Raw genomic sequence first — 62,103 nt, forward strand, 5'->3', positions numbered from 1 at the left:
GCAGCATGCCACAGAAGGTCAAGGAGCCAGACAAGGCCCTGGGAGTCAGGGAAAAATCCAGCTCCAAGGCCCAACACCTCATGCACATCCCTAGCAGCAGGCATGTCACCATGACCCCTACTTGAGGTTTCTAAACGACCCCAGTGGTCCTTAACTATAGTGATGGGGGTCAGCTTTCTCTGCTTTAGCCTCAGTGTGGCTACACAGATTAACATGCTAAGCTCACACTCTAATTATTGTTGATCATCAAAGTTGTAGTGGCCATTCTATACCCAGTGGCCACCATCATTAGCTAAGCACTGTGCTGAGTGCTTCATGCGCTACCATGTATCAGACATTTTACAGCAAACTTATAGGATGGGGACTGTGTTATTATTTAGGTGATGACACTGAGGCCCAGAGAAGTTTTGTAATTTGCCCAAGGTCACACAGCAAGTGAATGGCAGAGCCAAGATTAGAACACATTTATCTAACTATATGACATTTCATTAACGATGTGACATTGGCTACCACAGTTCATCTTTGATTTTTTCTTTTTATTTGTTTATTTAAAGATTTTATTTACTCATGAGAGACACAGAGAGAGAGGCAGAGACACAAGCAGAGGGAGAAGCAGGCTCCCTGAGGAGAGCCCCATGTGGGGACTCGATCCCATGACCCTGGGATCACGCCCTGAGCCAAAGGCAGGTGCTCAACCACTGAGCCACCCAGGCGTCCCTGATTTTCTTTTTAAAACAATCTGTGCTTCCTAAATGCAGTGTGTTGAGCAGACAATTGTTCCAAAATATGGGATGCATGGGGCCGTAAATAATAAAAGGAATCCTTTGTTCGGGGAAGAGCTAGAGTCTATAGAACTAAATGATCCCTGGGGCTCCCTTTCAGAGCTCACATTCTGTTCTAAAAGCAAGCCTGCTCCCCCTGTTATACACAGCACCTGGAACCTTCGTGGCGCTAGAAGTGACTACCCACGGGCCAGGGAGGTGGGAAGGGCTGCTTCTGGGAGGATACTCTGTGATCACTCTTGAAGCAGCCCGCAATATGGTCCCAGAGTTGCCATAGCAACTCCCCAACTGGGCTATTTCGATGAAATATAGGAAGCATCTTCTGCTTCCAGCGTGCTGTGGCTTTGAAGAGGGATCCCTTCATTCATTCAACAGATATTTAAAAGTGTCACCCAGGGATGGCAAACTCAGATGCTTATAGGAATCAGACTGTTAACATCAAGGAGTGTTTGTAAAAGGGTACAGGGGATTAACCAAGCTTTGGGGGCTATAGGACCCTGGAAAGTGCACTTCCCCAATCTTTATGCACTCAGCTGAGTCCCACCCTCCCAGCCTTGTGATCCCAGTGTTACAAATCTTTTTTGGATGTGTCAAGAATCGTTGAGAGCTGGGTTTTTATGCGAAATCTTTCCATTTTTAAACATTGGCGACCAATTCAAGATTTGGAGTGGGGTTTCTGAGGACTATTGTGCAGGTCGTGCACTGCACTACTCTGGGGTCACATGTCTCGTGTAAATTCAAGTGAATGGTGCTCTTTGCAGTTGTGCATTGGCAATCTGTGCAGTTATAGATGTGCAGTCCAATCATGACAGGAGGCCAAATCCGGCTTATGAGTCGCCAGCTTGCCAATTCCAAGTCTACCCGTCCAGCCGTAGACGTTCAACTAAACTAATGGTTGTATGACCATCCAGTGGAAGACAAACACCATGACTCTAGTAGTGTTCACTGATGGGAAAAAGCACTCACCTTATATTAGTAAGTGCAAAGAGCAGGTCACAAAACCATAAACAGAGTTTGGTCTCGGTTTTTGAAAATAAAAATCTATCTTCTGAGTTAAAAAGTCTGTAAAGCTATACCTGTAAATGTGACAATAGTTACCTCTGTGAAGTGGGAGAGCAGATCATTTTGATCTTTGTCTTCTTTTTTTTTTTTTTAAGATTTTATTTATTCATGAGACACACAGAGAAGCAGAGACACAGGCAGAGGGAGAAGCAGGCTCCATGCAGGGACCCCGACGTGGGACTCGATCCCGGGTCTCCAGGATCACACCCTGGGCTGAACACGGTGCTAAACCACTGAGCCACTCGGGCTGCCCTGATCTTTGTCTTCTTATAATCTCCATTCTCTAAATACTTTCATGATGGCAAGGAATACTCACATAAAGGAAAATTTTAAGTTGATTTCAAAAATTCTTCTGAAATGGAATCCCAATTTGCTTCTTTTTGAGCAAAAGGGGAGAAAGGAGGGCTGTGGTCAAAAATTGTGGTCTCCACACCCAAACGTGCATCAGCATTGCCCCAAGGCATGTTTGGATGCAGACTTCCTGCCCACCCCCAGTTTCTGACTCCACAGGCCAGGCTTGTGGAATTTACCTTCACCGTGTTCCTGGGTGATGCTAATGCAGTCCTGGACCATACACATGATGAACCACTGGGAAAATCCTTCATTAGGCTCCAACTCAGCAAGGACGTTTTCATTAGAGTAGCTAAGAATCACTTGGCAAACTTGCTAAAAATGCAGATCCTAGACAATCCCCCAAATTGTGGCCCACTGGGTGAGTGAGTGGGGTACGCAGATCTGCATTTTAGCAAATATGCCGGGTAGTTTTGCTGTGACTTTCTGGGGACACCCTTTGAAGTGCAAGCCTTTTGAGGCAGTTCCCGTTTGCTGAGTATTCACTGGACTCCGACTGTATGCCAGGCACCGTGCCAGGAGATGGCAGATCGGGAGACATGCCTCTGCCTTCTGGGGGTGACAGGGGGCTGAGCCAGAAGCAGCAAGCACCCCAGAGTTGAGGGAGGCAGCCGGGCAGAGGGATTGGAACCTCCGGAGATATTTTTCCTCTTGATCTTTCAGACCACCCATGTGGGTCCCAACTGCAATCAGCCTCCTTTCAGCTGGCGTTTGAATCTCCAAACTCAAAACTCATGCCATGGGGCAGCGATGCACCTGCTCGGCTCCTGGTTAGAGCTCCATGAGCAAGTTTACCACCGGGCCCGTAGCTTCCCCCCACTGTGCCGGCAGTTCTTCTTCAGACAAAGCCACCTGTTCCAGGTGAGCAGTCTGACATTTCCTCCTCGCCTGGCTGGGTGCCCTCTGTGAATTCTTTGTTTGAAAATTTGTCTAAATTTCTGTATTCCACACAGACAGGAAAACAGAAAAAATAATCTAACAAATCCCCACCCGCCCATAAGACAGATGCCTACCTTTTATCATCTTTTCTTCAGTTCTTTTAAAAATAAATGAGGGATCCCTAGGTGGCTCAGCGGTTTAGTGCCACCTTCGGCCCAGGGTGTGATCTTGGAGACCAGGGATCGAGTCCCACATCGGGCTCCCTGTGTGGAGCCTGCTTCTCCCTCTGCCTGTCTCTGCCTCTCTCTCTCTCTCTCTCTCTCTCTCTCATGAATGAATAAATAAAATCTTTTTAAAAAATAAATAAAAATAAATGAAGCCAAAGAAAGGCAGCTAGAGTCTCACTCTGACACCACCTCCCTCCCTCCCCGGGACTCACCACTCATTTCCCAGCACTTGATGTACTTCTGCTCGTATCTATATATTCACAACCAATATACCATATTATTTTGTTTAAAAATTTAGCTCTGGTGTCATCATTCTACAGCCTTATCATTTTGCAAGCTGCCTTCTACACTCACCTTTATGCTTTGGGATTTATCAGTAGGATTACTTATGTCTTGCCTGTGCACGCCACCACAGCTTGGCATGTCCTCAGCAGTGACATCAGACTCGGGAGCTGCTGTGGATAAGCCAACCCAAGAACATGTTGAGGTCTGCCCTAGCTCTCTTGGATTTACCGAAATAACCCACGGCAGAGTTAGCTCTCAGTTGGAAGGGGCCTCTTTGCGCCCTTATTCCTCAGCTGCAGGGCAGCTCCCCCAGACCCGGATGGAGCTCGCCGCTCCAGCTCCCAGGGATGGGCGGGCAGCCAGCCACCCCCGACCCCGCCACACCCTGCTCATAGTTTGCAAGTCTCCTCAGGGCCACACCTGCTCCACCTGCCCCTCCTGCCCCACCCGGAGGGAGCCAAGGTCCCACACTGCCCCAGACCTGGGGCACTCTCCAGCCCCTGCAGCAGCCTCCCTAGTGGTATCTTAAGGCCCCTCCAGAGACAGTGAAGAGGGGAGAGCAGTAGGGTAATGGTTGGAAGCCCACGGAGGTGGAAGAGCTGTACAGGTGCACCAGATAGGTAGACAGATACGTAAGCCGTGTGCTCATCCTCCAGGGGCCGACTAGGGACAGCCAGAGGCGGGAGCCTGGTCCCAGGTGAAGAACCCCCCTCCCCCACTCCCTGCCTCTTTGCTTAGTTCAGTTCAGGACAGATATGACCGAGTCAGGCTGGGAAAGCTGGCAGGGCTCCAGATTGTTAGCTGAGCATCTACTATGTGAGAGGCACTGGGGACACTGACCGTGCCCTGGAGAGGTTCATGGTTAGGGCAGGGAAGGGGGAGAAGCAAACGAGTTCAGGAAGTGTCCTAGGGCTCCTGTAACACTGACCGCTGACAGAGAGTTTGGGGGACCTCGGCGCAGGGCATGGTTTAGAACAACAGAAATGTCTACTCTTACAGTGCTGGAGGCCAGAGGTCTGAAATCAAGGTGCGGGCAGGGTGGCACAACCTCCGGATGCCGATGGCTCTGGGGAGGACACTGCCTGCCTCCCCCAGCTGCTGTGGCTTCAGGCGTCCCTCGGCCGTGACCACGTAACTCCAGTCCCTGCCTCTGTCTTCACCTGGCCTCCTCCTCCGTGTCTCTATCTCAAACCTGCCTCCACTTTCTCCTATAAGGACCACCTGCCATTGGATCCAGGGCCCATCCTACATCCAGGATGATCTCATCTGAAAGTCCTTTAGCTTAATCACATCTCCAAAGGCCTGAGAGCCAAATAGGGTCACGAGCATAGGTTCCAGGGCATGGATGTATCCCTCGGGGACCACCATTCAGCCCGCTACACAGAGAGCGGGGGGACCTCCTAGGAGCAGATCAGAGCAGAGACCAGTCTCTGTCTAGAAGGAGGAAGTGAAGGAAGGACAACAGGATCAAAGGTCCAGGGAGGGAAGTGCACAGAACCTGCCTGGAGAGAGCAACAAGGCCTCCTGGCCCCTCTGTGGGAAGTTTAGACCTGATCCCAGGGCAAGGAGGCACTCCTGGGGCGGGGGAGGGGGGGGGAGGTATTAGCAAAGGGCTCATAGGACTGCAGTCTGGGGAGCGAGATTCTCTTCTAAGTTTAGCATGAGCTCTTTTGATGGGCAAGAAAAGACCTGAAATTAAAGCCTAATGGTGGAAAGAAAGGAGTTCTAAAAATGTTTTTCTCTTAGTTTTAAGGCTTAAGACCTTACATTCAAGCATCAAGGGAGTCTTGTAGGCGCCCAGGCTGCCCCAGGCTTCCAGGCAGCTTCAGGCTGGGAGACATGAGAGTACCAGGAGCCATGGCAGGGGCCCGGCAGGCTCACACACGCTGTGGTCGTCGAGATTATTCCTCCAAGTCTTGAGCGAGCACGGGTGTGACAGGATTCCTTCCCTGGCACTTCGTGTCCTGCAGCCTCTGTCCTGTGAGGTTCTGGGGGACTATTAGGACGGCATCCATGCACAGAGGAGCAGGGAGGGGATGCACCGCGGGCCGGCTCAGCTTTGTCCCTTGTTCAGAGCATTGCTCTTGGGCAGCCCGGGTGGCTCAGTGGTTTAGCGCTGCCTTCAGCCCAGGGTGTGATCCTGGAGACCCAGGATCCCTACATGGGCTCCCTACATGGAGCCTGCTTCTCCCTCTGCCTGTGTCTCTGCCTCTCTCTCTCTGGTCTCTCTTATATAAACAAATAAAATCTTAAAAAAAAAAAAAAAAACAGAACAGAACAGAGTTCTTGGAGGAGCCCTCTGAGTGTGGACACGGCCTGTCCTGTGTGCAGACTCTGCCAACCATACCCCAGCCGCTCCTGTGCGGGGCAGCCCTATACCTGCCCTTTGCGTAGACAGTCAAATCCTTGACTTTTCTGTCTCCAAGGTTATGGTTTTAAGATTGTGACTCAACACTTTCTGACCAAGACCCGCAGAATGAATCAAAGCTTGGGCTCTCGTCCCCATAGGAAGATGCTTATGGGTCTGCCTTTAAGGGTGGTTGGCACATCAAAGAGGCCCCCAGATAGAGCATCATGTGCTCCCCCTTGAGACACCTGCAGTTCTCCTCTGCTCTTGTCTTGAACTAGAGGAAAAAGTGGCAATGTTCTTCACACTGTCATGGCACCATGGCGGTGGCAGGGTTCAGCTGCCTGGCACTTGTCCCTCTTTCTTTAAATAGGAGCCTAGCTGCCAGAACTCCTGTGGCACCCTACTACAGCCCAGAAGGACCCCTGCCAAGGGACCGTGTCCTGGCCAACGGGGCAGCTGGGGACCCAGGTGAAGCCAACCAGTCACTTTCTATTGGGCAGAATGTTGGCGCTCACTCTTTCATTCCCGTGGCAGACTTCCAGCAGGGACTAGTGACAAGCTGCTTAGGACTACCTGGGTGCACCTGGGTGGCTCAGTCGGTTAAGTGTCCAACTCCTGATTTCGGTTCAGGTCATGCATGATCTCAGGGTTGTGAGATCGAGCCCTGCATCGGGCTCTGAGCTGGACATGGGCCTGCTTGGGAGTCTCTCTCTCACCCTTCTCCTGCTCACTCTCGAGCTCTCTCTCTCTTTCTCAAATAAATAAATACAGCTTTAAAAAAAAAAGGACTACCTGGGTTCAAGTCCTGCCTCACTTACTAGGCGTGTGTGGAAGACTGTATTTCTGTTCACAACTATTTGGTGATACATCCCTGCCCCCCTGAACTTTAGCCTGGCCGTATGCCTTGCCCTGGCTACTCCAGAAGGAAGTGAAGGGTCCTGCCTAAGATCACACAGCCTGTAAGTGGCAGAGCTGGGATTGGCACCCTTCCAGTCACCATGCGCTGCCTCCCGGCACCAGCCCCTCCTCCTATCAGGGTGTCTGAGAGCCCCTCCCAAGCCCCATCCAGCTGTGGGCCTGCTCTGGCAGAACACACCACAGGAGGCATTTGTGTTCTCATCTGCCAAACCCAGAGCTATAAGGGCAAGCCCGTGGGCAGTGGCACTGACCAGCAGGGATAGAAGGATCTAGATGCTCTGTCACTGCCTTGGTGTCAGGCTGGAAGCTGCTCACAGACCAACCCTTCTCCAGAGCAAGGATGGTCTCCTGGGACCCCTTAGAGAGTAGCCACATAATACCAAGATGATGTTGTCGTGCTGAGGTAGCATGGTCCATCTCATCTGGTTGTCATATAAACGTGTGATGGGGGATGCCTAGGTGGCTCAGCGGTTGGGCATCTGCCTTGGGCCCAGGGCATGATCTGGGGGTCCTGGGGTTGAGTCCCACGTTGGGCTCCTAGCAGGAAACCTGCTTCTCTTTCTGCCTGTGTCTCTGACTCGCTCTCAATGTCTCTTATAAATAAATAAATAAGGGATCCCTGGGTGGCGCAGCGGTTTAGCGCCTGCCTTTGGCTCAGGGCATGATCCTGGAGACCCGGGATCAAATCCCATGTCGGGCTCCTGGTGCATGGAGCCTGCTTCTCCCTCTGCCTATGTCTCTGCCTCTCTCTCTCTCTCTCTCTCTCTCTCTCTGTGACTATCATAAATAAATAAAAATAAATAAATAAATAAATAAATAAATAAATCTTAAAAAATAATGTGAGAGGGAACACCGTGGTCTGAATGGGTGTGTCCCCCAAATTCACATGTTAGAATCCTAATGCCCAGTGCGATGGTGTTAGGAGGCAAGGTCTTTGGGGAGTGATAGGGTCATAAGGGTGGAGCCCTCAGGAATGGGATTGGTTTTATAAAGGAGACCCCATAGGGCTCACTCACTCCTTTCATGTGAGGACACAGTGAGAACCAGGACAGGGCCCTCATCTGACCATGCTGGTGCCCTGGCCTTGGACTTGCAGCCTCCAGACTATAAGAAATAAATTTCTTGCTGTTTATAAGCCCCCTGCCCCCTGCCCCTGTCCATGGTATTTTGTGTAGCAGTCCAGAGAAGACAGACAAGTACTTTTGTCATGGTCCTGACTTAGAGAGGAGGGCACTGACGCTCAGAAGGGTGAAGGAACCGGCCACCTCCAACCTGACTCGGCCTGAGCATAGAGCTGCCTCCTGCCCCAGGTGGTCACCTTCACAGTGGACCTTTGGGTTGTTTTTGCCTCTCTTTTGCAGTTCCCTGACAAAGGGGACCAGAAAGCAGTGGAGGGACTATGTAAGGACAACATGTCCTGGGATGGGACAGCAGGGGGCCTGCCCCCAATAGGGTGGCATCCCGGGGTGGAGCTCCTTCCAACCTCACAAAGACGCCCGGAGAGTTGACATCCATCAGGAGCTCCAGGGTAAAGCAGAGAAACAGAAGCCTCCCCCAAGGATCAATTGGCCAGGAGCAGTGAGCGCCCCAGAGGGCACGGAGACACCAAGGTCATAGTTGGCTGGTTTTACTGTGGATCACCTTGGCCCCACCCACACCCATGCCAGCCCCTGAGCAGGAGGGTGCCCCCACCCTGGCAGTGTGCCTGGACATAACCAAGGTCACACATGCCCTGGCAATCCTCCTACTGAAAGGTGAGGTCGGTGTCCCCTCCCCTTGAATTTGAGGAGCTCATGACTTCCCTAATAGGGTCCAGTGGACATGCTGCCACATGACTTCCAAGGCTTAAAGCCATGCAGCCTGCCCCTGGTCCTCGGGGACATCCCCTGGGGCCAGGCCAGAGTGGGAGGCCATGCTGGGTGCCCAGATCCACACCCAGCTGAGCTTCAGGACAACCGCCTGCATCAGCTGCCAGCCACATGAGACAGTCGGCCAGTGATGTGATCTCAGCCAGATGACACCCCTGCCAGCGAGAACCACCTTGCTGAACCCTTCCTAAATCCCCTGCCCCACAAAATCAAGGGCAAGATAATGTGGTAGTTATTTTACACCATTCGATTTTGGGTAATCTGGAGCAACTGTTGTAGGACCAAGTGAAGTGATTGAGAGCAGACACTGGAACCCCCAGAGCTCCATCCCTGACCCCTCCATCAGTGGATCAGGGCCGGCCCAGGCCTCGGGCAGAGACAGGAGCTGCTGGAGGTAGTTCCAGGCAACGTTAGCCGACACCTGCTAGGTGCTGGTTCCAGGGGATAAAGACGAGTAGAGACAAGGCCTCTCTCTGCCCTCAAGGACCTCACAATCCCATCAGGCACCCTCTGAAATCCCAGCAACAGCCTGAGCTGCCACTTTAGATTAAAACCAAGCTCCTTGACATATAAACCCAGCTGCACCCTGTTTGCTTTTCCCCAGAGCAAACATCCCCAAGGACCTTTGTCCACAATCCCCTTGTCCACCTCCTGCCTCTTTGCTTACCCCACTGCTCCTCCCCTTCAGTTCTCAGTGTCACCTCCCCAAGGAAGCCCTCCTTGATGCCTTGGACCAAGCCCAGTGCCTTTATAATTTTCCCTCAGAGAGCCTGGCTTTTCTTCCAGAAGGGGCTCATCCTTCCCTGTAATTGTCCCAAGTTCTCTGACCAGAGCTAAAATCCACACACCACAAAGCCGGAGACCTAGTTTGGCTCCCTCTGTTCCAGGTGTAGGAAAAATCTGGGGCATGCAGAGCTAACCAGACCTAGTGGTAGGCATGATGTAATGAGAGCTGAGCCCCTACGGGACGCCTTCATAATCCTTTCTGCCCCTTTTGCCTTCCAACCCATCCCAGCAGGTAACACTGCTGCTGATGTTGCAGACGGGGTACCGGAGGCCCAGAGAGGTTAACTAACTTGCCTTAAGCCACAGAGCTGCAGGCAGAGGGCAGGTATTAGCACCCATCATGGCCGGGGTGGGCTGGGGGCAGCCTTCCCCACACCTGCCAGGGTCCTTCCCACTCTGATTTGGGTTCAGCCCTGTCCCCGCCCCGCAATCAGCTCCTCCACATCGGGTTGTCTGTGTGTCTGAGGCTCCTCCGGCCTCATTCTGGGTTCCCACCGGGGCTGGCGTGCTGGAAATCGAGTTTTTGAGCTCTAGGACAGCCGCAGAAAGGCCGTGGCAGCCCAGCCAAGGAGGGCGCTTTCCCTCAGCTTTTCCTGAAAAGACAGAGTGGAGGGTTCTGGCCACTCAGGGGGTGCCTCTGTTCTGCTGCCACCTGCCTGTCCCTGTCCCTCCGGCAGGGCCTCTCCGCTGCCCTCCCGGGCACGGCGCCAGGGGCACTGGGAGACCTGGGTTCCAATCCCAGCTCTGCCACCTGCTAGCTGGGTGGCCTCAGGTGACTCACTCCAACTCCCTGAGCCTGTTTCCATAAAACAGGAATATAAACAGTACCTGTTTCTTCAGGTTGTCATTAAAAATTAAATAAGCTAGGGACTCCTGGGTGGCTCAGTGGTTGAGCATCTGCCTTTGGCCCAGGGCATGATCCTGGAGACCTGGGATTGAGTCCCACACCGGGCTCCCCATATGGAGCCTGCTTCTCCCTCTGCCTGTGTCTCTGCCTCTCTCTGTCTCTCATGAATGAATAAATAAATAAAATCTTTAAAAAACAATTAAATGAGCTACTGAATATGAACGTGCCTTGCCCCCAAGAGCTCCAGGAATTCCTGTTAGATCTGAACACAATGACTGTCTTTGTTGGTACAGTAGAGAAAGCAGCTTTATAAGACAAATCAGACAAACTTGTTTTTTGAAAAACAAAAAAAAAACCATGTTTATTTCTGTAAACTGCTTGAGGGCAGATGTTCTTCACAACCCCAATACAGCACAGATTTCCTACCCCCAAATGAAATGAGCAAGGAAAAGAAGAAAGAACAACACAAACTGTGCTCATGAAGAACCAAGCCAATCTCATCTTTCTTTGAAAAAAAAAAAAAAAATCCTTTTGAAGGCGTGGTGCAGAGCCAAGGTGAACACCACAGCTTTGGTGCCACAAGGGCAGGGACCCGCTCCCCCAGCGGCTCAGTGGCAGAGCCAGCCCTTGCCCCTGCCCCTGCTGTCCCTGTCGGCACAGAGGGCCTCCCCGAAAATGGGGGACCAGCCCCCCACTGTACCTGAATTCCAACTGCGTGGCCTGGCCTCCCTCCCAAGCATCCTTGTCACTTTGGGAGCCCCCGAGGGGAACCCTGAAAGACTCTTGGTCACAGATGGCCGTGGACCTGCGCCCCCCACCCCGTGCCACGACGAGACTTCAAGCCAAAGGGGAGGAATGAGCCGCTCCAGACTGCGAGCCAAAGCCGCTGCCGGGCAACTGTTAAGGCAAAATTTCTCTCTTCTGTGCGATGGGTGTCAGGCCTGAACGTCTCACTGCCGAGTACCATCCCTATTGGGACAGATGCGTGGCTTAGGCAACTCTGAATGGGGGGTGAGGGACCCTGGAGCACGCTCAGGGTGGGGGTCTGAGCCGGACGCGTGGGATCGACGTGTGTGCTGGCGAAGACGGCCTCCGACAGGCACGTCGGCCAAGCACGTGGGCGCCACGGGACACTAGACGGCGGCCCGGGCCCCAAGCGATGCGAGCTGGTGGCGAGGGAGGCCAGGCAGGCTACAGGGTAAGAGAGCGCCAGGAAAAGGGGTCACCACAGGAGGCGCCTCGGATCTGATGATGTGCATGGCGTGGCATCAAAATGATTTTCCTTAGAACAAGCAAGAGGGTGCAAAAAAAAAGGACATAAAAGAAAGATGTTCCATGAGCTTCAGGAGATAGGGCGCAGCAGGGCTCAGGGTCAGGGAACGGGGAAGGGGAGGTGGGCTGCAGACGGGGGGCGCGCACTGCCTCTCACGGCGTCTCCGGTCCCTGGTGGGCTGGTGGGCTGGTGGCTGGGGTGGCGGTCCCCTCCCCCGGGGAGCAGACGGATGACTTTGCAAGGGGCAGGGGAAGGGCTGGGGTTACTCCGTCTGGGCGTCGTAATTGGCTCCCCCCGCCTTCTTGAGCTCGCTCTTGATGAAATCTTCTTCCAACTCCTTCCGATCACTGATCACAAACTCTTTAGCAAAATTCTGCAAGAACAAAATGAAACACAGAGTTCCCGTTAAGAAAGGACAGGATCAAAGTGTGGCTGAGCCAACACGCCAGGAAGTCCTGGCATCTAAAATACTAAGAAATGATCAAAATGAAAATGTGGTGGCAGCGTGGTTTGGCAAGAAGTGGAGAAACCGTGACTGGAGATCAGGAAATGGGTGAGGTTGGGATGTAGTCTAGTCCCAAGACCAAGGAGATGGGCCAAGGTCAGACCAGGCTCGAATGCTGGCACTGTCATTTTTCTGGCTGTGTGACCTTGGGCAAGTCCCTTCAACTCTTTTGCTTCAGTTTCCTTGTCTGTGAAAGACCAACCTGTCCGGAGAAGAATAGGAGAGGAGGTCGGAAGGCAGGCTGGTGTGCTGGTAAGTGTTTAACGTCAGGCTGGCTATCCAAAACGAAAGGAAGAGAGAGAGAAAAGCCCTGAACTATAGCTCAGGCCTATCTCCTACCATAATTGGTTTCAGCCACCGTGATGAGCTGACTGGAAAGAGCCACTGTCTCCCCTGGGAGTGCACAGGCTTCAACCATAAAACCTGAATATGTGAAGCAGGTGATCTGGCTTTATTCAAGAACTCCAAGCCATGAAGAATCAACAGTTATTTTGGTATGCAGATCACGAGACTTCAAAAAACTAGGAAAATTTCAGGATGGTGAAAGGTAAGAACGTAAAGAAATTTACCAAAATACAAACAACAAGTCTAAAGGTCAGAAAATCATCCCCCCTCCCCCCAAAAATGGCTTGCCATTTGCCATGCCAAGCCACTAAGGAAATAGTGTAAGCAATTAACACCGTTTATTAAGAACCTATGGATACCAGACATGGTCACACGCCAGCAAACATAATTCTTAACACTCTTTAATATGACCCAGCAATTCTACCCCTTGTTCTACCCTTGTCTCGAGACAAGGGAAATGAAAGCACATATCCCCACAAACACTTGGACACAAATATTCACAGCAGCGTTATTGATGACAGCCCAAAAAGTAGAAACCACCCAGATGTCTGTCAACAGAAGAGTGGGTAGACAAATTATAGTCTGTCCATATGACGGAACATTATTCAGTCACAAAAAGGAATGAGGTGCTACTACACAACATCATGGATGAGTCGCAAAACCATCATGCTGAGTGAAAGAAGCCAGACACAAAGGACCATGTCTTGTAGGATTCCATTTATATAAAATATCCAGAAAAGGCAATCCACAGGGCAGCTCCGGTGGCGCAGTGGTTTAGCACCGCCTGCAGCCCAGGGCGTGATCCTGGAGACCCTGGATCGAGTCCCAGTTCAGGCTCTCTGTATGATGCCTGCTTCTCCCTCTGCCTGCTCTCTGTCTCTATGAATAAATAAATAAAATCTTAAAAAAAAAAAAAAAGGCAATCCACAGAGACAGAAGTAGATTTGTGGCTTTCAGGGACTGGAGAGGGTATGGGGAGCGAGTACTAACAGGGACATGGTTTCTTCTGAGGAGAGGAAAATGTTTGGGAACTAGATAGGGATAGTGGTTGCACAACACTGTGAGTGTACTAAATGCCAATGAATTGTATAGTTTAAAATAGCTAGTTTTATGTTATGTGAATTTTACCTTAATTAAAAAAAAAAAGACTACAGGGACACCTGTAGTGGTTGAGCATCTGCCTTTGGCTCAAGGAGTGATCCCAGGGTCCTGGGTTCAGGTCCCAAATCGGGCTCCCCGCAAGGAGGCTGCTTCTCCCTCTGCCTGTGTCTCTGCCTCTCTCTGAATACATGAATAAAATCTTAAAAAAAAATAAGTCACCATGCCTTTTAGAAGAATGAGTAAACCAAGAGAACACTCAAGGTCATGTTTTGCATATAAAGACAAACCATTTACCATGCCAAACCACTAAGATACCAACAGAGAGGGGAAGGTTAATTAATATTTATCAAGTAACTAATATGTGCCAGGTGCAGCCTCACACATCTTCTCACTTAATCCTCCCCTTCAGCATATTAGCTTTTTTTTTTTTTAAGATAAGATCCATGGGTTGGGCTTGAAGAGATTGTGTAACTAGCCCAGAATGACTAAACATCCTTCTGACTCTTTCTATTCCCATTCCATCATACTGTGCTGCTCAGCATTGGTGTCTGCCTTCAGACAGTGACCAAACACAAGTTGGACGTATGGGCTGGGAAGGGGAACTGAGAATTAACGTGTTTCTCAACCTGAGCCCCAGGGGTATGGGGGGGAGAGGCAGAGAGTAGAGGAGGAGGAAGCCAACAGCTCGAGATGCCTCTAGCAGGAAGTCCAAAGTTCCCCTGCTTTCTGATAGCTATATATGGCAATCTAAAGAAATAAGAACACTCCGGTTCATGTCTGTTAGCCATTAGAAGATTTAGATTAAGAAGAAGTTTGATAAGGCACTAAGAAATCTACAGTAAAACTGTACATGGAGCTATGCAGAATCCAACTTAAAACCATGAGTATATGAGAAGTCAAATCACAACCAAAATAAGGAGCAACCCAGAAGAACAGAATCTAGTAAAAACAAACATAACAATAAACGTAAATGAACAAAATTATCCCCCCCCAAAACAGCTATGTCTCAGGCTACCCAAAAATACCCCCCTAAATTTTATGCTACATACTGAGACATGATTTAAAAATCAAAAGGAGGGCAGCCCCAGTGGTGCAGCAGTTTAGTGCCACCTGCAGCCCAGGGTGTGATCCTGGGGACCCTGGATCGAGTCCCACATCAGGCTCCTTGCATGGAGCCTGCTTCTCCCTCTGCCTGTGTCTCTGCCTCTCTCTCTCTCTGTGTGTGTCTCTCATGAATGAATAAATAAAATCTTTTTAAAAAATAAAAATCAAAAGGATAGGCAAAAAATGATTATATCAAAAAAGTACATAGAGAAGCAACCTCACCCACTCCCACTTGGGCATAGCACCTGCCCTCCAGGGGGGCAAAAGAGTGGGAGGGGTGGAGCCACGTAGAGAGGGCCCCAGCAGGCCTCCCCCACACAGGATGCTTGGCACCCCCAGAGGCTTCAAAGGTGAATTGACACTTCCCCTCAGGGTGTGGATGCTACAAAAAGTCCCCAAAAGGCCTGAGTCAACCTAAAACCCAACCCACATTGACCCCCTCTGTTCCTTCCAGCAAGCAGTCCTTGGAACGGGCCTTCCACTTGGTCGGGTGGACAGCAGCACCCCCAGGGAGTGGGCTTCATTGTGACATTTCAAAAAGAGGCAGAAACAGCAAAACCAGTTCTGTAGGTGGCCAGACCCCGACCTGGGAGCAACACACCAGATGGGAAGGAGTCTCTGTAAGGACCAGTCCCCAGCTGAGAACCACAAAAGACAAGTCTGAGCAAAGCACGGCCACCACCTCCCCGCTTTGCTCACACCTCCACTGTCAGCCACTGTCCCTAGCACCCTCCGCGTGTCACCAAACACCTACAGGGCAGAGGTAGGTGACAGCGAAGGCTGCAGGAGTCAGAGGCAATTCCTGACTTCGAAGGAGACAGAGCCCAGAGCAATGCTCACACATAGGGAGCTTTTCATTTTCTATTAGCCATGGTGGAAAAAAAGTAAAAAGAACCAGGTGACTAATAATTTTCATAGGATTTTTTAATCTAACTTTATATATCCAAAATACTGCCATTCTAACATGTAACCAACACACACAATCATTAATGGGAGCTTCTACATTCTTTTCTCCGTAGTTTTAGAAACCCAGCGTGCATTTTACACATACAACTGCTGATAGGGCGGGTCCAGATAGAACAGGAAAGAGTCCAAAAGAATAATGTGCTCAGTCAAGGAGAATCATTAATCATAAAAGAGCTGAGCTGATATGCGTGGAGGAGGGGGAGCTTTTGGAAGCCTGGAAATGTTCTATATCCTGATCTGGAATTGAAAAAAAAAAAAAAGAGAGAGAGAGAGAGCTCTTAAAACTCTGACATTCACCCCATCATTTGGTTGAAAAGTACCAAGAAATGCAGAAAGGGGAAGCAATTCATCCCAAAACACACAGCAGCCTCATGGCAGGGGCCTTTGGGGCAGGTTCTGGCCCTGGTCTTTCCTGCCCTCCCTTCCACTACTCTAGACTGCCCATCCTTCCCACCACAGCCTCTGTTATACCCTGAAGGCCACATGTCAAAGATTTCAAAGCAAAAGGTGCCAGTCTGGAGGCATGGTCACCTGTGGTTCTAGAAAGATGTTTGTCATATGTGGGAACACTCCATCCCTGGCTGATAGCTTCCAGGAAGGGTCACTATCCCCTTTCCTTTTTTTTTTTTTTTTTGCCATGGAAGGACTTTTCTAAGGAAGAGGCTCATCCAGCTAAATCTGACTCCAGGATGGCCTGCAAACATGCAGTAACCAAGCTTAGGACACATTTGTCCCTGTAACTTTTCTCAAGTGCACATATGTTCATATTTCAAAAATGTAAGACAGACATTGCTTCCAGTGAAAGCCTCCAGTGGTCGCTTCCACAGAAGGCAACTCTAGGACAGATCAGAGTGAGGCTCTGTACATAGTCAAGAATCTGTTTGTAAAGCTGGTTTAAGAAGCGTTTAAATATTTTCCTATCTTTGGTTTTAAACCATCTCACTTTTTTCCTAACTTTTTTTTTTAAGTAGTCTCCACACCCAGTGTGGAGCCCAACGTGGGGCTTGAGATCAAGCCTTGAGCTGAGATCAAGAGTTACACACTTAACCAACTGAGCCCAGGTCCCCCTCAACCGTCTCACTTTTAAACAGCTCCCAATTGCCTGGGTTTAAACACCAACTTCAGTGCTAAAGTGTGCTGGGTGTGGATTTGGACCACACACAAACAGGAACAGTTGTCCATTTGCATCTCTAGCAGGCAGCACTCCCCAGGGACTTACCCCTGCACCCTGGGACTTACCACCACCCCTCCACTTCACGCCCCTCACTCAGTCTCCTCATGTGCAAAGGCAGACAATAAGACCTGCATTCTGGTGCCGTGCAAAGGGTCTGATGAGTGTGCAGAAGGCTTGGACACTCGAGGAGAGCTCCCCAAAATGATTAGATGATAGTTTAAGTGATCCTGGGTTTATCTTTGTTCTCAAGATTGTCAGGGGAATCTGAGATGAAAAATTTCCTGAAACACTGCAAGTGAAAGCACAGGGAGTGGCAGGTTCCTCTTCCTTCACTCACAATGGTTTCTTCAACCCCATCATTTATTTTAACGAAGGAAAGTCCAGGCAATTCCTCAGAATAACCAAGGCAGTGACACAGGCATCTCCTCGCCCTTGCAGAGAGAAGACAGCAAATCCAGCTGCACACCCAAAAGCTGGGCATAGGGTTAGCCCTGGGAGGGCTGGCAGGAAGCCTGTTGGGGTAGAAATGTCGTCTCCTACCCAGAACACCAGGACTGGGGTGAGTTGCTAACCTCTGCAGAGAACGTGGGTGCAGAGAAAGATGTGGGAAGAGAAAATGAGTGTGGAGTCTTTGACAGCTAAGCTTGTGATGTCAGCAATCCGCATTTCTACAAAATGGGGCAAGGGAAGAGAGGGGACCTTCATTGCACCTAAAGATAACGAGAGCTAATGACATTCATTCTTCTAACAAATATGTGCTAAGCACCTGTTCTATACCAGACATTCTCCTAGGTCCTGGGAAGGCACAAGTCTGGTGCTTAGGGCTCTCTCTGAGAGCCTGAGAGCATGTGAAGAGACCCAGGGGGTCCTAAAACACCCTGAGGGAAGCAGTCAATGGCTCTGGGCCCTGGTCTCTATATCTGTGAAAGAAGAGGGCTAGACAACAGGTTCTCCTGATACTTTCCCACCAGCCATCCAACGCTTTTCACCTAAGGCCCTTGGGCACATGGGACAAAATTCCACCTCAGAGGCCAGAATCTGAGGAGCAGTGGGGAAAACTGGCACAGAAAAGTCAACTATGAGATCAGAGGCTGGCTTTCAACAGGAAGATGTGCGCTAGCTTCAGGCCCATCCCAAACCCCTGCAGAGAAGTTGGGGGGGCGGGGGGGATAGAAGCTCTCCTCCCAGGGTGTGAGATGGTATAGGGGGTGGACAAGACACATGCTGGCTGGAATAATGTATCGTTTCCCCAAGTGGATAAAGATAAATTATAAACCAAAGACCTCAGTGTGCTGAGGGAAAGAAGTCGGTGCCCCGCAGCCTGCATCTTGCTAGGAGAAAGGACACCTCCCAGGAACATGTGAAATGCACAGCATCAACCCCGCTGAGTGTTCAGCTGCCAACCCCTCTGGGTCCCCCACACTTGCCCTCCTACAACCATTCTAATGAGCTTCAAAAGCCAAGGTTTTCAAAATCCTTCCAGCAAGGTGTAATTTACTCAAAAAGAACAGGTTCTTGTAACAGGCATGAGTCATCATAGAAAAGGGAAAAAACAAACAGCAAAATGGTACAGTCTAGCGTTCGGCAGATTTGGGAACAGAGGCACCTGCGTCACGCAGCAAAGTCACAAATGACATTACCCTACTTGGTAGGGAGAAAACAGAGGATAAGAGAGAGGCATTCGGTCACATTTCAGGTGGTCGCCGGGGAACGGTCCCATCTCCCAAGACGGATGGCAAGGGGGCGTGATGTTCTAGTGCATGCTGGGGAGGGCTGGGCCAAAACTAAACAGGGGCAGTTGCCCATACACCTCAAATCCTGACCCCAGGGAGGGTCACCCACCTCTTTAGCATTTGGGGGACCACCTGGATTCTGAGCCCGGCTCTCCTGACCACGGACGTTTACATAAGTCCCGACTCCCCTCTGCCTGATGTCTGACTATGGCTACGTCTAGATCGGGAATGGCAGGAATGTGGGAGACATACTTCACTCCTCCTGCATCCACCGCAGACGTCATAATCAGGACACTTTTCTCACAAGTCCAGACTTAGCATCAGAAGCCTTCTTAACCCAGAGCCCTGCTATCGATTGATCGATTGACAAGCACAGTTAAATCAAGGTTTTCAATTTCCGCCTGGTCAAAATTGTGCCCAGCATTTCTTGTTCCTCAGCCACACCCACTTTGGGGGAGTTTTCCCCAGGAAATAATTCAACAGTTTTTTGGGGTTTTTTTTTTTTTTTGTAATTATAACATATACTCACAGATGTTCGTTGTCAGTAAACACCAGACTGTTTTCACTTTTCAACAAAACCTGAATAAGTAAATAGTATCTACATCGAATACTTCATAGACATCAGAGACTTTTATACGAGATTTTATTTAATTTTTATGATCCCACGAGTTAGATGTTATCCTCCCAAATGCAGGGAAGTGAAGTAGCCAGCAAAAGGTCACACCTGCCGAGTGATGGGCTAAGCTTGGAACCTACAATTAAGCCTGTGCCAAGGTCTTTACCAGAAGAGTACGCACACATGTGCTATAGTCACTGACCAGAAAAGTATTCAGACATTAAAATTATCAATCCAAAAACACACTTATGGAGTGTTAAGTGAGAAGACACAGGCTGTACCTCTGCTGTGATTAATCACATTTGGAAAACACGATCCATGTGGCAAGGGCTCTATGGGAGTCAGCAGGAATCAGAAATTGCTGTGTGAGGCGGGGGTGGTTGATCATTATTTCCCTCCTTCTCTTTGTCTGAACCAGTTTTAAAAACCACAATGCCCTGGGGGAGAAAACAGGGTGCCTGGGGCTTGTTCCAGGAGGGACTCTCAAAGGCAGCATATCCAGGAAAAAATAATGACAAGAGAAGTACAAAAATGAGGCATGGTGCATGGAAGAGCCGAGATACGGGGGAAAAACCAAAGGACACAGCTGCACAGAGTACAGGCAGCGCCAGCCCAACAGGAACATGGGGTACACGTGTCCCCCATTGAAGAGGAGCTATCTGGATGCGGTGCCCTGGCTCCTTTGGTGAGGACCTGCCCGTTTCCTAGTCTGGGTCCCCACAGTGGGGAAACTGTATGCTGGTGACCGTGTCAGGAATCGCTGCGTGGGGCATGGGGGGCCAGCTGCTGGCCGGGAACAGGCATGGGCAGGCCACCACCGGCTGCCAGGGCCCTGGAACCCATCTGGGCCTTCGTGAGAGGTACGCAGGGCCCCGCCTGTGGGCAGAACTCTTTGCTTGTGAAAGTGGCTTCCATTTATGTGTCAGGCTCAGAGTGTGGGGTGTCTACCCCTCTCTCCTAAGAGCTTGTAACTTCTGGTTAGCAGGAGCCCAGAGTGAGCCACACGGCTCCCCACCGTACAGGTGGCCTCTGATCCCCCACCCTCTGCTTCTGCCTTGGCTCAAGGACTCCGCCTCCACATCTGAATATTGGGTGTAATAACAGCAGCTGGCCCACAATGACGGATCCTGGCTCCCATCCTGATACCCACACGGCCCTTCACAGGCTGCTGGGAGCATTGTATTTCCTATCAGGTAGTTTGTGTCTTAAACAAGCAACAAAAAGCCCCCCTGCCCAGGCCCAGGTGAAATGCATGAGCACAAAAGGCCCTTTCTGGTTCTGAGAATAAAGAGCCTTTCCATAAACCGCCTCGTAAACATTCCTGGTGAAAACAAACAGCTGACACCCTCTGGAGACCCACGAAGCAGCCACAGCCAGTTCCCAGAGTGCTGGGTCCCCAGAGTGCTGAGCGGCAGCGAATGCTCTGAAGGCAGAACAGCAGCCCCATAAATCTCATGACACCACAATCTCAGGAGTGCGGGTTCTCCCGGCCGACCAGGCCAGCTCTCCCCTCTGCGTGCAACTGAAATAAAAGCAGAGCCCTTGGAAGTTCCAGTCCACCCTCAAATCCGTCCCTGAGTGTAACTGGCTTCCACAGTTTCATGCCATCCTGAGACTAATTAGTGGACATTTAGGGATGTTCTTCTTCTGTCCTAGGACTACGCAAAAAGACACAATCTGATGCCTATGGGAACAGATTCGCTTCTTCACTTTTTAGCACCTGTCTTTCGCACTCTTCTAGACTCAAGGAGTGCTCTGTAGTACAGCAGCCATGGTCTCTGCCCTCAAGATTGCCTCCTAGGGTCAGCTATTTACAATTCATGGAATCTCTAATTCATAGGTTCGTAGTAGAAACACAGATAAAGGAGCCATTAATTCTGATTGAGGCGGGTAGGAGAATGGTGTAAAAAATGAAAGTTTTGAAGGATGGATAAAAGTTCACCATTCACCAAAATAGAGAATCCCTTTGTCCATCCTTTGCATTTCTTTAATCCTTCCAACAGCTCCATGGAAATCTCACATTCTCTTTTCCATAACATCCTTTTCACAGATTCGGAAGATAAAGTTACTTGCCTGAGGTCCCAAAGCAAAAAGTTGACAGAGCTAGAATCTCAACTTGGGTCTCCTACCCACTAAAGCCCATGATCTTTTCCATTTGACGCAGCAGCATTCTTTTTTTTTTTTTTTTTAAACAAGTGCTGAGCAATGATATTCCATTCCCAGTTTTTATTTTAAAGGCTCTACCGACCAAGAAGATTGGGTAAGTTTAAAAATAAATCTAAGAGGTTTATTTCCCGCACAACTTCTCAGACTCTTTAATGTGCCAAGTGAATCTACAGAGGTAGAGTTTCCAAACCGCATGTGGCCTCAGAACATCTTCTTGGCGCTGAGGACTTTGCAAATGTGCAGCAGGACCAGGTGACTGCGTCTGGGCTCTGTGGCCAGGCGGTCTGGGTGCCACGCAATGCCCCGCCACATCTAAGCACGGGAACCCCGAGAAGTTACTTGGCTTCCCAGCACCCTAGACCCCTCGATCTATGAAATGGGGCTAGGGATAGAACTGGCCTTGTGGTGAAGAATAAATGATTTCAATATGGGGAGAGTCCTTCAAAGTGCCAAACACACGGTGGGGGACACAGTAAAACCATTGTCACGAGCGTTCTGAGCATAGTGGTACCCACATGCGGCCCTCCTGCTGGCATGTTAGTAGGTCTTAGCCCTGAGCGGTGAGAGGAGGTCCAGAATCTAAGCCAACCGTGTTCCGGGGGGTAGAAGCCGTCAACATGTACATTAAGCTGATAGTTCCACACGGTCACTGAAACACCATCCCTCCTGCTCCCTGGGGGAAACACGCTTGCTCTCTTTTCCCCATGCTGTACCCTCTGGTCACTCCACTCTGTGGACATTCACAGGATGTTAAAAAATTAATAAAAGGATCACATGAATAAAGCCATTCTGCAAGGCAAGCATGCTGCATCACTGACAGAGTCTGCTCTAAATCAAGACAGCCTGTCCCGGCATGGACAGCAGGACCTGACAGTGGGGACTGCATTGTCCCTCTAATCCCGCACAGACGCCAGGACAATGGGCCGGGTGTTTTGTCCCGGGCATGAGCCAGGCACTTCTGTGCAGCAGACGACAGCTGTGGCGAGGCAGCCACGCATGCTGTCCACCCAGCACAGTCCCCAGACTCAAGTCTGGGTATCACCACTGTCCAGCCCAACCTGCCCAGCAGCCTGTCTGGTTTTGTCTTGCTTTCTCCCATCCCCAGTCACAGACATATCTCAGGTTCTCAGCCTGGCAGCACAGACTAGAGACCCACAATCAAACCTCCTGACTTTTAACTCCTCTGGGCTCCGGCCTAGATCTGCTGCTTGTTAGCCGTGGCTCTGGGGCAAGTCCAAGCCCTGCTCTGGGACTCAGTTTCCCCATCTGTTAAGGCACCTCTGCTGCAGGCAGGTGAGGGATGAATTGTCTGAAGTCAGCACTGGCAAGGCTGGACGAGGCCAGGACCCCTGGTGTTGTTGATGGTGGGGACTCTGGCCCAAGCCATTTGCAGGACATTGGGGCAATGTGGCTCAACCACAGACCTAGCATCTCCTAAGGAAATAATGCACAATGTCGAAAGCTGAGTGTCACAGTGTCGTCTAAAAGAGAAAGTTGGGAATAACAGCAGCAACTACTTCCATGTCTTTACTGAGGTCCAGAGAAGGTAAGCAATGTGCCCAAGGCTGCACAGCAAGCACTGGAGCTGAAATCTGAACCCACACCATCTGGTTCAAAAAGCTCCACTCCAGACCACAGCACCACAATGCCCCTTTGTCCAACAAAATAAAATGAGATTCCTTTAAAGGTCTGATCCATGAACAAAGCACCACACTTTTTTAATGAAAACTTTTCAGACTACGTCAAAACGGAATACGACATAGCAAGTCAACCCACCTGACTCTTCCTTTTATAAATAAGGAAACTATAGCCCAGGAAGGGAGTGAGACTTGCCCACGGCCAGGCAGGGAGTATGAAGACCCATTTTTCTTGATTCTAGTGTCTCTATGTCAGTTTACATTGTCTACATTTCATGCAAAGTACAAGGATGTGGGTATATTACTTTTATGACAATAAAAACCAAGGGCTTATCAATAATCTTAAACTAATAGTCAATCCACTTATTCACATGGAAATCATGGCAAGAGGCAGTTGGGGAAGTGCCACAGTCCACAAGACACAGAATCCAGAGTAGCCCATCTGGAAGGTCCCTTAGAGAACATCTGTTCTGACTCCCTATTAAACAGAGAGGAAACTGGCATGTGTGCCAGGATTAGCACAATTTTAGTGACTGTGGAAAGACACCATTATGCCGTCATAATGGACCCTTTGTAACTTAAATGGCTGTATTTACAACTCTAGTATAAATGTGAGGTATTATAACAGCTTCAGATAATAAACCCTTTTAAATGCAGAAGTGAAAAATGCAAAAGGTAATGGTCAAAATGTCACACCATGCCTGCAGTGCAAGACGGTATCCCAGCTTCCACGCCAGAGTGGACATCTGGGCTTTTCCATCTACCAGCCTCCCTTTAACAACACCTGGGAACATGCCCAAGCTGCCAATCATGAAGCTCTGCCTCCCCAGAAGAACCACCATAGCCTGGACTGTTTCTGCTGTACAGAGGCCACCTAAGGCCAGACCCAGAGAAAGGAGAAAGGAGAGGAAGCTACTGCTGGAGCCCTGGATCCAGCCACACCTAAAGGCGGCAACCCCACACTTCCCAGTTTAGAAAGCCAGGCAATTCCCCTTTCTGCTTCAACGTCTTTGAGCTCGCAAACAAATGGATTATAACCGACAGTCCTAAGTGAAACTTCCCACCCAAGAATTCTATTTCCTCAAATCACCCTGGGCCACTGGCTCACTCCGAGTGAGTTCTAGATCAAAAAGGAACTCTGCAGCCGCTAATGGGGACGGGGTTTCCTTTGAGGGTGATGGCAAAGTTCTACAACTAGACAGGAATGATGGTTCCCCCAACACTGTGAATGTGTTTTAACACCACTGAGTCACACGCTTTAAAATGGATAAAATGAGCAATTTTATGTTTCTGCATTTTATCACAATTTTTAAAATGGAAAGAAAAAGAAGGAACCCTACAAGATTCAAGAGACCGCCCCACTGGCAAGCATCCTCTCCCCACACACCCTCTCCTGCTGGCCACGCACGTCCAGGCTGGCCAAAGGAAGAGCCTGGAAGGTGGAATTCAGCAGGAGACCTTTGACCACGGAACGGGCACTCTGGCATTTTTTCACTCTGCTGCCACAAAGGGGACCCCTGAAAGTTGGTTAACCATTAAAACCCAAATGGACCTGGCGAAAAATAGCTCGTGGGGTTAAGTAGGTGGCTTTCCAGAGCAAGGGCATCCATGCTGGGCAGGGTGCAAACAGCAGCATTAGCCAGTTAATGTCAGATGTGAAACCAATGACATTTACTAAGTAAACACTTACTAGTCCTAGATAGGGTGCTAACCCGCTTATGGAAGGTAATCTGACAACTCAGACCTTTTAAAAATGATTTTCACGTCTGTTAACTCTGGAACCCCACCCCCAGAAAACATATCCTAAAGAAATAGTTCATTCAGTCAGGGAGCAAAGGAGTTGCATGTATTAAAATGTTGGTTGGGGGCCCCTGGGTGTCTCAGTTGGTGAAGCATCTGCCTGGGTGTCTCAGGTCATGATCCCAGGGTCTGGGGATTGGATCCCTGTCCGGCTCCCTGCTCAGTGGGGAGTCTGCTTCTCCCTCTCTCTTTGCCCCTTGCCCTGCTCCTGCTCTCTCTCAAATAAATAAAATCTTAAAAAATTAAAATAATAAATAAAATGTTGGATGGAATGTTATTTATATAAATATAAACTGGAAACAACTCAGGAGGCCAACGGGAACACTTAGTACATTACGGTGCACTTGTCAAACAGCACACTCCACCACCAGAGAAGCGCTCACTACAAAGACTGCAGCCACATCATTTATGAAATTAGGTGGGTGGGGTAGGACAAGAAGCCCGTATAGAGTGTGATTTGCAGACTGTGATGCGCCGGAGTCGGGGAGCTCGCCCCCGGAGCTGGCAGGGAGGATGGAAAAGACAGGCCACGATAATGTGAGGATGGGAATTCTTTTTTTTCTTTCCTAACATTATTGTGTAAGTCAGACTTTTATTTGAGGGATAATTTTAGATTTACAGAAAAGCTGCAGGAGAGACAGGATGAGAGTTCCCACATACCCCACACGCTGTGCTCATGAGGGGTAACATCTTACGTTACTGCAAAACATTTGTCATGATGGAGAAGTCAACATCGAAACATTACCGTCAACTAGACTCCAGACCTCGTTCCGATTTCACCAGTTTTTCTGTTCCAGGATCCAATCCACGATACCACGTCCCATACAGTCTATTTTTGTGTTTGTTCTCTTTTTGCTTTTTACAATTCAATGGCTTTTCACATAGTCACAGATATGAGCAACCACCACCATAGTCAATTCAAGAATATGTTCATCCTCTCAGAAAGAAAGCCCATACCTGTTGGCAAACATCTCCTGATTGTGGGCTTGGAGGAACCCTTTTGCAAAACAGAGAACCCTGTAGTAAGGAGAGAACTCTCCCTCATCTCCATTTTCCCCTGATTTATCTCTCTGGAATTCAGATTTTCTTTTCTCAGCGTGACCCCCAAGCATTAGTCCCAAATGAACCACATTGGAAGTTTCCGACAGTACCAATTTTTATGACACCCAGGCCAGAAAAACACTTGGAAATTGAGAGCCCTCTAAGTAAAACTTTAGGAGCTCAGAGACAAAACCCCTCTTCCTACTAATCTAGTAAGAGAGAATGAGTGCTATTGAGCATCTACCGTGTGCCAGGCACTGTACAGAGAGGCCATGCACGAAGTCTCCCACTGCATCCTCATGGCCAACATTGGAAGTCAACCATGATCATCCATGATCCAAGTAGGTAGTGGCCACCATTTTGGTCACCCTTCCAGCCCTCTTCTTCGTGAACCACTTGTCCCATCTCAAAGGTAAACCCCCAGCTGCCATGTTTCCATTATGTGGTGGTCAGGATGACAAACTTGGCTACCTGCCCCCAGCCCGCATCCTGCAAACAACTCTGGTTAACATTGCACCAGTGGTTCTGAGATGTGGTCCAGAGATGTGACACAGCTTAAATCACAGGAGCCAACCCCAGCCTACTCTGTCCCTGGGGACAGTGACCCTTTGTGGGACGTGACCCACCCCAACCCAGAAAGAACACGAGGCCGATTACCTGCACAACCTCCTTCACCAGGGTCTTGTCCGTGCCAGTTTTAGCTCGCTGCAGCCCGCTGACATTCTCGCCAATCCACGTGATGAGGGCAAACTTGGACCTCTTGCTCATGGCATCCCCGGTGGTGAAGCGTACGAAGGCAAACAACCGGATGTCATCTGTCGTCAACAGCAAAAAGAGGGCATGGTGCTCAGTTAAAACATCCCAAAACTTTGTTCCCAAGGAGGAGCCATGAGCTGGAATACACCCAGAGCAGCACGGCAGGAGCCCAACTCCCTCCTCTCCTGTATTCCACCAGAATGCTATGCTTTCCTTCGAGGAAATCATATGTCCTTACTCAGCTTAATTCCTAAATAGTTCATATTTTAATTGCAATTATTGGGGAGAGCTCCTTACCATCCCTAAGTGAAGACGGCCGCCCAGTAAGGCTGTGGGGTGCTCACCTTGTGCTAGCTGCTTGGCGCAGCTCTTCCATTCTCAAAGGGCTTTTGGCCACTGGCTTCAGGATTTCTCAGGTCCCCTGAGAGCTGTGCTGCTCAAATGTTCACGTGTATCTGAATCACGGGGGGATCTGGCTAGAATGCAGATTCAGGGTGCACAGATCCCAGATGGGGCCCTGACGGCCTGCATTTCTAAGTGGCTCCCCTGTGAGGCTGATGCTGCAGGTCCCTCTGCCCGGCCCTAGCAACACTAATCCGTTTTGTGTCTCTGGATCTCCCTATTCGAGACATTTCACACAGATGGGAGAACACAATCTGTGGCTTTTTGTGACTGGCTTCTTTTGCTCGACACGCTGTCAAGGTTCATCTACACCGAGGCATGATTGGCCCCTCATTCCCCTTCTGGCCAAATAATATTCTAGGGTCTGGATGGGCCACGCTCTGCTCATCCATTCACCTGCTGATGCACATTTGGGATGCTTCCAAGCTGGGGGTGACTTTCCACCTCCCTCATTGGTTGACCACAAGGATGAAATATGATCGCTGTGTGACCCGCCCGGCCTGCCACCGTGGGAACTTGTCCCCAAAGTCGTGACCACAGGACGGAGCTGCCAGGTGGGCAGTGAGCACAGGAAACGAGGCGGCAGGTCGGAGGAACCGAATGTACACAGCCACGCCTGGCCGCTGCAGACAGCGTGGGGGAGCCCGGCCTCGCAGCTGCACGCGGGAAGCCAGCGCGGCGGAAACCGAGAAGCCGTGGCAGGGTGTTTAATTAAATTGCTGCCTTGATGTGAGGGGGAGGCAGGGCCGCACATCGGGTACCTCCCGACTTGTTCGCACCAAGGCGACACAAGCAAAAGCACAGCAGCCTGTTTCCATGGGAACCACTCCATTCCCCCCTCCCCGCCTCGGTGGCTGGATGCTTGGGTCCCCGGGATGGGATGGCAGCTGGCTCCTGAGCACCCCATCACTGGCCTGAGCCTCCACGTGGGAAGGGTGCACACCGTGTGTCCCAAGTACCAGCCCAAGACCCGGCCTAAGGACCTTGACACACAATAAGTGAGTCTCACACACACACACACACACACACACACACACACACACACCCAGGACATGGGGAACCTGGCCCTTAGGGACCTTCCAGAGCCGCAGGCCAATGTCATTTACATTATCATGGCAAGAGGGACTGTTTTCCTGGGTGGCAGCTGGGTGCTTATCTGGGCAACGGTTTGGCCAACTAGATTGCTGACGTTTTTGAAAATCCAAGAGTCACGTTATGCTTACAAATGTTTGTGGCTCCCGATTTGGCAGGCCACCAAGAAGTCAGCTGAGTCTGCCGGGGAAAGCCGGGCTGCGGGAGCGACATTTCGTAGCTGCCCACGCGGACCTGGAGCTTCTCCCCGCCACTCGCCGCGGAGGGGGCTCTTAGCCCATGGTGGCCTCACACCGGTTGGTGCAGGGCGGAGCTGGAGCTCGAAGTCATGAGTTGGGCCACCTTCCCTCTTCTGGACAAACGGGGGCTGACAAAACACACCTGTGCGGCCGCGGCACCACATCCCTCCTCTTCTGCGGGCACTCGCTTCACGCACAGGAAAATGTGGGTGTGCCCACAGAAAGGCAGAGCAGAGCCTCACTGTACGTGTATAACGTGTGTGTGCACGCATGTGTGCACTTGCACGTGTGTGCGTGCTTGTGTGTGCACGTGTGCCTGTGTGTGCACTTGCACACATGGGGGGGGGTGTGTATGCGTGCACTACAATGGAAACTGGCCAGGAGGACGTGGGTACTTGACATTGCCATCATCCCCATGGTGCCACTTGGTCCCAAGGGCCAATGGCACATGTTTGCAGCCTGAGGCTCGGGAACTGAGGGTGAGGCTCTGGGGAAACCCGGTGGGGGAAGCCGGGCCCAGACACCCCACAGCAGACAGACCCCTGAGCGCTCTGTCTCCTATAGAGGCCTCTGCACAGGTGGCCACACCGGCTGCTCCCTCAGCCGTACACCTTCAACCTTCTGCTCCACAGCATCCAAGTTAAGAGTCTAAGGTCTGGAATCCACTAGAAGCCTTCCAGCCTCATGCCAGCTCTGTGGCCTGGACCAGGTGCACTCATGGCTCTACACCCCAGTGCCCCATCTACACAGCCCTGAAGTGGCCGTGAGGATGACAGAAAACGGGCATGTGGTAGGGCTTGGCTCCCGGGAAGACTGCTCTTTCTGTCTCCACCTCTCCGGTAAAACTGCCCTGGGGACCCCAGTGCCACCCACCTGGCATACCCAACCACAGCCTCCCTGGCCTCCCTGCGTCTCCCTCTTGGCTGGCTTTCTGCACTGACCACACTTACATTTACTCCTCAGCATTTCACAGCAGGGTCGTTCCCAGACACACAGTCTTCCCGCCACTGCTTCCAGAGCATTGCTCGAGGACCTACTGTGTGCCAAGCGCAGTGCTAAGCACTGGGTCATGCAGATTAGACAAGCAAGGGTGCTAAGGATAACTGAAGCCGTTTACTGAGCACCTATGATATGCTGGGCACCGCTCTATGTGCGTACACGTATTGGCACATTTCTTCATCCCAAGCTCTCTATGAGGTTGGTGCTGCTCCTGGGCCCATTTCACAGCCAAAGGAACCGAGGCTCAGAGAGCTAAAGGGGTAAGGCAGCAGACAACACTTTCCCTGCCCGCTGGAGCACTGGGTGAGTTGAGAGCCGTTCCCAGAGCAGAGCCTGGGACCAGCAGCGTCAGCGTCCCCCAGGAAACCACGGGAATGTGGCTGCTTGGGATCCACCCCAGACCTGCTGATTCACAAGCTCTGGGAAGCCTCACCCCTGGGGGATTCGGGTGCCTCTAAAGCTTGAGAACCACCAGGGAGGCGGAGGGTGAAGGAGAGGAGAACTCGCACCCGCCTCAGCAGGAGAGGGGTAAGATGAAGGTCTCCAAGGCAGAAAAGCTGAAGTGCCACAAGTTCAGCCCACCCCCTTCCTTCCCACCCATGCTTCTTTTATTTTGAGGAAGTGATCATGAAAAGGAGTTTCCTGTATGGCCTGGCTTCTCAAATATCAGAATTTACAGACTCAGAGGCATCCAGACATGACCCCTGAGAATCTCAGCACCATAGACCATCAGGACTGTCCCCCCAAGACTCTCCCTCTGCTCAAATCCCAAGGCCCAAGGAAGAGGACAGAGCCACTGAGCCATGGCCCTGGGTAGCAGGGGTCCTTTCTGTCACCTCCAGATCAGCCATCAGACACGATGCATCACTGAAAAGGATTCCCAAATGCAGGATGAGATCACATAGGTCCCATCTCAGAGGAGACGTCAACCTGAGACAAAGCAAGGCCAGAGCCCCATCCGTGAGGACTGTCAGTGCCATTCCCCATTGCCTTCTGGACAGTGCATGAGCTCAGAGTCCAGGCCAACCACACACATCAGGCCTCATCCCCAAGTTGGGGCTGTAAACACCTGCCCCTTCCCACCCAGCAAGAGTCTTAGTCATGAAAAGATGGCCCTCACACGGCATGAATACACCCCACTCTCAAAAGACCTTGAGCCTCTAGGCAGTCTGTGAGGCCTTGTGGTGTGCAATAGCCCCCACAGCCGTACAGCCCGGCCAGCTCAGGACTAAACACCAGGCAAGGTCTACCCAGTTCCATGTCCTATTTCTCTCTTCAAGGTCTTTGCCTTCATTTACTAAGCAAGTTAATACACAACATGAGCTGCCATTGCCAAGTCTGTGGGTGTGGCCCAGTACAAAGGAAGCACCCAGAAAGTCACTGTGGTCACTTTGCACTGTTCCTTTCATAAAACCCTCCTTGCCTTGGGCTCTCCTCTCACCCTGTACTCCACCCTGCATTTCCCTCCTTTCTCTCCCATTGACCCCTCACCACCTCCTCCTGAGCTCTGTCTAGGGCTGGCCTGGCAGGAGGGATTCAGAAGCAAGACAGGGAATGGCAGGAGGACCAGGAGTTGATGCTAAGCACTTAGGACAAGGCAGGTGTGGGGGAAACATGAAGAGAGGAGAGGACCACACAGGGCATGGGCACAGAGGAAGGAAAGAAGTCAGACTTCACTGGGATCCCCATGGCCACAGAATGAGTCACTCCATATTTTCCCAAAAACTGCGAATGGCACAGAATCTCCACCAAGTTCCCAAGGACTCTCCCAGCCCTCCCCACCAACTTGAAATCCCCCTTGGCTCAGGTAAACACCGAGGGGCAGATTCTGACCACCCTACCCAACATTCTCACCAGAGTGACCTCGACGCAAGGTCCACACTGACCAAGGGCCCCATCTTCTCCCAAAAGGGACCCTAGTCTTCCCATCCAACTCTCCTTGAAGCCAGCCCTGGCCAGAAAAGTACAAAATCCAGAGAAGACTCAATTCTTTATAAATGCTTCAAACAATTTTTTTTTCTCATTTCACACCAAAACACAATGTGAAGAATAATCAGAAGTATAAAGAAGCAAAAATGAGGGTCCCAGCACCTAGTTAACCACCCAAGTACCCATTCTGCTGCATGTCCTATTGGTCTATTTAGCTACTTTCACATCCATCTGGTCGTTGTTATATCCCACAGCACCAGGCCCATAGTAGGCACCACTACATGTCTGCTGGCCAACACAGAGCCAGAGAGGGCATATCATTTCATAATTTCCCCCTAGTAGTGAACTTCAGAGCAAGAAAAAAGAAAGGAGAAGGAGAATCAGGGAGGAAATTGCCCCAGAGCACGACATGATTGCAGCTTGCTCTAAAGCTGACCTTACCTTATATAGACTCCCTAAGAAGTTATGCAAACAAGGTTCAGTAAGGAAGAAAACAACCCACACACCAAAAAGCTGAGCTGTCAGCTTCCACCAAGCGAGCTCCCTGGAGCGGATATGACAGGAAATGAGAAAGAATTCTGACATCCTGCTGCCCCAGGGCGAGGGGACAACTGGACAGTGGACCGGAGCCACAGCAGCCCTCCCTTCCAGTGGGCTGTTCACGGTGGGGGGAGCCAGGCAGCTGCAGACCGGGGCCTGGGAAGTGGAAAGGGTTCTCCCTGGGACTCCGAGGACAGAGGGGGCTCGTTGGGCGCCCCGGGGAAGGGACGGAGACCTGCGGCTGCCAGGAGCCAGTTCCTCCCGCATCTGAGGCCACAGTACGCGTGCAGGTGGATGTGTGTGGCCCGGTCCCTCCACGCGGTGGACTTCGCCAGCGATTCCTTACTCGCTGCACTTTCATTAAATGCGAATGACCCAGCTTCCTACTTTGACAGAGAACACGAGAAAATGGAGTACAGGATAGCCAGAGGAAACGCAAGATGATTAGTTCAGGAGGACCCTCAGGGACTGGACTGATCTGGATACCCAAATTATCCGGGTAGCTGAAGGCTCTCCCCCAGTGACAAAGCACCAGAACTCTTTTTTTTTTTTTTTTTTTTTGATGGTGACTTTTACTTCCTTAAATGGAAGTCAGCGTGTTACACCCGCCTCTACCTTCTGCTTAGAGAACAGAGGCCACAGCCAGTCCCCCAGGTAGAGTCCAGGACTCAGGCACCCATAGTGGGACACCCTGGGGACACTGAGGTATCTGACTTTCCAAGCACAAAACTCCCCTGTCACGTGCGGCCCTGTGTTCGTGTTGTGGCGTCTTCCACTGCCATCAGACCGTCATTTGACAAACACTTAGTAACAGTCTGTGCCGTGGGGGCTCTGCTGGATAAGACACAATCCCTACCCTCAAAAGGTACACAATCTAGCCTGGCAAACAAAAATGAAGAGTAGGGACACCTCAGTGGCTCAGCGGTTGAGCGCCTGCCTTCGGCTCAGGTGGTGATCGTGGGATCCTGGATCGAGTCCCACTTTGGGCTCCCTGCATGGAGCCTGCTTCTCTCTCTGTCTGTGTCTCTGCCTCTCTCTCAGTCTGTGTCTCTCATGAATAAATAAATAAATCTTTAAAAAAATTTTTTTAAAAACCAAGTACAATTACACTTGAGCTATTACACTGTAGTTAGCGCCAGAGCAACAAGTTATCGCAGGGCAAATGGGAACATCAAAGAGAGAAGGAAATTCATTCCTCCTGGGAGTGGTGATCAAGGAGGCTTCACAGAGGAGGTGATGTTTGATCTGGGTCTTGAAGGATGACTTAGAGTTCGCCCAGCTAACAGGATAAGGACAAAGGGGCTCATGTTAACAACTTAGGGGAGAGACTCTGACAGAACTCCAATAGTTCCTGGGGGGCAAGTCTGAATGCCTTCCTTTACCAGCCCTTCTCTCTACTTCTGACTTGCCACAGGCTAGAGGAGCATATAACCGGCTTACTATTACTGTGTGTAAAGTAAGTGTTTAATTTTTTTTTTTTTATGATAGTCAACACAGAGAGAGAGAGAGGCAGAGACACAGGCAAAGGGAGAAGCAGGCTCCATGCAGGGAGCCAGACGTGGGACTCGATCCCGGGTCTCCAGGATCACGACCTGGGCCGAAGGCAGGCGCCAAACCGCTGAGCCACCCAGGGATCCCCTCACACATGGTTTTCATCCCCCCGGCTGTACGCTGCAGTCTTCAAGTCTTCCAGTGCAGTTGCAGCTGACTCGTTTTGCTTTTATTCATTCACTTATTTATTAACCCGTACGAATATTCAAGACAGAACCCCCACGTTTCCCAAGTACCCATTTCTGACGGATTTCTGTTGCCCCACCCACCCGCTTTCCTCTATGCATTGTAAAAACTGAGACATCGTCTACAGACCATAAAAAGGTACGCACCTTGTTAGGTGTACAATAAATTGGTTTTTAATATCATCACAAGGTCTAATTCCAAAACGTTTCATCATCCCCAAAAGGAGACCTGATACCTACTAGTGGTCACTCTTCCTCCCCTGTCCCCACCCTGGCAACCACTCTGCTTTCTATCTCCACAGACTTGTTCTGGAACTATGAATACATGGAGTCATACAATATGTACCTTTGGTGTCCAGCTTCTTTCACTTGGCCTATGTCTTCATGGATCATCCAGGCCATAGCATGGATCAGTACTGCATTCCTTTTGTGGCTGAATAATATCCCAGCATATGGAGAGACACATTTAGTCTGTCCTCCATCCAGTGATGGTCCAGACCCGTGAAGCCTGTCCTCCATCAGGTGATGGTCATTTGGGTGGTTTCCACTTTTTTGTCTATTGTGAATAATGCTGCTGTGAACGTTCATATACAGGTTTTCGTGCAGACACATGTTTTCATTTCTCTTGGGTAAACACTACAGAGTGAACTTGCTAGGCTTAAACTTTTTAGGAACTGCCAAACCGTCCTCCACAGCGGTGCCAACATTTTCCTTCCCCACCAGCAATGCATGAGGATTCCAATTCTCTACATCCTCAACATAGCCTCCTCGTGTGTGTGAAGTGATATCTCTTAACTGTTTGATTTGCATCTCCCTAATAATGATGTTGAGTATCTTTTTTTTTAAAGATTTTATTTATGTATTTGAGAGAGACAGAGTGTGTGTGTGAAAGAGAGTACAAGCAGGGGGAGGAAAAGAGGGAGAGAGAGAAGCAGAATCCCCACTGGGCAGGGAGCCTGAGGCAAGACTCGATCCCACAACCCCGGGATCATGACCCAAGCCAAAGGCAGATGCTTAACCGACTGAGCCACCCAGGCACCCCACTGAACATCTTTTCATTTGTTTATTAGCCATCTGTACATCTTCTTGGGAGAAAGTCTGTTCAAATTCACTTTCCCATTTTTTTTAATTGTCTTGTTATTATTGAGTTATAAGAGCTCTTTATATATTCTGGACATGAGGCTGTTACCCGATGTATGATTGGAGGGCCTTGCCTTTTGCTGAGCCCACTCTTCACCCAGGTACCCGAGTGTCCACCTCCTTCTTGGACAGGTCTTATCACAGTGTCACTTCTTCTTTAGGCCTCCTATGGCCACCCTGGGTGATGGTGGCCCCCCTGCAGTCTATGTCCAGGCCATTGTTTTATTTTATTTTCTTTATGGCACTTGTCCCTGAGTTATCTAATTTTCCAGCTTGTCTATTGTCTGTCCCTGCACCCCCAAAACAATGCAAGCTCTGTGGCTTAGATCACCAGCACCCAGAGAGGCTGTCACTTAGTAGGTCTTCGATTTACATTTGTTGGATAGGTACTGGCAAGTCACCAAAGAAGAGAGTGAGCTACTTTCTCAGACTGAGACACATGGCAGTAGGTTCTGCAAAATCGACCACAGAGCAAGTGGCTTCCCATTCAGGGCTGCATGACTCATGGGAGTGAACACAGACCCTCCTCTGTTGGACAAGGGGGCTCACACAGGGGTTGCTCAGAGCCTGGCTCTTCTCATCCCTCCCCAGAAGCCCAGCATGACCCAGAGGGGACCCTGCTGGCCTGCCTGAGGTGGCACCTTCCTTTACTTGCAAACTGTGAACAATACATTCCAGTCTATAGTCGGAGTAGAACTATAGCCAAAAAAGGAATGAAAACTATTTCCAGGTCAGATCAGATGACCTCCCAGACACATCCTTTCAGACAAAAGTAGTAAAGTCAGAATTGCACCCTGGGAAGGATAGAGACATTTGAATTATGGGCTTGCTCATCAGAGGCCACCCCAGATTTGCCACTTCCAGGAAGGCAGATAAATTACCTCTGAGCTGCGTCTTCACACAAATGTGCCACCAGCCAGAGACACGGGCCTCAGGTCTGTCCCTTAGCATTCAAGAAAAGAGCTTGTGGAAAGCTATCATGAGCATAGATCCTAAGAGTTCTCATCACAACAAGAAATGTCTTTTCTTTCTCCTTATTGTATGTACATCAGATGATGGGTTATACAGAAAACCCACCGTGGGGATCACTTCACAGTATCCATGAATCAAACCATCATGCTGTCCGCCTTCCACTGATAGTGATGTACACCAGTTATTTCTCGATAAAACTGGGGGTGGGGAGAAAAGAGATTGCCCGTGGTTTTCCCTCTTTGTTTCATTTATTTTTAAAAAAGATTTATTTATTTTAGGGTGGAGGGGCAGAAGGAAAATCCTCAAGCAGACTCCCTGTTGAACCTGGAGCCTGACCATGCAGGGCTCGATCCCAGGACACCCCGAGATCATGACCTGAGAGCCAAAATCAAGAGTCGGACGCTCAACTGACTGTGCCGTCCAGGCGCCCCTTCCCTCCTTGTTTTTAAAGAATTTCAGTTGCAAGTGTAGGGAAGCAAGTGTCAGGAGTGGTGGCCAGGAACACAGGCAGAAGAGGAGCGGCAGAGCTGGGCCTCTGTGCAGCCTTGGGCCAGTGTCTTCACATCTCTGAGCCTCAGTTTTTCCATCTATGAAGTGGGGATTACAAGGCCTACCAAACTGGGCCACAGTGTAGATTAAATGAAATCATCAGGTCACCGTGGTTGGCAGAATAGTGGCCCCCACAGATGTCCCCATCCTAATCTCTAGAACCTGTGATGGTGTCACCTGATACAGCACACAGGTCTTTGCAGATATGATTGTTGAGGATCTGGATGTGGGGAGATCACCCCGGGTGATCCACGTGGGCCTACTGTAATCACGACCATCTCCACGTGGGGAAGACAGAGGCAGGAGAATCAGAACCAGAGAAAGGGCATCATGAGAAGACCTCAACACACTCTAAATGGCTTTGAAGGTGGAGGAGCGGCCATGAGCCAAGGGACACAGGTGCCTCTAACAGCTGGGGAAGGCCAGGACACAGATTTCTCCCCTCGAGCCCCCAGGAGGAACACGCCCCTGCCGACACCTTGATTTTAGCCTGGGAAACAGATTTTTGGACTTGTGACCTCCAGAGCTGTAAGATGATAAAATTACATTACCTCAAGCCACTAAGTTTGGGGGAAATTGTTACAGAAGGCAAAGGAAAAATGTTATCGCTGACCATGAACTAAGTCCAGAACCAAATCAGGTTGATTTGGATCATCATCAGAATGATTTGGTTTGCAAGTTGATTTCAAAATGCACAGATGAAATGAAATATGAAGTGCTGAGGGAATAGCCCTGCCATCGGCTCAGACACAGGCCTCTGGGGACCTGCCCTTACTGAGGCCACTGATCTGAATCTGAAAAGCCAAACACAAAATTAGGTGGGTGAGGAATGCAGTCCTACAGCGGCCCTGGGGCAGGACATCCTGGCAGAGGCAGGGGCCAGGGGGCCTTGGCACCTGCAGACGTCCATTCAGGCCACCAGGCTGCTCTGTCGGCAGGGGGACAGCATGCCTTCCAGGGGAAAGCTCAGCTCCCAAATGTCTCAGGGACTGTCATTCATTCATCTACTGGACAAGCATCTGTGGGAGGATGCCAGGTGCTGTGCCAGGTGCTGAGGGTACCACACAAAATCGAACAGACAAGGGTTCTATCAGAGGAGCTCAGACTCCAGCAGGAGAGTCAGACAACAGGCATGACTTGAGGAGTTGCTAAGCACTGGAGCCCATAACTTGGGCCCACATAAGGGAGCGACACACCCTGGGGGAAAAGAGATTGGGGCTGGTTAACCATGATGGGTGGGGGTTCACCACCAAGGATGCCACCACCAGAGCCAGAGTTCCTCTCTCCAGGGCCTTGCCCTGGAGCTGAAGAAACAGATACACAGGACCACAGTATGATGTGGTGAGCATCACAAAGGCAAGGAGGGCATCTGAATGGAGGGGACATTTACACTGGGCCTTGATGGATGTATAGAAGTCCTCCAGGAAGGCAAAGTGGATGAGGACAGTGCAGAGACAGGGAAGATGGTCCCCAAGCCATAAGGAAAGAGGAGGGCAGGGCAGCAGAGTACAGGGGGGAAGCTGGGCACCTTGGACACAGATCTGGGTTCAAAGTCCAGTTTATCCACTTACTATACCATCTTGAGCAAGCCACTTTGACTCTCCAAGGAAATAGTCAGATTCCTCATCAGTAAAATAGAATAACTATTACTTAAACTCCTTACACATTTTATCCTCATGGATAAAAAAAAAACAAAACACTAGATGTAATAATACATGCAAAGTACCTATATGGGCATCTGAGCATCCATGAGGTCAGAACCCTGTGTATCGGGGACATGAGGCAGAGGGCTCATGGGGCACTCTGTGTCATCTCTAGGCATTTGGACCTTATGGGCAAGACCCACCAAATGTTCTAAAGGGAGAAGAGTTGATACCAACTGATGTGAGATTTAGAAAGCTGCCTCTGGCCTGGGCCACAAGCTCATTGAATACTCGGCACATAGCAGGTACTCAACAAATTTCCTGGAGAAGGAAAATCCACGATCAAGGGCAGAGCCATGGGAAACACCCACACTTATGCAGCAGGAACAGAAAGGAGAAGTGGCAGCAGGAAGTGAGAATGAGAGAGTTGAGGGGCGTAAAAGGAGAAGTATGTGAGTTTGCAGGGGAAGCAGAGGGAAGGAAAAGTGTGTTTTCAATGACTTGTGCTTATCGACAAATGCTGGAGGGATGTAAAGTGGAAAAAAGGCAAAGAAATGGCCACTAATTTTGGTAAACAAAATTACCGAAGACCCACACGTAGGGTTCCATGTTTTAGGTGTGTGTGTGTGGGGGGGGGCACCAGAATGTAACAAGGTGAAGGAATGATAGGAGTTGGGGCTAGGGGAGGGAACACTGGATTCAATCCACATGCAATACTTTCAAAGAGTTTGCATTAACTCCCAAGGATATTCAAGAAGCAAAAATTCACTTTAATTCACGTAAGTGAACACTCTTTCTGAACCAGGGACACACTCTTACCAGGAAGATGGACAAGTAGCAGCCTTCCCCATGGAAGGGAAAGACCACAAACTCAGAAGCAAGTACCAATATCACCCAGGAGGCAATCCAAATGAGCTCTCACAAAGCCCATGCATCTTATGACACAAAGAAGCAAAGCAATGCAATGCAGCTTGAGACCTCCCAGCAACAGATGTGTGGGGTAAGAAGGCAATGGGACACTGAATGTTGCAGAAAACTATGAAGGTAATGGCTCCATAGCGTTAGGGTGCTACTTAAAAATCGTAACTCAGCATTGTCCCTGGGATGGAGAAGGTGCTCAATCAAGGTATGTTGAAAGCATGGACTGACAAACTGCTTAGCACTTGACAACGTTCAAAACACTGTCACAGATTTCAAGCTTCCTTTGACCTCATATTTCCTTAGACTCCTTAGACAGTATCTCTCCTGACCTTCTCTCTCAAATTCCCAAAATCTATATTTGTGTAGACCACTAGGGTAAAAAAAATCCAAGGACAAAACAACATGATAAATCGACCGCCAATTGTATGTGTGTTGTACAGCTACACATGCAGAGGCCATGGACACATGGATTTCTCTATTTGCATCCTCATCCCTCTTCTTTTGGCAAGCCAAGAGTCTGTCCTTGACCAAATTTTCATGTGGTCTTCTGAGATCTTTTCCAACAAGGTCTCAACTTTTGGACTTCTGCATTCATCTGGGCATTATCCAGTTTCAACAAGAATCCCACTAAATTGGTTCAACCAGATACCCCATCCTCCCTATCTGATCAACCTTTATATCGAATCAGGTTCCTTATCTTCCATCGCCCCCCAGGTGATGTGTGATCACCAGCCCACCTGCAACAAGAATTCTGTTAGGTCAGTTCAGCTAGAATCTCCCCTCAGTCTGGACATTTCCTCTCGGTGACTCTTCATCCACTGACCGCCATCTTGCTCCCTGGCTCCTGGTCTATAAATTCATACTTCTTCTCCTAGGTATTCAGATCCCTCTCCCCTATGCACACCTCCACTGTAGTGGACCCTCACACAGTCCCCCTAAATAAAGTCTGCCTTACTATTCTTGAGCAAGGGTCAGAGTAAATCATCTTTCCTTTCCTTTTTTTTTTTTTTTTTAAGATTTATTTATTTGAGAGAGAGTGCATGAATGGGGGATAGCGAGGGACAGCAGGCGAGGGAGAGAGAATCCTCAAGCAGACTCCCTGCTGAGAGTGGAGCCCAATGCAAGACTTAATCTCAGGGTCCTGAGATCATGACCTGAGCCGAAATAGAGAGTCAAATGCTTAACTGACTGGGCCACCCAGGCGCCCCAAATCATATATTCTTTAATAGTAAACACTGGATTCTTTTTCTCTCCCCTGAGAGTAGAACAGACCAGAGAAGGGAGCTGTGAGAGAGGAGGAGAGTGGAAGGTCAAAGATGGCCCCTTTCTTCAACATCTATGTCAAGTGGCCGGGCAGCTTCTCCTGACATACCTCCCATTCTAACTTGACTTCTCCTGACATACCTCCTAATTCTAACTTGAGGACAGTTCTTTCTCAAGTGAACCCAAAACCAATTCCTGAAATTTCTACCATTTGCTCTTATTCTACCACATGGGGTCGGGGTGGGTGTAGGAACACAGAAGGCATGCATGCTTTTTACAAAGCAGCCCCTCAAACACCAAAGACAACACTCAGGTCCCCTAAGACACATCTCCAGATTCCCCATCCAATTCTCCTATGAGAGCTTTTGAATTCCTTGCTCAACCTGGATTCTCCTCCCTTAAATTCTTCCACCCATCTCATCTCCCCTGGGGAGCTACAGGCTGCAGCTCCTTTAGATGAAAATGATAAAGAACCTACTCAAACTGGCTTGAGAAAAAGAAATTTTACTCTATGCTGGCAGATTGAATTTAAATTAATTTTTTTTAATTTTTTTAAAGGAAATTTTAACTGGTTCTGAAAGCAAATGGCCTCAGGACACAGCTCCAGGAATGGGTAGACCCAAGTTTAAGCCACACCCTCCGGGCCCCACTCCCCATCTCTAGCTCTGTTCCTGAGTTCTCACACAGATTGTCTCTCCACATGGTACATGCATCCTGTAAGCTGCAGCCCTTCCTTACACTTACAGGTCTTAATCCCAAAGAAGGGTCTCCCAGCAACTCTGTCCAAAGTATCCAGGCTAGAGCTGATTGGCTTGACTTGAGTCACAAGGGCCCAACCCAGAACCAATCAGTCAACAGAGGGCATGGCTCATCTGACTGGCCAGGTCTCGGTTGTATGCCTTCTAGGGCAGTGTGGAGTCAAGTCAGTTTCACTGGAACTACATTGGCTGAGCAGAATTATAACAAAATAAGAAAGGCCCCCCACCCCCACGCCAAAGATAGGATGCTAAACAGACAAAAATATCAAAGCTCACTTTTCTCTGTGAGCGATGTTTTGAGCTGAAGACTCCAGGCTCAAGAAAGCATCATGGGAATACCATCTGTACCCAGAGCACCATCTAGTCAACATCACAGGGCATCCATGCCAACCAAGCTTCGTGCTGACACTGTCCTCCATGAACGCACATTTTTGGTAACCACTTCACACACCAAGTCTATTTCAACATATCCACTGAAGTACAACATCAACACCCTCTCAAGAAGGTGATATGTTGGGCAGCCCGGGTGGCTCAGCGGTTTAGCGCCACCTTCAGCCCAGAGCGTGATCCTGGAGACCCAGGATGGAGTCCCACCTTGGGCTCCCTGCATGGAGCCTGCTTCTGCCTGTGTCTCTGCCTCTCTCTCTCTCTCTCTCTCTCTCTCTCTCTCGCGCGCGCGTGCGCGCGCGCTCTTTCTCTCTCTCTGTGTGTGTGTATGTGTGTGTATTCTCATGAATAAATAAATAAGGGATCCCTGGGTGGCTAAGCGGTTTGGCGCCTGCCTTTGGCCCAGGGCGCGATCCTGGAGTCCCAGGATCGAGTCCCGTGTCAGGCTCCCGGCATGGAGCCTGCTTCTCCCTCCTCCTGTATCTCTGCCTCTCTTTCTCTCTATGTCTATCATAAATAAATAAATAAATATTAATAAATAAATAAATAAATAAATAAATAAATAAATAAATAAAATCTTTAAAAAAAAGAAGGTGATATGTTAACAACAACCATAGTTTTTTGTTTTTATTTATTTATGATAGTCACACAGAGAGAGAGAGAGAGGCAGAGACACAGGCAGAGGGAGAAGCAGGCTCCATGCACCGGGAGCCTGACGTGGGATTCGATCCTGGGTCTCCAGGATCGCGCCCTGGGCCCAAGGCAGGCGCCAAACCGCTGCGCCACCCAGGGATCCCATAACCATAGTTTTGATCAATGACTTTATACCAGGAGCTGCCCTACAAGCTTTATACGTATCATGTCAACTTATCCTCACAACAATGCTGTGCATTACGTGCAATCATTACCCCCATCTTACAGAGGAGGAAACAAAATCTGGGAGACTTGCCCAAGGTCACACAGTGCATCAAGGCTCTGAGTCAAGGCAAGACACCCTGGCTCTACCACGGATGCTCCGATCGGCTCTAAAATATACACCAACAGAAAACTGGATTCATTCCCAGGTGCTTGGATTCTTTCCAAAACAGAACTGCTTGCAACAGAGAGCTTTGGGGTCCATCAACAAAAAATTGGCTAAACAATGTTACATTTGTATGAGAGAACACTATGTAGCCATTTGAGAGGCAGGGCAATGACAATAAAACATCAGCTCCCTGAGGACAGGGGCTTTCTCTGTTTCTCTATTTATCCTCAGTGCCTAGAACGGTACCTTGCAGAGGAGCACTTATATATATATGACAAGAGGGAGGAGAGGAGGGAAGGAAAGAAGGAGGAAGCGAGGGAGGAAGGGTGGATGAATGAAAAACTGAGCAAATGAATTAGTGAACCAATTTCTTAGAGGAAAAACTTTATTTGAACTATATCCAGTTTCTATTCTCTTTTCATTTAGTCTTGCTTTTTCAATATTCTACTAGGAACACGTATTATTTGTAAAGTGCAAAAACAAACGTGATTTCAGAGACAGTGCGAGCCACTGCCAGTCACATATACATGACTTGTAAGCTCTTTCTGCTGCAATCCGAGCGATCAGGGGTCCAGTCGGCCTGGCAAACGGCTCCTCCTGACTCCTGAAGGCACCAGTGGTCCCCTGGCACAGCTCCATACCTGTTTCCTCCCCATCATTTCTTTACCCTACCACCTTTCTGGTGCTCAGCCCACACACTCTACTTCCACATCAATTAAATTCCACCAGTGAGATGACAACCACTGTAACTAACACTTCAGGAGCACTTACTGTATCCTCGGCACCGTGGAATTGCTTCCTTAACCCTCCAAATGACCATGTTATAGCGAAGGATGAGCAGGTGCTCATTCACCTGCTCCAGGTCACACGACTGACTAGACTTGGAACCCAGGCCATCCAACACAGCCTAAACCTTTAACCACTGTGTTGACCACCTCTTGTTCAGTATGTGTTTATGTACTGAGCACCTACTGCATGCAGGTCCAGGCCAAAGGTCTAACGCACACCCACATGGGGCTGAACACCTACTGCTTGCCAACCTGGGGTTGGGCGCCTCCTGGGGCTAATCAGGAGCTGTCTGCCTACTGAGCACTGGGCCAGGGTGTGCAGGGAGAGCTTAGAACAGAAAGTACAATATCATCCTAAGAGTTACAAGAGCAAAAATAGGGATGCCTGGTTGGCTCAGCAGTTTAGCACCGCCTTCAGCTCAGGGCGTGATCCTGGAGACCCAGGATCGAGTCCCACGTCTGGCTCCCTGCATGGAGCCTGCTTCTCCCACTGCCTGTGTGTCTGCCTCTCTCTGTGTCTCTCATGAATAAATTAAAAAAAAAATCTTAAAAAAAAAAGAGCAAAAATAACGAAAAGTAACAGTAACCACAGCCCTGTGCATCAGGGACCTATGCTCTTATTTTAAACGTGCTATTTCAGCTAACACTCCCAGTCACTGTCAGAGGTAGGCACTGCCAGGATGCCCATTTTACAGATTAGAAAACTGAGGCATAGAGAAAGAGATGTTCTTGCCCAAGGTCACAAAGCACCCAAGAGACATAGTTGGGATGTGACTCAAGAGCTTTTCTAACTCTGGGCTGTTGAAATAAAGAAGACATTACACCGGGCTGGTTGGGGGCAGAGATGGGGAGGAGGGAACTCTACCTGAAGGGAACTTCCAAAACCAAAGGCCCAAAGGTATCAGCCTGCAGGTGCACAGAGAAAGGTATGGCCAGGAAGTGTGCAGGTGGGGACAAACTGCCTGGAATGCCAAGCGGACAGCCTGTGACAAATTCCATGGGCAGAGGGGAGCCAGAGAAGGGTAAGGAGCAGTGGAGTGACTCAGTTAGAGATGGCTTTAGGCAGAGTGACTCCAGTGATGGAACTAGAGTGGATATAAGACAAGAAACACCAAGGGCTAAGAGATTGCTGCAGGAAGGGGCAGGAACCAAAGGGCAACGGACCTGTGTTACAGGTTTGTGCCTCTTCTGGAAGTAGCATGCCTGCCTCCCGACATGCGCACTGCTGCTCTTCCCTTAAGAAGCCACTGTCCCCAACTTTGTCTCCTGGTTTGGGTGAGGCCGTCCCTCCCACACTCCCAGGGGTGGGCACTGATTCAGGCCTAACCAGCCGGAGTCCCACTGCCTGGTCCAGGACGGGCACATGAACCCCGCCAGGGCAAGCAAAAAGTGTCAGTCTGGAAACTTCTGCTGAAGTCATTGGCAAAGGGTCTCCCTCTCCCCACCAGGGAGGGGGAAGCTGGGCCGGCTGGTGGCCATCTGCATTATCACTTGGGGAGAACATGCCCATGTCCCCAAGAAGAGCAATAAGGAAAAAGGCAGAGCTTTGGGCAGCCTCACCTGCAGCTAGTACTTCCCCCGGGCTTTCTAACCATGGAAGCTACATACTGCCATTTTGCTCAAGCTAATCTGCATGAGGTTGTTTCTCCCTCTGCACCTGCAAGTTCTCTGACCATCTCCCACGGACTGAGGTGTGGGGCAAGAAGCCAAGTGTGGAGGTGGTGATGGAGCAGGGAGTGCAGAAGGAGGGGGCCAGGTGCATCCAGCGCCAGAAGAGCCAGCACAGAGCACAGAGAGCTCCAAATCCTGCCAGGAGAAACAGGAAGATGAGTGACCTTCCAGAAAGCAGCTGCAGTGGACAAGGAGAGGCCAGGCCCAGGAGCGAGGAGAGACGAGCAGGAGAAGCTTAGGCAGCGCACAGGCGTGGGAAACCAGGGTGTGTCAGAAAGAAGGCCAGAAGAGGGGCTGTCAGGGAAGAGAGAAAGCCCAGAAGGAACTTCCCGCCCCCAGTGCCAAGGGAGGGAGGGACCAGGTGCTGGTTCTGGCTTCCAGTCCCCCGCACACCTTATTAGAGGTTTGGAAACAGGAGGGCTGGGCCACAGTGGGAGCCTGTCCTCGTGGCATGGGCCCCACAGGCTGGTCAGGACACCTGCCTGGGAATGAGCCCTCCCTAAGTGGGCGAGCATGTCTTCTGTAACCTGCAGACAACTTCCTGTGGCCTGACCAGAACCTGCTGCACCACTGCAGAAGCCTCATGGCTTGGGCATGAGAACGTAAACCACTTCCGGGGCGCCTGGCTGGCTGGGTCGGAAGAGCGAGCAACTCTTGATCTCAGGATCGTGAGTTTGAGCCCCACATGGGGTGTCAAGATTACTTAAATAAATAAAACTTAAAAAATTAATAATCTAAGCCCACTTTCTGAGAGAGAGGAGGCTGAGGATACGGGCCTTTGAGCCGCCTGGATCCAAGCCCCAGCTCTGCTGCGTCCTAGCTGTGTGATTGCAGGCACCTCACTTAACTTCTCTGGGCCTCGGTGCACTCATCTGTGGAAGGGGAACGATCTCAGTGATGGAGACAAGGCACGCCAAGCTCAGAGACTTATGTATATCAAGCTACTAGTCGCGTGCTGAGTCCTTTGTCACTGGGTTATGAGGACATGGCTGGGGGAAGGAACAAGGAGTTTTTCCGAGAGGAACAAGAACAGACCCAGCAGCCATAACTCGTCTATACATTTGTCCAACAGATGGCCGGGGAAGGCAGGCAGATTTCCAGCCAAAACAGACGGAGCCTTCAGATCCCACAGCCCATTCATAAGATCAACACACAGCAGGGAAAGCATTTTTAGTTCCCCTGCCAGGCACTCCCATCCCTGCCTGTTGGGGGGAGGGTCAGAGGAACACCCCCCTCCCCACCCCCTGCAAAGCCCAAGGGAGGAAGGAAGTCTTCTCTGACCGCACCAAGCCCTTCCAGCTTCGCCCAATGGCCAAGAGCATCTGTTCAGAATCTATTCTATTGACAGGATGCTCTTTCATCCCTGGGTCACCTTCTTCTACTTGGTGGTGAGAACAATAGCTTTAGAAGCAAAACCCAGTCTGGTAGGGGGAGGGGGTGTGTGATGGATGGTCAGGAGGAGGAAAGAAACTGCTAGTTTTCTGTCCTTGAGTTCAGCGAGGAGGGAAGCTGGCCTGTGAGACAAAGCCTCAGATCCGACAAGGCAAAAAATACTGCTGAAACTCCTAGATGTGCACCATCTAGGGGAAAAGCCAAGAGTCTGCATTTACTCTACTTGCCGAAGCATTCGCCACAAGCGGAGGAAGGGTAGGGATGGCTGAGATGCAGGGCTCCTGAGTCAGGGGCCTGAGTTCAAATCCAGAGCCATCGACTCTCCACACCTACGTGTGAGTTGTTATCGTACTTTACACATCTGATATTTTAAGCCTACCCTTTACAAAAGCAATGAGTGACTGCCTATTGAGAGGCAGCTGTCAGGGACACATTTTAATTGGGAGAACATTAAAAAACAAAACCAAACCTTCGTACCACCCAGCCCATAGCAGACACTTCATAAATATTCTTTCAATTGGTCTAAATGCACAAAAATCACTTGGTTAAGGAAACAGATAGGGAAAGGAGCAGTCACATAAGCCATGGCACAATTTCGTACCTTTTTTAGTTATTTCACAAATGACCGACCATGTAGTTTCGCATTGGTACCGTCCTGAGCGTTCTCCACGCACTGAGTCACCCGTCGTCCTCCAACAGCCTTCCAAGATTACAGGTAAGGAAACCAAGGCCCTGAGAGGTTAGGTAACTTGCCCCAAACTACACAGCTAGGAAGGGGCCACTCGGTGATTCAAACCCACCTTGCTGACTCAGGCAGGGTCCCTGCCCTATCCTCAAGGCTCTGCTGCCTTTGTCTGCACATCTGTTTTAAAACTAGGGACCTGGAGAGAGTTCATTCTCCAATCTTGGCTCTGAAGGGTCCTATTACCACGGAGGCTGAGCCTTTTGCCTCTAATAAGGGGTCTGTGGTTACATACGCCATGTGTTCTTTTCTTTCGATGGCTTCACACACCCCGGGGAAGTGCAGTTAGTTTACAAATCCTAAATATCTTGCTTGATGATTTCTTACATATGGACACATGTACCCACCTCCCAGATGGAAACACGAGAGGTTTCCAGCACCCCTCCGCCTTCTGTGGGCCCCTCCCAGCCAGTGGCTATCTACTCCGAAATGGGATCACCATTCTGACTTTTCACACCGCAGATCAGCTTTGCCTTTTCTACAGTTTCATGTAAGTGGCATCAGAGGGAGTGTTGTCTATCGCACCTGGCTGTATGTTCTACAAATCAAAAAAACAAAAAAACAAAAAAAAACCAACAACACACATATAACCAGCACACTGACAATGATCTTGGGAGAAGGGAGGATGTAGCTGACAGTTTCTTTCTCCTGCAATAAGCACCAGCATTGTTTTTATTTCGGCTCACTGGCAGATGAAAGGGGGTGGTGGGGGACGCTGAACACAAAGTTGGAACTACACTGAGTTGACCCTTGGGGAAAAAAAAAAAAAACCCAGTGACCCGCGGGGCGGGGGGGGGGGGGGGGGGGCAGAGGAGCTGTCTCTTCTGGAGAGCGCAGCGTGGGGCACCGGAGTCAAGTGGTCACCTCTGGTGGCTCTGGATGTCCAGGGAGGGCCACACTTTGTGAGGCTTTCAAACCCTCAAGTCTGGTCCCTCCAGCGCCAGAGGCACCGGGGGTGTCCAGTCCAGGCTCCTCCCAGTTTGGCCTCTGCAGCTCCTCACCACCCCCGCCCCTTGCGTAGACGATTTCCCAAAAGATGAGGAATTCCCCGCAGAAGGCGCGTTTCCCTACCTGTGCACTGCTGGATGAAGTCCTGATAGTCCGCTCCCTGGTCCCCGGGGACGATGGTGGAGCCGTCATACTTAAAAGTCACCCTTTGGATTGGGAGGAGAACACACACACACACAGATCAGGGAGGGCAGCTGCACGGCGCGAGCCCCCGGCAGGACAGCCGCGAAGATGCTCGGGCCGGGTGCAGGGCGGGCTCGCCGCGCTGTCCTGGCTTAGGGCCGTCCCGCCCCCGACGGCTGGGCGCACCCGGGCCTCGGGGCACCGGGCGGCTGGGCGCGGGGCTCGGCGACCGGGGCAGCTCCTCACCAGATGACGGCCGAGCCGTCGTCGCGCACCAGGTTGTACGCCTCCCGGCAAGCCTCCTTGTCGATCTTGGTGGCCATCGCCGCAGGCCCGCAGCGGGGACACCCTGCCCCGAGCGACCGAGCGCGCCCCGGGCCGGCCGCAGGGATCGGAGCGCGGCGGGGACGCGGAGGGCGGCGGCGCGGGGCGCGGGGCGCGGGGAGCGGGGCGCGGGCGGCTGCGGCGGCGGCGGCGGGCGCGGCGGCTGCTCCGAGGGCGCACCGACCGCGCGCCCGGACCCAGGCGGCCCCGCCACGCCCCCCTCTGCCCATTGGCCGCCGGGCCGCGGGGGCGGGGCGTCCCGGCTCGCCGACGACCAATCCCAGCCCGAGCGGGTTGCGCAACTGGAGGCGGGGCTTTCGGCTCCTCCTTCCCCTCCTCCCTCCCAGCCCCCTGCCGGGCTCCCCCTCCCCCCATTTCCTCCTCCCCAAGCCCTCTTTCTCCTTTCCCTCACCCTTCTCTACTCCCTCTCCCTCCTCCCCTTCCTTGCGTCTCCCCCTCTTTATCCCTCCCTCCACCTCTCCTTCCCTCCCCCTCCTTGCTCCTCCCACTTCCCTAACCCCTCTGCCTCCTCTTCTCTTACCTCCCTCCCTTCCTCTCTTACCCTTCACTCTTCCTTTTTTCCTCTCCCCATCATCTCCAACACCAACCACATCTCCTTCCTTCCTGTCCCTTCCTCCTCAAGCTCAGTTCTTGAGCATCCCTTCCCCCTCCTCCCCTCCTCCCTTCCTCCTCCTTCCTCCCTTCTTCCCCCTCCACTTCTCTCCCACTCCTTGCCTCTCCCTCCTCCTTATTCCTCCTCCCTTTCCCCTCCTCCCTCCCTCCTCTTCCTCCCCCTCCTTCCTTCCTCTCTTTGTCTCCCTCCCCCTCCTCCTCTCCCCCTCCTCTTTTCCTCTTCCCTCCCTTCCTCTCCTTCCCTCCCCCTCCTCCTCTCCCCCTCTTCTTTTCCCCCTCCTCCCTCCTTGCCTCTCCCTCCTCCTTATTCCTCCTCCCTTCCCCCTTCTCCCTCCTCCTCTTCCCTCCCCCTCCTGTCTCCCCCTTCCTCCTCCTCCTCTCCCCCTCCTCTTTTCCTCTTCCTTCCTCTCCTTCCCTCCCCCTTCTCCTCTCCCCCTCTTTTCCCCCTCCTCCCTCCTTGCCTCTCCATCCTCCTTATTCCTCCTCCTCCCTCCCCCCACAGCCCAATATGTGGAACTGCAGATCTCTATGCCTCCAACAGAAGAGGGGGGACCTCCAAGTGGGTGACTTCATGCAGTCAACCAAAGGAGACTGCCCCCACCCCAGCATTTGACTCTGGTTTCTAGGTGGGGAGGAATTGGAAAGAATTAAGCATTTCAAATAGGAGGGGATACAAAGTGGATGGCTTCCAAAAGGCTGGTGGGATCACTGTTTACTTTGTATTCTGGTTATTTGCATTCACGTCTTATCTCCCCCTTTGGGTTCCTCTGAGTGCAAGAGCTGACTCACTGTCTTCCTCCCTCACTGACTCACTTCTTCATTCTTTATCCTGCCATTCCACAAAGACCACTTACAGTGTTAAGGCAGGTAAAAAGGCTAGACCGGAAACCAGGCTTTACACCCAGCCCCACCAGTTCCTAACTGTGAGCCCTTGAGCAAGCCTCAAATACTCTGACACTACTTTCCTCAAATGTGATAAAACTAGTACTATCATCATGGGTTTATCTATGGTTTAATTGAAACATACATAGAAAAAATATATTGGATATTCAGTAAAAGATCATTGTTGGTTATTAAGTAATTAAGATAAATCCTAAACAGAAATCCAAAAAGTCAGGGATGCTGTTCAATTAATAATAAAATTTGCAGTGGCAAACAAAGGATCAATAAACCAGTGGGTGAGTAAATGGGTAGGTGGATCCGATCACATTCTGAGAAAAATAGGAGCAGGTGTTGCTATAAATAAAAAGACAAAAACAAATTCTGTTTTGAAGCAGCCCAAAGCAGTTTTTATCTTACTCCTTGATAAAGGTAATGATACAACTGGCCATTGGAATGAAAAGCAAGAATAGATTCGTACCTCACACCCATTAATCAGGATAAATCCAAAAGCATCAAAGATTTAAATGGGAATAAAGGAAACCACAGAAGTTATGGAAGAAAAATATGGGAAGCTCTTTTCACAAGTCTGGAGTGGGAAAGGTCCTTTAGCCATGACTCAAAGTCCAGAAGTTAGAACAAGAGATGGATACATTCCAACATGTAAGAAGTCTTCTTTAAGAAAAAATTTAAAAAGGATCTCATGCAAAGCATAAAAACAAAACACTAAGCAGTACGAAGTATTTGTAACCCAAATCACAAAGAATTCATGTTGCCTATATATAAAGAAGCCAATCTGAAACAAAAACAAAAACAAAATGGGCAAGGGCCACCACCGGACAGACCAAATGGCTCTTAAACATATGTTCACTCTCAGCCCAAAATAAGGCAGGACTGAGATACCTTCAAAATAAATTAGTAGGTCGGCAAAGATCAAAGTTTGACAAGCCTACTTTACAGTGAGATTAGGAAGACCCAGGCTCTCCCTTGCCGGTGGGAGAGTGCAGGTGGGCAACACCCCCAGTGGAGGTGGTGATATCCAGCAAATTTATAAGTCTCTGTGCTCTTGACCTGTCAAGTTCCCCTGGAGGTCAGTGGTGCCCAGGCTGGCTGAACACTGGAGTTACCTCGATGCCCTGGCCTCACACTCAGAGATTCTGATGTAATTGAGCTGAGGTGTGGCCTGGGGGTTGGAATATTTAAAGGTCCCCCTAGGTGGTTCTGCTGCCAGCTGGGGCTGCAACCACTGCTATACTCAGGCTCACATGTGTGTAATTCTTTTCAAGGTTATTCACTGAGCTTTATTTCCAGTAGCAGGAGGTTAGGAGCAACCTGAGTGCCCATCAATAGGAGGACTAGAGAAATAGATAATGACACAGGCCTGCCAAGGAGAACCAAGGCAGCTGTGAAAGAGAGATGGGGGAGGGGAAGCTGGGGGGTGGCTTTTCTGTGGACTAATGTGGAACATTCTATCAAATACATCATGAGCACGCAAAGCAACGCACAGAACAAAATGTTCAGCATACCTTTTGAAGTTGCTACCACTTGGGTAAAATTGGGGGTGTGAATAGATATTTCTATTTGTTTATACATGCATAAAAACCTTTGGAAATGCACACAAGAGAAAAATAACAGCCACAACTGTGATGGCTGGAAACCAGGCACAAGGAAGGGGATAGAAGGGAGATTTCACCAAATGCCATCCTATTTATTCCATCCCATTCCTGAGCCATGTGAATGCATTATCTATTCAGAACATATTGAGTAAACCACCACCACCACCACCCAACGCCCCAGGAAAGTGGCTCCCATCCCGAATAGACTCCACTGCTCAGCATCACTGGAGGGAGCACCTTGCCTGGATTTCCCCTCTAGCGGCTGTTCTCTTTCTATTCGTTGCTGCTCTCGCCCCCTACTGGACAGAAAATGTAAAGGGCTGGTTTTCAAGGGAAGGGTGATTCTGAGCACCCTGAGGTAGGTCAACTTGCTCAGCTAAGGCAGAAAAAGACACCGGAACTAAATGCAGTGTCAATATTGGTTTAAATAGAAATCCACACAATACGTAAAGCAATCTAATTCAAGTTTCCTTAGCAATCAATAAAAACATTTGACATGGGATCCCTGGGTGGCAGTGGTTTAGCGCCTGCCTTTGGCCCAGGGCGCGATCCTGGAGACCCGGGATCGAATCCCACGTCGAGCTCCTGGTGCATGGAGCCTGCTTCTCCCTCTGCCTATGTCTCTGCCCCTCTCTCTCTCTCTCTCTCTCTCTCTGTGTGACTATCATAAATAAATAAAAATTAAAAAAAAACATTTGACACTTTGTGTAATGAACTGTGTCAAGAATTGAGGAAATGGTATTCATTCATTCATTCATTTATTCCTGGCACTGGGCCTATTATGTGTCCAAGGGGAATCACAAACTCACTTGCCTGTAGAGGGCAGACACGTAATTTATGTGAGATAAGACGCAATCAATACGGAAAAATTTTTCTGGAGGTGATCCCATCCATTCGGCACCCCGACCCCCCACTCCCAGGCTGTGAGTTTCATCTTCAGAACAGACTGGTCCTCAGCTCTGCCCTCATTGCCAGGCAGGAATCCTAGCTAGGCAGTGCCAAGCCCTCTGGTTGTCTCAGAAAAGCAAAACAAGGGTGCCTGGGTGGCACAGTGGGTTGGGTGTTGGACTCTTGATTTTTGCCCGGGGTTGTGATCTCAGGGTTGTGGGATGGAGCCCTGTGTGGGGCTCCGTGGTCAGCAGAGTCGGCTTGAGACATTGTCTCTCCCTCTGCCTCTGCCCCTAACCCTGCTCATGGTCGTTGTCACTCTCAAATAAATAAGTAAATATTTTTAAAAGAAAAGAAAAACATCTGGACCTCTTTGTGAAAGCTCTTGATTCTTAAACTTTGGCAATAAAGATGTTACATACAAGAGCTACCTTTGTGCAAATTCAAGCTAGACAAGACTCCCGTGGCCCTCACGGGACTTACAGTCTAGGAGCAGAGCAAGCAGCATGAACATTGTTGTTGTTTGTTAACAACAGAAAATTCTGTTCAGATAGGCTTCCAAGGTGGAGGGCAGGTAATGGCTCAGAGACTGAGAAACCCACAGCCAAGGGGGCTTCAGGTGTGTCATGATCAGGGTTTTATCTCTTTCTGAATGTTTCTGTTTAGCCTTCTATGTGCATCAGTTTCAGCTTCAGGTGTCCCTCTGTCTGGCACAGCCCACCCAAGCCCTGCAGAGCCGACCTCAGCTTCAGACCTCCAGGGTTACCCTCAGAGAAGCTTTCCCCAGCACCCCGATATAAAGAGCCCCCTCTGTAATGTCCCCTGGTCACTCTCTATCATATAGCCCCCTTTTGGTTTCCATGGCACTAATCACTATCCAAAATCATCTTTTTCATCTCTCTCTTTACCTGCATACTATATATCTGCTCCTAGAAGAATGTTGGGTCTGTGAGGGCAGGGATATCATTGTAGGGTCGGGTCCAAGCACAGTGCCAATCCCAGGCAGACTCAGAGTTCACTGTCGTTGAGTGGATGGATGTAGGATGAAGGAGAGATAAGGGTCAAGGAAGGGGATACTTACAGAAAGATAAAGATACAGATCAAGAGAATACCACTGAGTCCAGAAATAAACTCTTACATTTATGGTCAATTGATTTTCAACTGCCAACAGCTTCCATGGGGAAAGAATGGCCCTTTGAACAATTGGTGCTGGAATGACTGAAGAGCAGATGCGAAAGAATGAAGTCAGACCCCTACCTCACCCCATATACAAAAATTGACTCAAGGAGCACGACCTAAGTGGTGGCTCAGTGGTTGAATGTCTGCCTTTGGTTCAGGTCGTGATCCCAGGGTCCTGGGATTAAGTCTCCTATCAGGCCCCCCGTAGGGGGCCTGCTTCTCCTCTGCCTATGTCTCTGCCTCTTTCTCTGTGTCTCTTATGAATAGATAAAATCTTTAAGAAAAAAAAATGACTTAAAATGGATCTTCTAAGAACTGCTCTTGGAAGGAAACATAGAAATAAATCCTCATGACCTTGGATTAAGCAATTATTTCTTAGCTTTGATGCAAAAAGCTGAAGCAACAAAAGAAAAAAATAGACAAATTGGATTTGCCAAATTAAAAAACTTTGTGATTCAGAGGCACCATCAAGAAAGTGAAAAGACAAGGGCAGCTCAGTGGGTTAAGCATCTTCGCCTCAGGTCATGATCCTGCAGCCCTGGGATGGGAGCCCCACATCAGGCTCCCTGCTCAGTGGGGAGTCTGCTTCACCCTCTCCCTCTGCACCCTCCCATCCTCCTGCTCATGTTGGCTCTCTATCTCAAATAAATACATAAAATGCTTTTTTAAAAAAGTGAGAAGACAATGCACAGAGTGGGACAAAGTACTTGCAAATCATATATCTAGTATCCAGGATATATAAAGAACTTCTACAATTCAAAAAAAAAAGCAGGTAACCCAATTTATTTTTTTTTATTTTTGGGGGGAAAGCCTCCACCCCATCAGGGAGAAGGCAGAGGGAGAAGGAGAGAGAGAATCCCAAGCAGGCTCCCTGCTCAGCACGGAGCCTAAGCCTGGGCTCAGCAGGGAGCTCCACGTGGGGCTAGATGCAGGGCTTGATCTCATGACCCTGAGATTATGATCTGAACTAAAATCAAGAGTCGGACACTTAACTTAGTGAGCCACCCAGGCGCCCTTAGCCCAATTTAAAAATAGGCAAAGCATTTGAATACACATCTTTCTTTTTTTTTTTAATGATTTTTTTTCCCAAAGATTTTATTTATTTATTCATGAGAGACTCACAGAGAGAGAGAGGCAGAGGCACAGGCAGAGGGAGAAGCAGGCTCCAGGCAGGGAGCCTGATGTGGGATTCGATCCCTGGACTCCAGGATCACACCCTGGGCTGAAGGCAGGCGCTAAACCACTGAGCCACCCAAGGATCCCCTGAATACATATCTTTCTAAAGAAGATAACAAATGACCAATAACACATGAAAAGATGTTCAATAAGATTAATCATTGTGGAAATGCAAATCAAAACCGCAAGGAGATACCACTCCACATTCAGTAAAATAGCGGTCACAAGTGCTGCTGAGGCTATGGAGACGCTGGAACCGTCATACCCTGCTGGTGGGAATGTGAAATACTGTATCTACCTGGAGAAACAATTTGGCACTTCCTTAAAATGTTAAACATAAAAAAAAAAAAAAAAAATGTTAAACATAGAGTTGGCACATGACCCAGCAGTTCCACTCCTGGGAATACACCCAAGGGAAATGAAAACTTACATCTACATAAAAACTAGTATGTGAATGATCACAGCATATTGGTCCTAACAGCCAAAGTTCCAGAATTTTCACCAGCACTCACTCTCTCCAACCTCTGTCACCTTCCGCAGCCCCTAGCAGTCACGAATCTAACTCCTGTCTCTAATGGATTTGCCTCTTCTGGATGTTTCCTACAGATCCAGAGGCTGGCTTCTTTCATCTTGTGTGATATTTTCAAGGCTCCTCCGTGTTGTAGAATGAATCTGTACCTCATTCCTTTTTATGGCCGAATACTATTTCATTGTATGGAAAGACCACATTTCAGGTATCTGCCAACCAGTTCATGGACATTCACTTCTTGGTTGCACAGTCTGTGACTATACAAAAAAATCACTGAATTATACATTTAAAAAAATGTTTAATGATGGGCAGCCCCAGTGGCCCAGCGGTTTGGTGCTGCCTTGGGCCTGGAGTGTGAACCTGGAGACCCAGGATCGAGTCCCACGTCGGGCTCCCTGCATGGAGCCTGCTTCTCCCTCTGCCTGTGTCTCTGCCTCTCTCTCTGTCTGTCATGAATAAATAAAATATTTAAAAAAATAAAAATAAAAATAAATAAAATAATGTTTAATGAGGTTTTTTTTTTTAAGATTTTATTTATTTATTTCATGAGAGACACAGAGAGACAGAGAGAGAGAGACACAGGCAGAGGGAGAAGCAGGCTCCCTGCGGGGAGCCTGATGCAGGACTTGATTCCAGGACGCCAGGATCACGCCCTAAGTCGAAGGCAGACGCTCTACCACTGAGCCACCCAGGTGCCCATATAATGATTTTCTCAGCTAATTCTCATGTCAGCCAGAGCGACACTGTCTCTAACCCCCCAACATGAACGAGGGAACTGAATTCATCCCCACAGTTGCACAGCTACAATATTGCAGAGATACCAGTTGAACCCAGGCAGTCCGACCTCAGGGGTCTGAGCCTCCCCATCAAGAAGCAGGGTTTGGGGACCTTGACATTGACCCCAGGGTAGCTCAGCTGCATGTGTCCTGGGACAACTAGAAAAATCTGTGAGGGCTTTTTAAGACCACCGCTTTTGCATGGGTTTTATTTCTTTCACTGCAAAAACCTTGCAGACTTTGTAGGGTCAGCATCCTGGTTTCCACGTTTTCCTTGGGGCTACAAATATAAAGGAAAAGAAAGAAAGAAACCCCACCTCAGCTGTAATTAGAGCCAGGAATAAAACATAACCCTGAAACTTGCTGTTCTCAGCAAGGTGCTTGTCATTCTGAAGCAGGTGCCTTCACAGAATGTGTATTTATAGAAAATGATATTTATGGAATCAGTGCTGAGCTCATCCATTGTCAAATCTCTGAAAAGAGGTTCCCAGGAACGTTTGAAAAAAATAAAGATGCTGAGCCAGTGACTGAGTGTAAAAAACGAAGCTCCTGAATGGTCTTTTTCAGGAACTAGGAGTCGCTCAGAGAGAACTCCACTCAGGTCCCAGAAGTCCAGCAGGAAAATGCTGGAAAGGCAACATGACCTGGGGTCTTAGCTGCCGGGGAGTAGGCCAGGGGTCTAAAGGTCAAGGGTTAGGGCAGCCGCTCACCCAAATCTGGGCTGTACCAAATCCCTCCTCAGCCTCAGTTTCCTCTTGCACAAAATGGGCACCTCCCACAGAGGAATTTCCTGAGCATCACAAGTGGACAATACATGTAATAAGATATAAGAGCAGCTGGTATTTTAAGTGCCAGCCCCTACATCTGTTTGTAATCTTAAACTGCATTACTAGAAGCAGGACACCGCACTGGAGTCCACAGGGAAACATAAACTATATATATACATACAGCTGACCCTTCAACAACGTGGGTTTAAACTGTGTGAGGCCGTGTGGGGTTTTTTTACAGTGCAGTACTAGAAATGTATTTTCTCTTCCTTATGATTTTCTTTCTTTAAGATTTTATTTATTTGAGAGAGAGAGAGAGAGAGAGCATGAGCAGGGGGGAGGGGCAGAGGGAGAGGGAAAAGTAGACTCCCCAGCCTGGTGCAGGGCTCCATCCCAGAGCCCCGGGATCATGACCTGAGCCAAAGGCAGATGCTTAACCAACTTACACCCCCAGGCGTTCCTCCTTGTGATTTTCTTTCTTTTTTTTTTATTTAAAGATTTTTATTTTTTTTAAATTTATTTATGATAGTCACAGAGAGAGAGAGAGAGGCAGAGGGAGAAGCAGGCTCCATGCACCGGGAGCCCGACGTGGGATTCGATCCTGGGTCTCCAGGATCGCGCCCTGGGCCAAAGGCAGGCACTAAACCGCTGCGCCACCCAGGGATCCCTAAAGATTTTTATTTATTTATTCATGAGAGACACAGAGAGAGAGAGACAGACAGACAGAGACAGAGACACAGGCAGAGACACAGGCAGAGGGAGAAGCAAGCTCCATGCAGGAAGCCCGACGTGGGACTCGATCCGGGGTCTCCAGGATCAGGCCCGGGGCTGAAGGCGGCACTAAACCGCTGAGCCACTGGGGCTGCCCTCCTTGTGATTTTCTTAATAACATTTTCTTTTCTCTAGCTTATTCTATTGCAGGAATACAGTGTATCATACAAAATATGTGCTAATGGACTGTTTATATCATTAGTAAGTATTATCCAGCCAACAGTTGGCTATTAGTAGTTAAGATTTGGGGGAGTCAGAAGGTACATGCAGATTTTCAACTGTGCATGGGTTCAGCAGCCCTCATTGCTCAAGGCTCAAGCGCATATACATTCTCTCTTTCCATATAAATATCAAGTATATAAGCATGAAGAATTGAATGCAAGGTATTGGTACACCAGGGGTAGGGTAGCTGAGAAGTCAGGCAGGTTTAAGCACCCCAGAGATCAAGCACAGCACAGAGACTGGCATCCAACCATGAGCTGGAGGGACAGAGAGGGGCAGAAGGATACCAGGGTTCTGGGGCTGGGGTCACCCAGGGAAAGCTGGAGCATGGAGGAGGTGTAGCTACTGGAGATTTGCTCCAGAGAGGAGTAGAAATACCCCAGCCTTTTCTTCCCTCCTACCCTCCAGTCTCTACTGCCTCCCACCCATGGCCAGACCCAGTGGGAAGCCACTGACCAGGGAGCCTGTGTAATGCAGGCTGTCAGGGAGGCCCTCCCCCCGCCCCACACCACCCAGAGTGGTGCAGAGCAGAGCAGGGCAAGAGGGAGGGGCAGACACTGGTTCTGCAGCAGTGCCAGTGCCCAGACCCAGGAAAGATATGCTTTTCTGTGAGCTGTCAGACCACAGTTGGAGAATTGTGTTCTGATTTGGGCTTAAAGGAGGACCCAGGCTGCCTCAGGGCAGTGCTCAATGCTTAGGATGGAGGGGATGAGGAGCCACAGATGCGGTTTATCCTGCAGGAGAGCAGCCCTGTGGACCTCATGAGATCCACCTCTCCATTCAGCAGATGATCGAACCTCCTGAAAGCAGATCAAAATCAGTTATAGGAAGACAGATTTGAAGTCAGCATAAAGAAGTTCTTTCCAATGCAAATGGAATGGGCTCCTCTGTGAGGTAGTGAGCTCCCTGTCACAGCAAAATAATCACGAGAGTTCATTCTTGATCTGGTGACTGTTGCTATTCAGACTAGTTTCTACTTTTGCCACATCAAAGAAGTTTCAGTAACGCAGAGGATCTTATATCATCGGCTAAATTTTTGCATTTTCTGTCTTCTCTCCCAGAAACAGGGCATAAATCCCTCAGAGGCAGAAACATGTTTGTAGATAGAGCTGCCTGACTTTAAGGCAACGCAATATATGAAAATCTTGGGTTTTGGTTTTACTAAAAATAAGCAAACATATCTACCACAGAGGTTTTTCAAGCAATAATTTTCTCTGGAACTTTGATTACTTTCAGGATCATATAAGCTGTTTTCTGAACCATTTATTTCGGGCTGGAGAGGGAAACCATTACACTGAGGGGGCCCACAGGGAGGAAGAAATTAATGTGGACAATATGCAAATAAAAAGCCACAATTGTCTGCCTCATGCAGCTCAAGTGAGCCTCCCTTTGGCATGAAGCAGCCTGTCACAGCAGCCTGTGGTGAGTAAAGAAATATTGTGCAAGTTAATTAGCAGCAAATATCCCATTGTATTCAACAGGTATAATATGTCAAAAGTTAAATATTAAATAGGATTAAAATTAAATACATTTAAAAACCAGTTCCTTGTGTGGACACTTAGTAAACAGAGAAAAAGGCAGACAAAATAGCAGAGAAAAGAGAAAAAGGAGGGACTCGTGGGTGGCTCAGCAATTGGGCATCTGCCTTTGGCTCAGGTCAGGAGCCCAGGGTCTCAGGATCGAGTCCCGCATCAGGCTCCCTGCGTGGAACCTGCTTCTCTCTCTGCCTCTTTCTGTGTCTCTCATGAATAAATTTTTAAAATCTTTAAAAGAAAAAAAAGAGAATAGGAAAAAGAGAAGATAGAGAACTTCAGGAAGACAAAGCGGCTTCCTGCTCCTGTAAATAATAAGGACTCTGGTCAATCAGCCAGTTGGAAGCTAACAGGAGTGCCCTTCAAGGCATCCCTTCCGCGTGGATTTCACGCACCTCCAGATGTGTGAGCGGACATCCTTTCCTCGGCCACGGGCTGGTCCCCAGACCTGTGTGGTTTTCCCCTTCTCCCTGCACAGACCACATCACCATCTGTCCACTACAGTTTTAGGTTTCCTGTTCTCTGCTGCGGCAGGAGAATCTAAGGATGCATTCCGGGCAACCTGTTCAAGAATCATTCCTTCTTCCTGGGGCTCACAGTCCCTCCAACCTGGGCATCTGGGGTTCCACAGCCAGTTCACTACCAACCCAGCCTCAGAGTCCGGGCCGTCCCAGATTTCATAGAGACATGATCCATTCCCTCTGGTTCCCCCCACATTCACACAGTGCATGTGACACTTAATTCAATCAATTAATGACAATAATAAACACAACCGTCAGGAGCAAGTCTAGGCACAAACACACCAGGCCCTAGATAAGCATGTAGGCCAGCTGTGGGGGACGGAGGGCATAGGTGCAGGGCGGAGGGTGCTAACATGTTCCACACCCGAAACAGGGCACATCTGCTCACCTAGTGAGTCAGGTGTGTGGACGCTGGTTGGGAGAGTATCTTAAAATAAGATAAATGATTAAAAATTAAAATTTGATTAGACATAAGAAACGAGGGGGTGCTTTTTATGCATTAGCTCTTTTTTTTTTTTTTTTTTTTGGTCATCCATTCATTTCTTTTCATTCAAAACATATTCCTTCTGTGAGTTGATGATACCAGACCCAGTGCTTACCACAGGCTGATTGGCAGGGTCAGCTGCCATTTGTCCTTTGTCACACCCACGGCCAGTACAAAGTGCCAGGCCAGGCCTTGAACCCAGATCCCCATGGGCTTGCTGCTATGTAAGGCTGTGGGTTCAGATCATCTTCCCCTTAGACCAGGGGTGTTGATGGTATGAGGCAGCAAGCAGACAACTCTGCAAGCCACTTGGGCAAATGACAGATAAATGGACAGAAAGGAAATTTGCCCAGGGTAGGGACAGAGTGATGACACCAAGCAGAAGGCACATCAGGTGGAATTCTGAAGAGAATTTCAATCAGGGGGAACTATGTTAGAACCAGCAAGGCTCTTGAGGCACTCAGAGCTAACAAGAATGGAGCTGTCACCTGCCCCCTAACCTCAGCCTGGAGATGGAGATGCAGGAAGGAGTAGGCATTGCTAATGCCCCTCCTTGACCCAATGGTAGTCACACTTCTTGGAGCCCTCTTCTTGATGTGGCCTTGGCCTTGGTTCCCATCCTGTCTTTGGCAAGCCCAGTTTTAGCAAAGAGACCTGCTAAGTCAGTTTGGGGAGAATCCCATGATCCTTGGTGTCTAATCAAGTTCTTCATCCCGCACCTTGAGGTCTGCAGCCAGAACCTCCCACCCTGAAGTCTCCTCTGATAAGTTTCCATCCAGTGCCCTGCCCCCATCCAGGTCTACACACCCAGCTGTCTCTGCTATATTTGGAGGTGAGCTCACGGTCTCTTTGCTATTGCCATAGTCTTTTATTTTTTTTAATAAAGATTTTATTTATTTGAGACAGAGAAAGAGAGAGTGCACGAGTGAGAGAGCACAAGCAGGGGAGAAGGGTAGAGGGAGAAGCAGACTTCCCACCAAGCATGACCTGAGCCGCAGTCAGACGGTCAACTGAACCACTCAGGCACCCAGTCTTTTTTTTTTTTTTTTTTTTTTTTTAGACATTGGGTAAAGTTGTGATTTGTATTTTAAATTATTATCATTATTATTATTTTAGAGAGAGAGAGAGTGGCAGGGGAAGGGCAGAGGGAGAGGGAGAGAGAGAATCCTAAACAGGCTCTCACACAGGGCTGAGTCTCACCACCCCGAGATCATGACCTGAACCAAGAGCAAGAATCAGATGCTTGACTGAGTCGCCCAAGCACCTCTCCTATTGCCAGAGTCTTTAAACAAGCTTACCTTGCATCTTTAACTAGTGTCAGAATAATTTTTTAATAGGATGGCCTGGCATGAGCTGTGGTCACAGAAGGAAGCAGCCACTGACAACTGTCCCCCCCAGAGCACAGAGTGTGGGGGAGAAGAAATGTCTCAACCTCTAGACTCCCACCCTCCAATCTTCTGGTGTCTCCCATTGGCTGAAGCCTGCAAGAAGTCCTAGGGGAGGGAGACCAAGTGATGGCTGCTGATGTCAAACTTCTGGGATCTAGAGAGCCTGCAGAATGGACCTGGGGGTGAGCAAATGAGGAATAATCAGCCCACCCTGCTTGCCAATGGGTGGCATAATTGATGGGGTTAGAATTCTTTTTTCCTTTACAAGGTTAAGAAATCTCTGACATGAATGTGGGGCACCTGGGTGGCTCAGTCAGTGAAACGTCTGCCTTCGCCTCAGGTCATGATCCCATGGTCCTGGGATCGAGCCCTGATTCAGGCTCCCTGCTCAGGGGAGAGCCTGCTTCTCCCTCAGTCTCCTGCCCCCCCGTCTCCCGCCCTTCACCCCACTCATGCTTTCTATCTCAAATGAATAAGCAAAATCTTCTAAAAAGAAAAAAAAAATTGAAAAGAAAAGACATCTCCGGG

At 49.7% G+C, this 62,103-nt stretch overlaps 1 protein-coding gene across 1 annotated transcript; it reads right to left on the reverse strand.

The window, feature by feature from the left end:
- Positions 1–10,684: 10,684 nt before the first annotated feature.
- COTL1 (coactosin like F-actin binding protein 1) lies at positions 10,685–48,309 on the reverse strand. The gene is made up of 4 exons (XM_077891041.1): positions 48,137–48,309; positions 47,831–47,913; positions 26,474–26,631; positions 10,685–12,001 (listed from the first exon to the last, which is right to left on the reverse strand). Exons 1-4 carry the CDS (start codon positions 48,211–48,213, stop codon positions 11,891–11,893), a joined length of 429 nt encoding a protein of 142 aa, XP_077747167.1. The 5' UTR covers positions 48,214–48,309; the 3' UTR covers positions 10,685–11,890.
- Positions 48,310–62,103: the final 13,794 nt, after the last annotated feature.

Source organism: Canis aureus, chromosome 3 (assembly GCF_053574225.1).
Source record: "Canis aureus isolate CA01 chromosome 3, VMU_Caureus_v.1.0, whole genome shotgun sequence".
Classification (NCBI taxonomy): Eukaryota; Metazoa; Chordata; class Mammalia; order Carnivora; family Canidae; genus Canis; species Canis aureus.

Bases quoted from the DNA above. Each gene is read 5' to 3' on its own strand.
- COTL1 (XM_077891041.1), bottom strand. From the start codon at position 48,213: ATGGCCACCAAGATCGACAAGGAGGCTTGCCGGGAGGCGTACAACCTG. The intron at 26,632-47,830 runs GTAGGGAAACGC...TGTTGACGACAG, and splicing joins CTTCATCCAGCAGTGCACAG to ATGACATCCGGTTGTTTGCC. The intron at 12,002-26,473 runs GTAATCGGCCTC...TTGTTCTTGCAG, and splicing joins TGGTGAAGGAGGTTGTGCAG to AATTTTGCTAAAGAGTTTGT.